Genomic DNA, 68,138 nt, shown 5'->3' on the forward strand with positions numbered 1-68,138 from the left:
CATGAGTGTCATAAATATGACGTGGTTTGAATGTATTGTAATTTCTTCCGGCAAAAAAAATATAATATATTATCTTTAAAAAAGTTTCATCCTTTTTTATTAAACCATATGGGTTATTGTTATATGGGACAATCTTATAATATTTTAAATATAAAAATGTTTTTGGTAGTTCATAAACGATCTCCCTTTTCTGATTTTGTTTTCGCGGAACCTGATGCTCGGGCGCTGCCGCGAAGCTGAGTCCACCAGAGTAAGGAATTGATACCCAAAAAAATCATAAGAGGTTCTTACAAATACCCAAGTCGCCTGGAAGCAAAGCGTTCCTCCATCTCTTCCTCCCACACTCGTAATTCTCTGTGTCTGAAAATGGGAAAGGGAAGTTCAAGGGCAAGCCCACTGGTCACCGCAACTTCTCTTCCCCGGCTGACATAGGTACTCTCTTTTTCTCCTCTCTCAGAATATCGCATTAACTCTCCAATTCTTACTATATCTCAAGGTTTGATTGCACTTCATAGACTTAGATCTATAAACTTCTTTATTGTAAGAATTGATCAGTTTGATATGACTTGTTTGTAAATTTGACGTGTTATGAATTTTCCACTTGTGGGGTGAAACGTGTCTAATAAAATATATGATGTGTAGTTGAGCTGGACGGTGGTATTTTCAGGTTCTGTGGGAGATTGGGGTGACCATACCAGTTTGTAGTGGTCGGTCAAAATTTGATATTTCTTATGAGTCAATCATAGGGACCCTCACCATTATTCAACGAAGTAGGAATTATCAATTATATGTTCCGATATCCATCTAAAAATTTATATTTCAAGGTGTAACTGAACAAGAAGAACAGAAAGTAACAGGGTGACGAGACGAAGTTTCCCTGAGCGAAGTTCTCAACTCTGTAACAAGTCTATGATTTTGGGTTTTTGCATGGCGACGAATTTAATCGAGCTTTTTGCACATGGCAATATTGTAGAAATCTCGCGATGCTTTTCTAAGAAGTTTCAGCTTATTCTCTTTGTTTCGAGGCTTTATTCTTATATCGCATGCTCATGTGCTCTGCCTTGTTAAATAGTGAACTATTGCTAAGATTTTTTTTAATTTTCCTTTTTATGATTCAAATGGATGAAGCTGCCGGCACCTCTAGACGGCCTCGTACTTCAAACGGGTATATTTCACATCTTAAGCTTCATTTTTGCTTGATTATTTTCCTTAATGCTCGTGCTCTTGTGCATTGCTGATTCCTAGCAATTTGACCATTTTTTGCATCAATATTTAAATATTGAATGATCAACTCTTGACCACTCTCGATGACATTGAACCCTGTTATTTAGTCTTTTTCCTTGCGTTTTTTTTTTTACCCTTCTGTATGTTTAATAATCAGTATATAAAGATTGCAGTGTGGAGAGTGCTTCACCTCGTAGCCATAATCTCCTGTGATCCTTGTTGTTGACGTGCCTCTGTTGGTCTATTTCTTTTTGTTTGTTTTGTGATCCCCCATCCTGTAAGGTCTATTCATGGATACTGTTAGCAGCAGCCTAGTGGAAGTTGAGGAATTTTGGACCTTCTGCTCGTTCACTGTGTGTGGTTTGTCTTTCTACTTGTATGAAATTGCAACTACGCTGTTTATGTTAGGAAGAGGCAGAAGAAGAAGTAGAAGTAGAAGAATTAGAGGGGGGGTGGAAGAAGAACCTGAGGTTGGTGTTCACTACTGCTTTATTATTCCTTCTGATTCAGTAACTTTAAGTTCACTTACATTTTCGTTAGGCTTGCGTCCTCCACCTATGGCAGAAGCGCAAAGGCACTGAGGGACTTATTGAGATTGAAAATCCTAATTTAGCAACAGTGAAGAATGTGAAGCCAAAGATGTTGATGTGATTTTCATTTTTAGTTTCTTCTTGACGATATCTTTTGGTGATCTAAAATTTTGCTGAGCTATTTATATCTTTTTACAGATTGAAAGGAAAACTGAACTCTCCAGCGGGAAAGGTAAGCTTTAAAAGTTTCTTTGGTGGATACAGAGTGACGACTTACTTATTTTGCTGACCATGCTTCTGTATGGCTACTGACTGACTGTCATTGTGAAGTTCAATTTCTATTTTCTGTCTTAAAAATGCTCACCTTTTAATGACCGGGTTATCAATGTTGGCACATTCTGTCAGTGGCAGTTTTTCTGTGTTTTTTTTTTTTTGAAGTCATAATTGCTTTCCGAAAGTACCCTGGGGAATTGTCTCATCATATGGAGTTTGCTTAATACATTTGCTGAAATAAATGAACAACGGCAACATATTATTTTCTGTAAACTGCGAAGAAATATTTCGACCTTTTTATTGGGTAATGAAATATTCTTAATGTTTTTACTTTTGTGTTTCTTCTTAAATAAATTCTTTTTAGACTATGATTAAAAGTGATAAATTCTCGTCAGCCAAAAAAATCTATTTGAAATGATTAGATCACATGAATCATGCCATCAAACAAATTATGATCAATTAAGATGATGTATACTTGCATGAGACTCCGGTGCTTGACTTTTGGCCACATAGACCTCTACATTTGGACTTGTTCTCACAGTTGTTTGCAGGGAGGAAATAGAGAACAAAGGCTCATGATGAGCGATATATGAGGCTACAGAACAAGGGAAAAAGAACAAGCAAGAAAGATTTAGGTAATTTTTTGGTTATTTGCAAAACTTACCCTCTGTAAAATATCATGTTCCTCTTTCATGAACCATGGAATGCAAAATTGGTGATATTGACTTGATAAACGAACACTTCATTACTGCCTTTTTTTTTTTTTTTGGTGCTTTACTGAAATAAGATTATTCATTTGTTGTTGTATTGTGAGATAGGAGTATCGTGAATGATTATTAAAGGTCATCGGTCAGGGATGTAAAATTTATATTTAGCACATCACGTGATATGATCAGAGAGAGGAGAGAGATAGGAGAGAGATTTTCCCAATGGCAATATTTCTGTCTTGCAATGTTTTGTTAAAATATGGATATCGATATTGTGGTTTGGTTTCCAGCGTCTCTATATTTCAAATGTCTGACGAATTCTAGTCCTCTTTAAGTTTGCAAATTGGTTGAGTGGCATTCTTCTAGAGCAATTTGGTGGGGCCATGGTGTATAGTTTCAACCTCAAGTCATGTTCTTTCATTGTTGAGCTTATCATCATCAATCATCTGTTTGTCTTACCTTTGCAAAACAGTCAGCTTGCAGCATTCCATTTTTTCACATTTTCTTTTTTTGCACAGAACGACTAGCCATTATACGGCAACAGAGGGCTGAGGCTGCAAAAAGCGTGAAGAGGAGAGGCTGGTAAATTTCTTTCCCCTCAATCTTCTTTCTCTCAACCAGAAAAAGAGCACAGAATCCACCAGAGTAACCGTTAATTCTAACAGCCCGAGAACACAAGAAGGCAGAGGCACGCAAATGAAGAGATCTGAAGGAGAACTCTAACGACATATTTCCCTTCTCACAAAGTCACAAACCACACCCCATAAACATCAAACTCTCTCTCAATCAGTATCTAAAACAGGGTTCTCATCTCTTTGCAAGTTGATCTTGCTTATGAAAATTTCACATTCATATCATGTAGAACATACTTTATCCTCGTGGACCAAGAACACCTCTAAGATGTTTCTGTATAAAGGGGTGAAAAACTGATCTGAGGATGTTATTTGTGCATGTAAACCATTATTATATTTCAATTGGGGTACAGTTTTGCAAATTGACGAGTTTATGCAAGGAATATACTTTATTGATGTTCTACGTCCCTGTTCTCTCTTAACTTTGCTTCATTCCATGTGCTTTTCTGTCGCTGTGATTTTTAATTAGTACATTTCAGCAGCCATGACCATAGACAAATGTGCATGTGCAATAGAATTCCTTGAACTTATCAAACCATCGTCGCATGGCATTTTTTTTTTTTGGGGCCAAAACATAGCGTAGTTTTGAGTCAAGTCGATATTATAAGGCTGGTAAAAGCGCCAAATTTTTTTTTTCCTTCTTTCTTTTCTTTTTCTTTTTTTTAAGTGTTAGCAGTATACTCCTCCGGTTCTTAATAGATGACTTAATTCTTGAGTTGGTTTTAATTCTAAATATAAGACCCATTTCTCATATTTATTAATTTTTCTTAAATTACCCCCATAGATACTTTCTCAACCATAATCAAATAGATGAGGTATTTAGAAAATTATAGTGTTTTAAAAAAATATACTACCTTTGATTCTTAATATAAGACCTTATTTGACTTTTATTTTGGTCCTAAATATAAGACCTAATCTACTTTGTCTCTCATATTTACTCAAATTTTTTTCAAGATAATCCTTCAAATAATTATAGTTTAGTTTAATACACTTGATTAGAAGGATATTTTAAGAAAGACAACACCTATTTAGGACAAATAACTAATTTAACTAACTTCCTTAATCTCCTCAAATTAGTTAACTGGTTCTTATAATTAGGACCGGAGATAGTATCACTTTTCTTATAATAACTAACTTATATAACTTCTTTGATCTAATCAAATTAGTTAAATATAGATTTTATATTAAGGACCGAAGAAGTATATATATAAAAAAAATAAAAAAATACTAAAATGATATAAATATTACAAATATTCAAACAAAAATTTAACACAATAAACGACAATAATATATGATGTCCAGTTTCTTAATATGATAATACACAAATTCACATTTTTTTTCTAATGAACCAACGAGTAACACTGAATAATCCTCTTTAGCTAATTATTTCTAATAGTAATGAAGTTTGAAGTAGAAGCCTTCCTTATTTTCTCTTTCATTTATTTATTTTTTTTAAAAAAGGTGGTTGACTGGCCGATTGGCCCACAGGTTGGCAGGCCAACTTAACCGTAAGTTCGGGTTATGACAGGTACAAGTTATATTTTTTGAGGTAGTGGTGGGTTGATTTTGGCTAATCTTAACCCACCTTTTTTTTGCAAGTTGGTAAGTTGAACCTACAGGTTCAATCATATTACCGGCTAGAAAATGCTGTTAAATGATTTTATAAAAAGTAATAATTTTTTTTGGAAAAAATAACAGTGTCCCGTGAAATGGAATTGTATAAGTAATTATGAGAAAATAATTATTCTTTATAAACAGTATTGGAATTTGTTTTTTCACATTGGATGAACAACTTGTTTTTCTTTAAATTTACTGTCATGTGCATATCTAAAAAACAATTACACAATCTATTAGCCCCACACGAATTATTTTAGAATATGTTATCTCGTGTGTATTAAGAACGAAACAGTTACTTGTTTAATTGTTATAGAAATTATTTTTTTAAAGTTTGGTATCTGATGCATATTTAAAATAAAGAAGAATACTTTATTACTTCAAGATGTGTGATCCGTTTGCAAATACTTATTACTTCAAGATGTGAGATCCGTTTGCAAATTAAGTTTTAAACGGTGTGTTCTACTTAAAATTTATTACCCGTGAATATAAATAACTGTGTTATTATTTTTAAACTAAAAATTCAATAACACAATTTTTTTCACTAGATTTGCGTCGTATAATTTACAATCTGTTGCAAATTAAATTTATAATTTCAGGACAAGTCTTATATCTATTTCTACTGTATGTCAATATTTACAACCTGAACATAACTTTCGAAGGAGCTTGGAAGTTGGAATAGATTCTGATCATAATAAAAACATAAAATCCACTGTAATTTTTTTTATTTGCTTATATTGAACATATTAATTAAATCGCTGAATATATATTTCATTATCTTTTTCTGGTGAATAAGAGCCAGTATTTCAATTATTTTTTATTCAGTGGTGTCGAGGACACAGATTAGATTAGGCAGATTCCCATGTGGACTGGCAAGAAAGAGATGAAGGCACATGGCTGTCGTCGAAATCAGAAAATTTTTTTCCCAACATCACATAAAAATTAAAATAGAGAATATTGAAATGATTTTTTTATTTATTAAAAACAATAATATTAAAATATATAAATAAATAATTTAATAAGATAAACACCCGTGTTGCACTATTTAATACTCCTCCGGTCCTTAATATAGACCCAATTCTTGAGTTGGTTTTGGTTCATAAATATAAAAACCTATTTATTATATTTATCAATTTTCTCTAAATTACCCCCTATGAGATTACTCCCTCAACTATAATCAAGTAGAAGAGGGAGAGGTGGTATTAAGAAAGATGATTATGGTTGTTTAGGAAAAATGTGTCACTTTTCTTATAATTAACTAATTTACCTAATTTCCTTAATCTAATCAAATTAGTAAATGGGTCTTATATAAGAACCGGAGGAGTATTAGTAATAAGATTTATCTTAGATTTTATATACTGACCACATTTAGTTATATGAAAATTTCTTATTCTTTCCTTATCAAATAATCATGAAATTGATTTTATAAGACATTAAAAGTTTAAAACAAAATGAAACTATTTTTTATAATTAGAGAGGTTAGCTCAGGCAAGAGCTGTAATGTGATCAGCAAATAACTTTCCATTTATAGATAACTTATTTCAAGGTTATTGGGTAATGAGGCTGAGATTCCCTAAAATGAACTCTAGTAATATATATAAATGAAATATGAGACAATAGTATAAGAATTATTATAAAAAATGAAAAAGGAAATAAGACCCTCTTTTCTTTTTTCTGTCTTTTTTTGGGCCAACTTTTTTTTATCGTTAATCGTCAGTTTGCTGCAATCCTAGAGGGACCCACTTGAAAATGTCATATCATCTTTGTATTTTTACGGGAAAAAAAGACAAAAGATTATACTTTGGCCCTTATGCCCTGGCCAGCTGGCCCTTCCCTTTTTCACTTTTTAAAAAAATTATGCGTTAATTTTTTTTTGGGTCGGAATTATGCAAATTGAGTAAACCGCTATTTATCGCCCCTTCTTCCATAAAAAGACAAAAAGTACTTTTTTTTTTTACTAAAATAAAAAGTTATCATATGAAAAATAGCAAATGCAAGACAAAAATGGAAATCCTGAACTTTCATACAAAGTGTCTAGACTCTAGACTCTTCTATTTCTTTCCTTTTTGGTGGTATACTAATAAATAAAAAAATCATAGAAAAGAGCAAGTTTCATGGGAAATCCCAAAAAAAAAATAACTGTAGAATTTTAAAATTTTAAATCACTACTAGTTACTATACTCCTAAAAAAATAATTACACTCAAAAGTAAATGACAATACATTTTTATAGTAATTCCTTATTTAAATTTTAAAATTCAATAATTATTTTTGGGGATTTTTTCAAGTTTCATTTGTAGGTATTGTTAACTTCATGTTTTTGGCTTAAAACTATATTAAGGGGAAAAAGGAAAAAGTTAAATGAAACTTATTTATTTAATTTAAAAAAAAACCCGAAAAGATAGAGTGGAAAGAGATTATTAGTTATTAAATAGGTTTTCTTTGTTGTCATTATTAGTTATTAAATAGGTCGAAGTGGGGTGTTAATCACCGCCAAGCGCCCAAAACGCATGATTGGATTGTCAACCTAAAATACCTAATCTCAACCTTTAGCTTCCATTAAATTATCAACAAGATAAGAAAACCACTCATATATATAAACTATTCTATTGCCTCTTGTTGTTAAATTAAATAAAATGATATTCTCACTTAATGTCTATTTTTCCTTTTAAAAAATCATCATTTCATGATACATTAGGCAGTTGTTTTTTTTCAAAAAAAAAATAAATAAATATTGCCCCTTCTTCGTGTTATCATAAACTTGCATCACTCACCTGCCATAATAGTAACTCCAGAGGGGTTTTGACTTGGTTATGTGTGCGTATTATACTTCATCTATTGAAATAATTAATTTAGGTAAGTTAATAAAATCGAATCAATTAATTAATCACAGTAGATGTGATATACTCATCCGCTCCTATATTTAGGACGGGAAAAGTAACTAGTTTATAAGTTTCATAAAATAATTGAAAAAAGAGGATAAATATGTGAAAGTGAAACAAAAAGAATTCAGATTATTATTTAAAATCAAATTCAACTCATACGTATTTAATGGGTATTCAATTCACGTAAATTATTATTATTCATAAGTTATGAATAATAAAATTTACCTGAAATTTTATACAAAGCACAAATCTAGTTCTATTATGCTATAAAGTAACCCGTTGAAATTAATTTGTGGTTTTTATGTTATGCCTTACTCAATTTTCTTATTTAAGATAAATTTATAAGTTTACTTCTATCTTATTAACTGGTTGGATTAACTTTACTGTTAGAAAATAAAAAGAAAAAGATGCAAGTAAAGTACTAAAGAATAAGGAAAAATGAAAAAAAAAAGGGAAAAAATAATTTCCATGAAAATGCTCATTCCTAATTACTGGCGGAAAGACCATCACTTGCCTTCTATGACAAGTAATTTCTATTTGCCGGGAATCTCCTTTTTCCCTCCCTAAAATATAGACATGAATAAATTTCTCACCCAATATTTTGAATTATTTTGTTTTAGCTGCAAATTAGAGATTTTGAATTGATGATTTTTGAAATGATCATAATTATCATAATTTATTTCTTAATTATGTTTTTTTTTTAACTTGGCTTCCACGGATGGTGGATTGGTGAAAAATTTAAGAAGGAATAAAAAGAAAATCCTGATCCTAAGATTAAAAAGAAAATCCCGATCCTAACTTAAGAGAAGGAAAAAGGAAACCACGAGATATATTTTAGATATTTAACAGACCAGAATTGCTCACGAAAGCACGATCCTCTCTCTTACCCGCGCTCTTTCTCCTGCTTTCTCTCTCTGGTAAATTTGTTTCCTTGGCTTCTTCGATCACAGATTGTGATCATCTCTAGCTTTTGGTTTCTTTCTACGGTAATTGGGTTTATCCCATTCGTTTTTCCTTCAAGTTTCGTTTCTTTGCCTGTAAATTTTTGTGTTTTATGGTTATTTAGGGCTATAAATTTGATGTCTTGATCATCGGGTGAAAGCAAGGAACTTGCATTCCTGGTTTATGAAGGCATTCACTGTAGCCGATTTTAATTTTGATATTCTCTTCGGACCCAGTGATAATATTTTCGTTTACTGTTCGCCAGAATCGGTTTCCTGGACGTTGTGAATTATATTGACCTTTGAAACTCGGAAGTTGCAAGCTTTGCATGTTTAGAAGGTGTGGTTATTGAACTTTGTTTTAGTATGTGGTGGGTGATCAATTGGGGATGAATGGATGATATAGTTGGATACTTTCTTCTTAAGGTCTGGTTATTTCTTGTTGGGTACTTTTTTTTTGGTGCAGAGCTTTAAATTTTTCGATGAAGCCATATGCTTTTCAGGAGATTTTTTTCCTTCACAGAATGATGTAATATTTTCCTTGTAGTCCGAATATAGGATTTTTTTGGGGGGCACTGTTGAATGAATTTTCGGTATTCACCTTTCATTTGGTCTTAAGGAAATCTGTTCTCAAAGTAAGTTACCCTTGGAGTATGCTGGAAATATACGAAGACAATTTAAGAATTCCTTTGTCATTTTAGGCTGAATGGTTTCTAATGAAATGGGACTTACCATTCTCGTTTGACTTGTTCTTAATTGTGATCTGTCGTTTTGTTTGATGAGAGTATGTCAAGAAGTTCCTAGCTTGCAACAAAATGTCATTATCATATGTGTTGTGTTCTCAGCTTCCCTTTACTTTGTTTCTGTTTTATAATAATTTTAGTCTGACCGAATGTCTTTGAGGCTTAGCTCAATATGGCTCTGAGGTTAACCTGAGTTTGAGACATTGGTGGCATGCGCTTTTTTTTTTTTTTTTCCGTTTTTTAATCAGCGTTTTTCTTTTGTTGTTATATCATCGGGTTGATAAATGGGGCACAATCTTGTCAATTATGCAAATTCAAAATTAAATATTTTACATAAAAATAATTGTGAATCGTGGATAATTGAAAGAGAAAGTGAAAACAAAAGGTAAGATTAATTCATTATTTTATCTATGTATTTAACAGACCCTTTACTAGATGAACATATTGTTGCAATCTCGGAACAAGTGAAAGTGGAAAAATGCTGAGAGCTCTTTTATTAGTCATTCATCTGGTTCAGATTGATTTATTCACCTAATATGATGAAATTTCAGTGTCAGATGACTGATTTGGAAATGGATCGACGAAGGCAAGACTATTATCATTCTGAACCCTGTATTATTCTGAGGGGGCCCAGCATCTCACAGCCAAATATCCGCTCAATGGTGGCAGCTTCAGGAAGCACTAGTAATATTGATTCCCACTATTCGGCAGATGCTTATGACAACGTTTGCTGTATGGATGACACAGTTTAATGGGGTTCATCATCTACCCAATCCTGATGTTGGTGCCGCTGCATGTTCTAGCTTGTTTTATTCTGCAATTAATCCCGCCTCTGGTGCTGGTGTAGTACCTCAGCCCATTAATTACCGAGCAACTGATCAATTGCCAGCTCCAGGCACATATGCTGTCTCTGGAATTTTTATGGATGATGCAAGATGCCCATACAAACTAAAAGTTATTGAGGGCATCAGAGGAAACTACCAACATTTTAATGCTGCAGCTAGTTCTTCAGTAGCTCCTCCAAATGCAAGGCACTCTGATGGGGTTCCTGTATCATTTTCTTTACCTCAATTTAGAGGAAATCACGTTCCATCACTTGTAGAAATTGGACCTCATGGTAGTGTGTGGAGTAGATCTGGTGACTCAGTTATGGTGCATGAACACAACCATTTAATTCAAGGAAACTACTTGGGCCAGCATTTTCAACCAGCTCCACCTCCCTGGTTGGACCAGCAGTTGAACGGTACTAACAGTGAAGGACATAATATGGCCTGGAATCAGTCCCATTCAATACCTCATATGCAAGGTGAAGATGATATTTTTTCCCTCTTTCCCTACTTCTCTTTGTCACTTGATGTTCTGTTAGTGAATAACTCATGACAAGCAAGAGGCCTTTTCTAGGTTTTCTGATGAAAAGTGAAAACTATAGTTTTTTTATTTTTTAAAATATCAACCACGTTACAAATATGAAGATCAATGTCTATTGCAAAACATAAACTGTTAGTTTGTTCCTGTAAGGCCATTGTTGAAAGTAATTGAATGGAGAGGGGGGATAGAATAAACTTTCCTTCCCCATGTCTTGAATTTGTATTATAAAATGGAAGAAATTCCTTCCCTTGTTTGGGAGCTTAAACAGAATTCATGGAATGGTAAGTGTTATAAAGCTACCAAACTATGCCAGAGCAGAAGACAACCTTCATGTATCTTTGGACTGACTGGCATAAAATTCAAACCTTACCCTCTCCCCTCTTTAGCTTGAAAAACAGAAGGAAATTTCTAACATCAAGTTACAGTGTTATAAATTATATGAATAAAATTTCCAAAAGTTTTTCTTTTCTGGCTCTCTGGACAGCGGACAGATTTTGTTCAGTCTTAATTTTGAGGCATAGGTATACGTCAGAAGATATTAGCTGAAGATAAAAGGGAGAGTTGCGTTCCTATTCCATACCCTGCTTCCTGCTTTATATTTTAAACTTGAAAGCTGGGGTATAAGTTTTCCCTTCCCTTTTCATTGATTCCCATCATTTAAAAGAATGAACGTGATGCCATGTCTGGATTTGGACTTGCTGACGCTTCCTCTTGTTCTGTTACTGGCCAGCAGCTGTTAATGGAAGTTCATTAGAAAATGCAAATACAGGTATGCAGAGATATCATGATGCAGCTAGCAACAGAAGCAGCCTCAGGTTTGCTCATCCTCCTCCTGTTAACCACCAGCACCATAATTATCAACTTCCAACTCTGCCTATGCAAGGAGTAAGGGGCCACAATATCAACTTTCACCCTCCAGTTACTGCAACTGCTTACAGAGGGGTTCCGTCAAATTCTCCGCACAGTACCATTATCCCAATGCAGAATGGTTTTGGGTTGGGTGCTAGGCACGTTGGCCCTGCAACATCAGCAAGCCAACGGGCACATCGTTCTCATAGAGGAGTCGTGCAGGATACATCTCTTAGACATCACAATTCCCGTCCAGTGAGTTTTCTCCATGTTGATGTGAGTACTCTAACTCTTATATTATTTTTATTCTGTAATTTGTTGTCTTTATGAAGACTCGACTTGGTGTCTTCACATTACTTGAGACGTTGGTTTCATCATAAAATGAATGTTAACGCATATAGGATGTTGCTTTGCTTGATGGCGTGGAAAATTTAGTTGACCATCATCATGGTGATATGCGTTTGGACATAGAGGATATGTCTTATGAGGCAAGTGGACTAAATCCTGATCATGCTTTATTATCGTAGTGCTGAAATTTGAATTTGTGGAAATTTCTTCTGTACTGATTGCACTTGGAACCGGACCATAGGAGCTTCTTGCTTTGGGCGAGAGGATTGGCAATGTGAGCACGGGTTTATCAGAGGAAACCATTACCACTCAATTGAAAACAAAAACTTTCGAGTCCTCTGCCGCTAATCCGGAGGAAGCAGCTTCTGAGGATGAAGAAACCGATTCTTGCATCATATGCCTGGTATTGAGCAATTTTGTAACCAAAAATCCAAACTTTATGGAATAATTGTGTTCACAATGCACTAAGTTAATCCCTGGAATATTTGCGTTTAATTTCAGGACGAATATAAGAACCAAGAGACAGTGGGAATTCTCGACTGTGGGCACGAGTATCATGCCGTTTGCTTGAAGAAATGGTTGCTGCTGAAGAATGTCTGCCCCATATGCAAATCAGAGGCATTGACTCCTAGAAGGAAGGACGTATAAAATTCAACGTCAAAAATTTCTCTCCCTCTTCCCTCCAATCCTTTTGGATGATACATTATTTTTGAACAAAATGCATATTTGTATATTTACATGCACATATATACACTATAGACGTTTACACCTCCCAAACTCATTTATTTATCGGCACCACAACATTGTATCTATCAAGTTGTACAGACTTTGTTCAGCGTGGCGAATTAACAATATTTGACATCGAGTAATTGTATAATTCTCGATTTTCTCATGCGGATGGTACATGGAAATCGCAAAGTTCATAATTAGGAGTCCTTGTGTTGCATGCACACTGTTGGTTGCTTAGTTAAGCGTTTGATTTGACTCACCTCTCACTTTATATAGCAGCTAATTACTACCTCCGGAAATACCAATTATATCTTTGCTGCTTTGGTTCTTAATATAAGAGTTAATTGACTAATTTAAGTAGATTAAGGATATTAATTAAGTTGATTGTTTGTAATAAATATATGTTATTTTTTTAAGGTATTTTTACTAATCAAATGTATTGATTAGAACTATTATTATTATAAGTATTATCTTGGAAAAAAATGAATAATATAAGAGACAAATTGAATTTTTACATTTAAGACCAAAATAGAAGTCAAACAAGCTCTTATATTAAAAATCTCTTATATTAAAAATTATATTAAAAACCAGAGGCAGTATTAAAGGCCAAAAGTGATATTGTTTTTCTCTCCTGAATACAAACGACCTAGGAATTCTAAGGGCCTGTTATTTCTAATGCTTTATCAAGTAGTATTGTGTCACGAAGGCTTGAATGAGGGAGATATCATTCATAATTCGTGTATGATAAGTGTAGTTTTTATATCCTATACAAATATATGTGTGCCTATTAGACTCTTGGTAATTGCCTTACTCTAGTTAGCGTTTCAGTGGAGGGACAGACGTAGCCTTGTCATGCAAGGCTAGATTGGTGTCTAAGAAATTTTCCACTAAGAGGAGTGTCGTTATATATCACCTTGAAACTAGTTAGTCTTCGTCATCAACCAATTAAACAGGAACGTTGGTCAACTAGAAATTTAAAATAGTTCATATATAATAGACTGTTCCTAAACTAGGGCAACAAAGTACAGCAATAAAGCCGAAGATCTGAAGTGTGAAAAAAAAAAAAAAGTGAACGAACATGAGACCGAAATATTGACCAATCAAAGCCACATAAATGTCATATTTCTACCACTCAAACCTCTAATCATCTTCCGACATGCCCAAGGTCTGGTAAAAAACACGATCATTATGCATCAAATTCAGCTATAATATATTTTTTTTGGGTGGAAAATAATGGCAATACAATCAGCAAGACTTCATTGATTATAGTCACTTATTTTAAGACGAGCAGCAGCCAGCTTTCTTAACATCTGAAACATCGTCCTTACCCCCAACATTTATGCTTTGTCCCTTGGGCAAATCTGCAGAACCATTCCCTGCTGCTTCAAGTGCTTTTCGACAAACCACGCCATATATTTGGGTTAGCACCTCGGTGAATGCATTCTCAACATTCATAGACTCGAGGGCAGATGTCTCCATAAAGAAAGTATTTTCCTTTTCCGCAAAGGATTTTGCATCTTCAGTGGACACCGCTCGTAAGTGCCGTAGGTCTGCTTTGTTACCAACAAGCATGACGACAACATTAGAATCTGTGTGATCTCTCAACTCCTTCAACCATCTCTCGACATTTTCGAATGTACTGTTCCGAGTGATATCGTAAACAAGTAAAGCACCAACAGCTCCTCTATAGTATGCACTCGTGATTGCCCGATATCTGTGGCGAAAAAAAAGAATCACGGTTTAGTTCAGCTGGGGGGCTCTCAAATTTAGACGAAGCTCAGACATTTTTATCATTCAGATTTCAGATTGCAGGGAAGGAATCGGTAAAAAATTCATAATGATTATAACATGTAGATTGATGAATAAATAACTGTCAACAATGTCTGGATACAGTTATGATCGACTAAATAATCATGACTAGAAGATTATGCATACATATCACTCTAGCTTATATCATATCAAGAACCATTTCACCCGGAAAGAACTATTTTATTCCAAAGTCTTGACCCAGAAAGTGGGGGCTCATGATTAATTTTCTTATACTATCCAAAAAATAACTCTCCAACCTTCTAGCGCACAACCATATTTATCTCAACCCATCAATATCGTAAGATAGATGGATAGTCAAGCCACAGCGACATCTATAAACCTGCTCTTTACCTTCTCTTGCAAATCAAATGATACTTCCAGCTTCTTTTTATATTTATTTTTGTTTTCTGCTTTAATTTTATCTTTTGCATATAAATTCACAGCGTAGGGCAGAAACATTGGATATACTGCCACTTTGTTTTGTAATCCTTTCATTTACGGATGAAAAAGATCAAAAAGAAAAATAACTCATACTTGCCTAACTTTAAAATAGATCTACAAACAACTGTCTTATCACCAGTTCCAACTTTTAACTCTACATTTAGAAGCAAATCTATAAGCTTCCATTTCACTTCAATCATAATTGAGAATAATTTGGATAATCAGTAACCGAGGCGAGAATAATTGAGAAGCAAAGACTAATCAAATTACCAATATCTAGAGTAAAGCAATCCAATTGGCCACCTTATCATGGTAACTAAAACAAAGAGATCCATGGCCTGAAATTCATTTCAGATTCATACATTCCGCTAAAAAAGAAGAAAAGCGAAAACTACTAACCTTTCTTGGCCAGCAGTGTCCCAAATCTGGGCCTTGACCATCTTGTCGTCGACACTAATGCTGCGCGTGGCGAATTCAACCCCAATCGTGGATTTAGACTCGAGGCTGAACTCATTTCGAGTGAATCGAGAGAGGAGGTTGGATTTGCCAACGCCAGAGTCTCCGATCAGAACCACTTTGAAGAGGTAGTCGTAGTCATCTTCGGTTCTGTAGGCGCCCATTGTTTGAAGCTGGATCGGGTCGGATCAAGATTGCGAGGTGTGAATGCGTCGGAAAAGAACATATACAACAAGCGACGCTTCCGAGAGGGAGAAGGAAACGGAGGTGAAATTGAAAGAGATAGGGAAGAAGGAGAAGGAGGAGGAGGAGGATCGAAGATGTCTTGCCTTCTTTTTTCAAAATGCGAGTGTTTTTGAATTATAGACTTCGATTAGACTTGTTCCAAAAGATCTTCTCTCCTCAATTGAAATTTTATTCTCTCTCTCTTTCTCTCCATTTTTTTCCAAAAGATTTTCATTCCTCTCATATTATGGGGTGCTTGGAAAAACTCTATAAACACTCAAAAAAAAATTTTCACACTAGCCGATACAAAAAATTTTCACATCCTTATTTTATATTTAAAGATTGTGTCAACAAAATAAGGATCTCAATGTAATACTCCATCTGGTTTTTATTATAAATTTCAAATAACTAATTTACAAATAACAAATAATTAGTTAAAATTAATTAAAAATAATAAATAGATTAGAAATACATTTTTTATTTTTAAATATGTCTTTATAATAAATGAGAAAAGAAAAAAAGAGAATGGGTAGAGAAACATGATAACAGATAAATAATTAAATGCAATATTAAAAAAGTACATTAAATGTTAAAACAAACCTGACACATCCTTTCCCAGATTTGAAATTTATAAATAAGATCTAAGGGAGTGGTTTAAATTTTTTGAATTAAAAATATAATAAAAATATTTTGAGTGTAAAATTGATTATAAATACATGCAATGCATGTTTTAGTTAGTTGTATAGCTTAGCTGCTGCTTTTTTAGGGTTAGGAAATATGTTCCTTAAGTTGGATAGAAGAAAATCCTAACTACTTACTTAAACTGTAAGAATATTTACTGTTTACAACAATTTGCCTTGAGTTGGTAAGCTGGATAGAATTTTTCGTTAGAAGTCATCACAATTGCGTGGTTAATCTTTTCAACCATATTTTCATATTCACTACAAAAGAAAGCAGAAACTAGAAATGTGCACTAGAATTTGTTATATACTAACACCAGTCATAAAGTGATTGAAGTTTTGTTGTGTTGTTTATTGTCTCCAGTAAGTTTTTTGTTCCAACGAAATAGAAATGAAGTTTGCAATCATTCTTATAGCTGATTCATTCAATTTGGATCCGTTTATTTCAAACAATTTTACGTTATATACAAAATAAATATATAAAAATGTTTTTACCTTGTAAATTATTTAAAAAAATTACTATTTCTAGTAAAATCAAACGGATAAAATGGCTAGGGGAAAAAGCATAGTTGTGAATAACTTAATTAACCTCTGGCGCAAAAAAAGCTCGTTCCGTGGATCTAGGCATGTGTACTGAAGGTTCATAAGTTCGTTGACCTTCTTTTCTGTGCCAACAAGAAGTTAACATTATTAAACACAAAAACTGAGTTAAAAACAACAAAGAAAACCTGCTTCAACGTAAAAAGCCAACCCCACACCTATCAGTATTACACAACAAAGAAACAACAGCAGTCATTGCAAAGCTTCTTCCTGCCTTAGGATCGTTCTCCAAAAGCCAAGCCAGAGTGTGTGCCAACGGTTTTGCCCACCTTACAAAATACATCTCTGTCATACTTCACAACAAATGAACTAGCAGCCTCAAAACTCCTCAGCTCAACTAAGACAGAAACAACATAACAAAAAGGAGCAATAATGCCAAATAAATAAGCAGACATCAAAATAACAAAAAAGCTCATGAGGACAGTTTTGCAGCTTAATATTATAATGGTTAAATCCTGATGCTTCACGAACCAAGAAAAAGGCCAGAGGGCGTGGTAATCCTAAGATTTGCTCCACAAAAGAGCCCAACCCCTTTATTGCCAGAGATGCTTCAACAATTGCAGCTTTCAAACTCTCCTCTAAAGCAAGAGAAGAGGAAAAATCTCTGAAAGACTATATAAACTTCCATGAGATCACATAACCATCTAGAACTAAGCCAAACAATGTTTAGCCACAGCACAATCCATCTTTTACCCTCCTGTTACAGCATAAACTCCTTAGTTATAAATCTTGCAATACTAAAACAAACATAAGTTCTGGTGGCATCTATCTCTTATCATCTTTTACCTTACTAACAATTATTTTGGTGTTCATAATCAAATTATCATTCCCATTCAAACACCAGCAGAATAATTCGGAGATAATGTCTATAGCATTTATCATTTTCAAGTTAATTTCATTGATTCTAATAATATAGGCAATGTCTTTTGACAAGATCACGTCAGCAACCAAAATCTCATGCAAAATCATGTCTGAGTCACCAGATTCATAAATTGTGACAATAATTTAAAAAAAAATATCCAAGAAATACTTTTAAAATTTTAAAATATCAAATAACGAATTACTAAAATAATTTATTGTCATTTTTTTTAAATACTGTCAATTGTTATTAAAATATGGTAAGTAATATTGATGTGAAAATTTTAAAATTCAAACGTATTAGATTCTCTCACGATTTCAATGCTTCTCACTTTTCAGTTAAACATGGTTGATTTTTGTGGGTCTGTGAGAACGTGGGGTTGAGATATTTTGAGGGTTTTAGTTATTCAGTTTTGCTTTCCATGTGAAAATTAATGGCCCAGCATGACAATGAATGATGTGATACTTTTGTTCCTAATATAAGAATTAATTTGATATTTAATTTAATCATAAATATAAAAATTTAATCAACATTATCTCTTATATTTATATATTTTTTAAGGTAATTTTATAGTAGTTGCACATGTTAAATTTCACCAAATGATAATTTTAGTTAATACACATGATTAGTAAGAGTATTTTAGGAGAGATAACACTTATTTATTACAAATAACCAAATTAACTAATTTTTTAATCTACTCAAATTAGTTAACATTTAAGATTTTAATCATTATTATTTTTTAACATCATTATTTTTTAACTGTTTTAAAATTAAAAAACTGAAAATATACTTTTTAAACGTAAGAGATCAAATTAAAATATTATATAAATTTATAGGACTAAAATTTAAACTAAGATTTTTTTTACTTATAAAACTCTAATTTACTTTGTATAGCAAATTTGTAATTTTTTTAAAAAATATTTATATTGATTGCATGCACTAAAAATTTTTTTATTAGGAGTGTGTTAAATAAAAACCATCATACATTTAGTGTAAATAATTAACTAAACTAATTTTTTAAAAATATATTTTTAATCGTTTAATTTTTAACTTAATTGCAACTCAGTTTTTTAACCATAACTTGCTATGAGTCTGTTTCTCCTGAACTTCTGAGTATAATTTAGGGAATATTTAGGTAAAAACTAAACTATAATTTTAAAAGTATTTTTATGATATATGAGGTAAATATGTAAAAAAAATTGTCTCGTTTTATGAAAAATACTTTTTAACAGTTTTTATTGGTGTTGCCAAACACTCTCTTAGTTATTTATATTTTCAATTTTTATATTACCGTCCCTTTCTTCCATATCTCAGTTCTCCGTGACAACATTTTCTTCCCACTCCGCTCCAATTGGGTTTTTTTTTATTATAAAATTTAAACAAAAAAATTAAAAGGCGGGCGAGGACCGACACTCTGACAGGGGAGGAAAGTTGCGGAGAGATTTTTAATTATACTGTAATTGTACCTTTTACCCAAGGGGCGGACACTGTAGAAGGGCAGTAAGCCCTTCTGTTTTATTCTATTGTTCTTTTGTCTTTCTAATGGTATCCAGTTTTCATTTAAAAAAAAAAAAATTATACTGCAATTGTTAGCAGGGTGAACAAAGGCAGCTGCGTTTTCGCTTGTCGCTTCCACGCTGGCTTCCAAACACGTGTAATGCGGAGGCATGGTGAGCCTCTAGAAGTGTGCCAGAATGGCACCTACGGGCAGATGGCAATGATTAGAGCTTTTTCTCCACATGGCATCCATATCTTGCTGCGACCGTAGATTGGAGCCCTTTCACCCCATCATACGCTTTTTCACTTAATTTTGTCCCTACCCTCATCTTTTTAACTGCTCCAACTCCGACTGACAGATTCAATAGAGATTTTTTTTTTCCCCAATGCAAATCACCTCATTGTATTTATTATATAAATAATTTTAGTTTATTTTTCATAGACTATTATTTTCTTGAAAGAACACACCCATATTCAACGAGGAGAAAATTAATTTTAAAATAAACTTAATGATTTAAGGTTTTTTTCCCACAAAAATGAGTTAAGGTTGGGAAAATGCCAAAAAAGGATCGCTGAAAAAAAAATTATATACAGGGACCGATTTACAAAAATTATTCACAAAACATATACTATTATTATGAAAACACATACTAATATTGTTATGGGTCTTTATTTATAATTTTTTTTATTTCGGTGGTTTTTTTTAACCATCTTTCCTTTAAAGTTTGTTTTATTTCCATGAAATATGGTGGGAATATCTTATAAATATGATTGGTGGAGTATCGGTCAATTGGTCCCACTTTTTTATAGTACATGTTTATGTTTTATCATTTTGAGAAAATCATTATAAAATATAATTATTAAAAAATTTTACCGGTAAGTAAACAACATAAATTTTACTATTATCCACTGAAACTTGCAGTCAACTTGTTACGAGAATTTTTAGAGAGCACTTTCTGCATAAAAATTGTCTGTGTTACTGGATAAATCTGCTTGTCAGTTACGTAACCTATTGATGATCTTTTATTTATTTATTTTTAAATGAAATCTTTCGATAATCCATCGATGACAATCGACAAATGCATCAATATCCAAGAAGTTCACGCATTTCGAAATTACCTTGTTGGCCATTTTGCGACTCTCATCCTCCGTCACCCCCCGTTGTGTCGTCGTCACCACCGCGTCCATCCTCTTTTGCACTGCACAAATGGCATCTTCCTATTAATCCAACATCGAAGCACGTACGATTGGGTCGTATCGGAATCACATGGGGCACCAGAGTAGTGATCCTGATGCCTCCCTCGCTGGCGATGACTTCCGCTTTGACTACCTCTCCGGCTTCGGCAATCACTTTTCCTCCGAGGCACTCGCCGGAGCTCTTCCTCCTGACCAGAACAGTCCTCTCATTTGCCCCTATGGCCTCTACGCCGAGCAAATCTCTGGTACCTCTTTCACCTCCCCTCGCAACCTCAATCTCCGCAGGTCAGTTTTACTTTATTTAAAAATGTTATGAACCTTGGGTGTGTTCTGCTTCTGTGATCTGTTGACTTCTCTGTATTCTGGTTTGGGCAGTTGGCTTTATCGGGTCAAGCCTTCGGTGACCCACGAACCGTTTAAGCCTCGGGTCCCATCGAATGGGAGACTCTTGAGTGAGTTCAATCAGTCGAACAGTTCTGCAAACCCGACTCAGCTCCGGTGGAAACCCGTGGATATACCCGATTCACCCGAGGATTTTGTGGATGGGCTGTTCACGATTTGTGGTGCTGGCAGCTCATTCCTACGTCATGGATATGCTATACACATGTAATTTATTCACATCTTACATTTATATGATGATTAATTTTGTTTCTGGTTTACTCTGATTTTCTGCTCTAATTGACAACATCTTTTGGAGCCAATTCTTCTTCTTCTTCTTCTTAGATAGAAACTTTTTGTGATTGTTGTCGGGATGTTGTCGAAATTCTATTTCCCAAGTAATGTTTCATGTAACACAATATTGGTTGCTCAGCTTGCGATTTGCACAATTCAGTTGCATAAAATGATTGCTTTCTATTAGAGATGGTAGCTGTTTGGATCAACATCTTTTTGTGATTGGCTTGGACTATTTATATTTTGTAGGTTCTGTCTTCCTAAGAATGTCGTTGGTGTGACACTTTGACTAGTTGATATTCTGATGGTAAAATTTGTCCTTTGATCATGTGGGTAACTGTTATATCACTCATAGGTACACTGCCAACAAGTCCATGGACAATTGTGCTTTTTGCAACGCTGATGGCGACTTCCTTGTAGTTCCTCAAAAAGGAAGTAAGTGATCATCATTAGCTTGTTGTTCACCATGGCTGAAAAATTGAATTCTATTCGCTCACTGAAGTTATAATTTGTTCTGAATTGGCATTATGTGATTGCGTTGCTGATCTATGCCTAATGAACTCCAGATCTTATCTTCTATTAGCCAAAAAAGAAAATGCCTATTAAATTTTTCCCTGAATGAAATTATGAAACAGAAAGCATCAAATTGAACAACAAACTTTAGTGACTACTGATTTTTTTTAGACTTGGTATAATTATTTTTCAATTGGAAGTTCATATTTTTTTCATGCTTTCTGCCCATTGGATCTTCCTCTGTTTGACAAAAGGTAGCACCACATATCTGACATGAGATAGTTGTTCTCGCATGAAATAGGATAGACATTGGCATGCAGTCATGGACTCTGAACATGGTTGTTCACTTGTTTGTGCTTCCTAGGTCATAACATATTATGTTTCTGGATAGATAGGATAACCATATGATCCTAACCCTTCCTGGGTCATTGCTATGGTAAAGTATTCGTTTTTCCTTTTTCCCTGCTCAACACGTTCTAATGTTTCTATAGGGCTCTTACTCATGACTGAATGTGGAAGATTAGAGGTTTCCCCTGGTGAAATAGCTGTATTACCTCAAGGGTTTCGTTTTGCTGTTTCTCTGCCTGATGGTCCATCCCGTGGATATGTTGCTGAGATTTTTGGTGCTCATTTTCAGCTTCCTGAGCTTGGACCCATAGGTATCTTATCTCTTTTGTAGTTGTGGACTTTGAGCTGACAAATTCTCCGTGGCATTTGCTTTTAAATTTGCATTACACATGATAATTTATACTTTATTGAATATTTTCTATAGCGCCTCTGAGTAAAGAATTGAGGTTCATTGCATTTTAGGTGCTAACGGCCTCGCTGCTCCAAGGGATTTCCTCGTTCCTACAGCATGGTTTGAAGACAATTCCTATCCTGGCTACGCTATTATACAAAAGTTTGGTGGTGAACTATTTGTTGCAGTACAAGATTTCTCTCCATTCAATGTTGTTGCTTGGCATGGTAACTATGTTCCATATAAGGTGTGCTTCTCTTCTCGTGTTGGTTAGACAGCCTGTGTCACATCAAGTATCTCTATATTAAAGCCATCATTTTCTTGCTGATTTGTTGGGTGTATCCTGATTTGGTTGCATGTCATTTGCAGTATGATCTAAGCAAATTTTGCCCATACAACACTGTTCTGTTCGATCATAGTGACCCTTCAATATTTACTGGTATGCATTGTTCGATTCCTTGCTTGCTTTTTCTCTTTTCTTTGCATTCTTTCCTTAGTTCCTTAATGCAGCGGAACGACTTTTTTTAACATCTCTAAGTCTTATATGCACAGTTTTGACTGCACCAACTGATAAGCCCGGAGTGGCACTGCTTGATTTTGTCATCTTCCCACCTAGGTGGCTGGTTGCTGAGCACACATTCCGGCCTCCATATTATCATCGCAATTGCATGAGTGAATTTATGGGCCTTATTTATGGTGGTTATGAGGTGCAATATTTAAAAATTTTTCTTTTTCTTTTTTTCTTTTAACAATGAATTGATGTTTCAACAAACCATTGTTTGTCTTGTAACTCAAGGAACACAGACATTGTTACATACACCAGAAAGAAACACTGCAACACAAAATCCGAAGCACCTGTTTTATTCTGAATGATACTTTGTGTCTTATACAACTGTTTGACTGGGTTGCTCTAAATTTTTTGATGTGAAGGATTATGGATAGTTGTAATCTAACTTTAGACATGGAGATGACTATAGTGTTCCTGTTTATAGATTGTTTCTCAACGAGTCAATTGTAGGCAATTCTTTTCTTTTAATGACAGTGCCTAAAACATCGCGTATCCTTTCAGGCAAAGGTTGATGGCTTTCTCCCTGGTGGTGCAAGTCTCCACAGCTGCATGACTCCTCATGGTCCTGATACTAAGTCATACGAGGTACGTAGGTCTTGTGCAAGGGGGGGGGAAAAAAAAAAAGAGAAGGTCATCCTTGCTTCTTCTCTCTGTGTTCTAGAGAAAAGGGGGGGAAAAAATTGCTGCCAAAATGCGTGAATATACTTTCTAACTCGGCACCATGTCACTGACTTGAAAAGGCTTTCTTATTGAGGAAATTGCTGCCAAAAGTTTTTCGTCATTCGGGGGCAGAATTAAGAAGCATTTCTTACTTACTATATAGGATTATAGCTTGCAATAACAAAATGGATTGGTTCACAGGCTACCATCGATCGTGGGAAGGATGTAGGACCTCAGAAAATCACGAACACAATGGCTTTTATGTTTGAATCGAGTTTAATACCTCGTATATGTAGATGGGCTCTGGAATCTCCATTCATAGATCATGATTACTACCAGTGTTGGATTGGCCTGAAATCTCATTTCACACTTCATCGCGCAACAGATCGTGAAGCAACCTCCTTGCAGAATGGACAAGATGAGAAGTAAGAAAAATGCTTGCAGGTGATTGTGATCTAAAATAGAGAAGAATAAAGAGGGGGCAGATTCAGTATTTGCCTTCGTTGTGTACATATTTTAATGTACAGGATGCCCAATATCCGTCTATCGTAATCTTTACCGGTGACATAAAGAATATGTGTGGCTTTGTCTGTGTAGAATATAAATAAATAAATAATATATTTTCTTAAGGTAAAATCCCAGAAAAAGCCCCTGGAATATACTAAATCCCAGATTGGGTCCTTAAATTTCGAAAATGACAGAATGGGTCATTGACCCAATCTGTCATTTGTGAAATTCAGGCGAATTGACATTTTTGCCCATGAGCAAAAGTGAGTAGTTATTCTCTAAACAAATCTAGGTAACGCTTACAATGTTCTAGTGATTACAAGATTCGTTGTAGTTAATAATAAGATACCTGACAATAATAAGATACCTGACTATGAAAAAATGAGTAGTTATTCTCTACACAAATCTGGATAATGCTTATATTGTTCTAGTGATTACAGAATTAGTTGTAGTTAATAATAAGACACCTGACTATGAAAAAGTGAGTAGTTATTCGCTACACGAATTTAGGTAACACCTAAACTCTTATAGTGATTTCTTGAATCATTGTAGTGAATGAATAAATGAGGACAAAATTATCAATTCGCCTGAATTTCACAAATGACAAATTGGGTCAATGACCCATTCTGTCATTTTCGAAATTTAAGGACCCAATCTGGCGTTTCCCATATTTCAATGACCTTTTTTGGGATTTTCCCTTTTCTTAATGTATATTTGTATATGTAAAGAATATAATTATAGCGATTACAATCTATCATCGTGTGTTTGGAAAAAAAAAAAATTGAATGTACTCTATTTATTTATTTATTTTGAATATAAGAGATCCAAGCAATAAGTAGATAGTTTTGCGTCTTTTAAAAATTACTATAACATATAATAATAAGATAAGCGTGTATTTTTCAAGATAAAATATACCATATCTTAATTAAAAAATTTAATAACAGAATATAACTTCTAGTTCTAACCCACTTTTTTTAATTATTGAATTGCAGGATCCAATTTCACCAAAAAACATTGAGGATCCAATTAAAATGAATTAATGAAATAATCTTTGGCAAAAAAAAAAGAGAAAGAATTACAATCAAATCCCACATAAAAAAAATAATTACCAAAAATTTCTAATAACAAACTCAACAGCATATAACGACAAGTCTTTTAATGAGAATGACAACTTCTGAGACTTGTTTTTCAGTTGTTTTTTTTATTTGGGACCTCATTATTATTATTCTTTTGAAAAAACGTATGGATATTCCCGACTCATCAGGGAAAGGAGACCTATGGAAATAAATTAATAGAAACACATATAAAGGCTCGTGTTGCCCGGTATAGGGTTGGGATTTTGGAGATTGATTTGGGAATTGGAATACTCGAAGAAGGTACAGTAGGAGAGGGGAGCCCTGCACAGCTGCAAACTGATAAGAGTAGAACGAAGGAAGTAGAATTCTGAATCAGATTATTGGTTCAGGAAGATGGCTCGTAATGAAGAGAAGGCTCAATCCATGCTCAATCGCTACATTACCCTCAAAGCTGAGGAGAAGAAGAAGCCGAAGGAGCGCCGTCCTTACCTCGCCTCCGAGTGCCGCGACCTCGCTGAGGCCGACAAATGGCGCCAGCAGATCATGCGAGAGATTGGACGCAAGGTCGCTGAGATTCAGAACGAGGGTCTCGGCGAGCACCGGCTCCGCGACCTCAACGATGAGATCAACAAGCTCATCCGAGAAAAGGGTCACTGGGAACGGCGAATCGTCGAGCTTGGTGGCCCTAATTATGCCAAACACTCTGCGAAGATGACGGATTTGGAGGGCAATATCGTAGATGTTCCTAATCCTGGTGGGCGTGGCCCTGGGTATAGGTATTTTGGTGCTGCAAAGAAATTGCCTGGGGTCAGGGAGTTGTTCGAGAAGCCGCCTGAGCTCAGGAAGAGGCGAACTCGGTATGATATTTACAAGAGGATTGACGCGAGCTATTATGGGTATAGGGACGATGAAGATGGAATTTTGGAGAGGCTTGAGGGCCCAGCAGAGGAGAAGATGAGGAGGGAAGCGGTGGAGGAATGGAATAGATTGGAAGAAATTAGAAGGGAGGCTAGGAAGAGTGTGAAGAGCGGGGAGGTGGTAACTTTGAGTGCTACTGCAGCTGCTAGGGAGCTCTTGCATGAAGAGGAAGAAGATGTGGTGGAGGAAGAGAGAAAGAAGGAAAGGGAGATGAGGGAGAAATTGGAGGAAAACGAGAGGCAGTTTGTGGTGCATGTGCCTTTGCCCGATGAAAAGGAGATTGAGAGGATGGTACTGGAGAAGAAAAAGATGGAGCTCTTGAATAAGTATGTTAGCGAAGGTCTCATAGAGGAGCAGAATGAGGTGAAGTCCATGCTTAACATTCAAAAGTAGATTGCCGTGTATCCATGGAATTAGAGCGGCATCAGTTTTTGATTGGTAATTTTTAGCTTCTCCCTTTACTTAAACATTAGAATTAGAACTGTATCAAGATCCTAAACACCGAAAAGAATATTTTGCCACTTGCCTCCTTGTAGTGGATGCTTTATTCATTCAGAATAGGGAGATAAACCATGTTGACAAGTTTCTTTTTTCTAGCTCTGAGCAGTGCGGTTTTATGGTGTAATTTTCATGTTCATTCCATTTTCTTGTGTAATTAATTGATATATACTGTTGTGGTTTACTTTATACTTTGCGTTGGTCATTTACTACCTTACTTAAAATTTAGGGACCTTGTGGCCATTTCGACTCTATTTGTAGAATGTCTGCTCTGGCTGATTGTTCAGTTCCCTTATAGTGAGTGAGTGCCTAGTCTTCTCGTTTTTCGAGCCCAATGCAACAAGATCTTATGACTCAATAAAAGTTCAGTGAGTTTTGTTTTCCCTTAAACATCAACTTCTTCCAATTACAAGGCGCTGTTGATCTATTCTATTTTTAAATTCAACTTCTATAAACTTATAATTGAAATTTTCAATTCTGTTCATTGCATTGACGTTCGTATAGCTCTCACTTACATAGAAAGAGGCAAAAAATAAAAGAGAATCAGATGACTCTTGGGAGGATTTCAGTATAATCTACCTCTATGATGCCACTATATGTAAACCGTAGCTGGGCAATGTTTTGATTCTTGCCATATGAAGATGGGAATTTTTCTGACAAGGTTATTTGCTACGCAGAACATTGCATCAGCTTAAGTAGACATGAAAATATTTGTTCTCTCATTCAGGTTAGATCATTGTGATATCTCCTGAAGAAAAATCAGCTTAAGAGTTTGCGTTGTTCTGGAAGATTTTGGAGAATTGTGGTTTCATTTCCTTGTTAGACCACATTTAGAAGCTGTGATTGTTGATCATCTTAAGATTTGCTCCTGCTCTCCTGGATGTAAGAGCTTATAGTGTGGATTCCTTCTGGAATTTTTGAATTTTGTCCTTGATTCTTCCTCTTATTCTAAACTTCAAGTGCCTGGGTCTGGGCAGGATAGAAGGAAATTAGTTGTAAAGTCAGGACGTGAAAACTATCATGTGATTGTTTAGTTGTTTCTTTTCCAAAATGTTGAAAAGAATTGAGTTCAAGTAGCGGTGCTGTAGATGGTTTTGTTACATAACAGAAAAGTAGGGGTTCAATTTACCAATTTAAATGTTCTCTTTGGGTAGAAGGGGAGAAAGAAGAAGTTTTGGTGGATTGAGTTCTAGGTCTTATCAAGGTCAAAGAAGGTCTCACGACTCTTAGTGCTTATAGACGCATCAATAATTACTCGCCAACAACTTCCTCCATCCTCCCATTGGAAACGGGATCTGGACCTATGTTTTTGTAGGGATGAGCTGTATCCTTATTGACTAGATTAATCCTTATTGGGTAATTAAATGTTTTTTATTCTTGTGTTTTTGGGAACATTGAATTCTTTTGATTAACTTACCGAGTGAAACATCAACTTACAATGTAGCGTCTGATATGAAAGTAGAGCAGAATAGAGTTGCCATTGATCACTCCTTGATAGGTCGTCTCATTGATCAGCAAAACTTGATTGAGGATATTCTGTCTACTAAGATTTGGGTATTCTGGCTGCTGAAAGGAGAGGCTGTTTTACTATGATGTGGAAACATGTTTGTTTTCAGTTGTTGTGGACAAATGATATTCTTGAAACTGGTGCCATTCGTCCTTTACGAAGGTGGCTACTGAATGTAAACCACTCCGATGTCTTCTTTCAACAGAGTAGGTGCCTCGATTCAACTAGGAGCAATGTGAGTTTGAAGAATGCACAGCGACTAGCTTAGTTTGGGATCTGACCATGTAAACTGAGGTGATGATGTAGGCTTATGCATGGTGGTGGTTGTCAGAGCTAGGATGGTCATATGGGACCTGACTTGTATGATGTGTGATAATGGAACCTGGGATTCTGTTTGTCAACTTGGGAAGATCAAACTTGATTATCTTCTGGTCTCAAATTCTATATCGAACTATTGGAGCAAGTCCCAAAGAGCAATCAATGACATGCTCCACGTCAACAGTGGGACTGGATTTTGATAAGGAAGCCAGCTTTGTCAACTAATGGTGGGTTATCTATGATCGAACCTACGATTTTCCCTTCTTAGGTGAACTGGACATGCAGCTAGGTTGCCTTCTTCCTGAACCTTGAGCTCTGCTGCAGATTCATGATGAAGTTCGGAGCTTGTTTTCCCGATTCTATATGAGAAAAGCTACCTTAAGAAGAGCAGCTAGCCCCTTTGAAATATTATTGCGGGAAGCCTGTAAGACCAAATCCCCCAAGAATGAGGAATGGCCTGGCAGACCCAGAACGCCAGTTCGTTGTTAGGGAACCTGCGATGTCAAATCTCAGCTAATAAGTAATATCGATTTGCTTGTTGCTACCTGTTAAGGCTGGTATTGTGAATAGAGATATCTTGAATGCCCATTGGAAATAAATCTGTCCCTTGTTCTATTATCACATCGCACCCTGCTTATGTCACGCCCATCCCTAAATACTAGACCCGGGAAAGCGGGCTGGCGGTGCAGATACGGGCCAGCCCGCCGCGATGCGGGCCAAATGCGGTGCGGGCTGCTTTAGCCCGCACCTAAATGCCAGCCCGCCAACCCGTCTAAATTTTTTTTTTTTAGTTTATTATATTAGTATGATTTAAGCCTAGTTTGAAATGTTGAAATTAGACTCCGAGTTTTAAACTTGAGTAATGGGTTTTAATAAAAAGAATAGAATTAATTTATAATATTAGAAGAAATTTAAGAAAAACTAACATATATTTTTTATAAATAATTAATTTAACTAGTTTTCTTATCCAAATTAATTAAGTAAATCTTTTATATGTGTGTATGTATGACTATATGAGAATCACATGTTCATCTAATCCTATGAAGCCGTGTATAGTAACGACAAATAGATATAAAAATAAAAGATGGACAGTGCTCTTCATATAACCATACATATATATGAAGTGCTTAATTAATTATATATATAATGATATGAATGAGGTAATGTCTATATGAAATTTGAGGGTCAAAATCATTTAACTATATTATATAATGTATTAAAAAAAAAGTAAAAAAAAAAAAAGCGGGCTGGCGGGTTGGCGTTGGCGGGTTAGCCCGCGGCGGAGTGGGCCAAAAGCGGTGCGGGCTAGAGTAGCCCGCACCATGGCGGGCTGGCAAAACACCAACCCAAGCCCGCCTTTTTTGGCGGGGTGGCGGGCCCAGCCCGTATTACCGGCTCTACTAAATGCAATCAATACTTGCCATTTTTGTCCAGCCTGATCAATATTCAATACACACCGTTCACATCATGGGAAGAAGAATGCATCAAGCACAAGAACAAGGTCAATAACTCACAAGGGAATTATTTCTACAAAAAAAGAAGGAAAACTTCCAAGGGAATTTTAAGTCATACATAATTCTGTCATTTTAGACTTTCTGAATGAGATAAAGGATTAATTATTAAAAAATAAGTTTTACGGATGAAAAAATTTAAAACATTTATTATTAGTTTTTAAATTAAAAATAATTCTTATAATTCGAAATAAAAAAAATTACACATCATTATTCATACATATTCATACTTTGGTTTTTGGGGTTCCGTAACATTATCGTGATTAACCCGGGGGGGCCGGGGGGGAAGGAGAAGCGCAACAGAATTTTACTATAAAAAGAAAAAAAAGAAAAAAAAGCTTTTGCCATAAAAGAATTAAATGATTAAATCAGTTTATAAATTTGTATGAATCGAGCTCTGTTGTGCAGTGAAGGGGAAAGTTCACGCGTTGAAAATTTGAAATTAGGGAATGTTTTTATAATTTTAAAAGTGATTTTACGTTAAATCTATGAGAAGGGTTTTGTCTTAATTTATATAAAAATATTTTTAAATTGCAAAACAGTACGCTACTAAACTTTACTGTTCAAAATGGATTTGGAGAATTTTTAGCCCATGGCTTGTATTCTAAATATCATATGGTGTCATACAGGCCGCTTAGGAGATTGTATGTTCGATTTCATTTTGTAATCCTGGGCAATTAGGAAGTAACCTTTTAATTTTTTTTTAAAGAATATTTTTTTAAATACATATTTAAGAATTTTTATTTTGGTCTTAAAAAATGTTATACAAAATAAAAATTATATACACACATAGACATATTAAAAAAATCGCAAAGGTTGTCGGTGGCGGAGCCTTAGAAGTATTTTCTTTTTTAATTTTTGACAGTAATATTTTGATAAATTGATAACCTCTAATTCCATTTCCACTTTTAATTCTACCCCACTTTCTATTTTCAGTTTCTTCGAAAATACTTCTCAAATGGGGCATAAATTCAAAATCTTGCCATCTTTTGGGGTACCCACCGTCAAAATTTTGCTTTTTGATCAGTGGGCTTCCCTTATGTTCTTCACCTAAGCCCTATAGACGTTGACATTAAACAATACTCCTCCTCTGGTTCTATTTATCAGAGAGAGAGAGGGAGGGTTTTTTTTTTAAATTTTATTTATAAGTTATTTCATTAAATTTTTAACGTCAATGTACTATTTCATTTTTTTATTTATTATAGTACAGACAGTTATTTTTTTTGAAATATATATATTAAATGTGAGTAAAGTTGAAAAGCTATTATATTTTAATGAAGAGTTAATACATTTTAAGATTTTTTTTTTGTCCATGTAAAATATGTTAGAAGTACCCTATAAATAAGATCAAAGTAGTAAGTATTAAGCATGTTGATAAAAATTCTCAGTGCTTCACATGAAACCCAAAAACTTTTGTCCTTTCCCTTAATTCCCACCCCACGCTCCTTAATTTCTGCCGAGAGATTGGCACCGATGGGAAAAACTCTCTCCCGTTGCCCTCCTTTCTGTCTCTGGGGTATCCACTTGCTTCCAAATAATAAAATGATTCCTGCAAATCAAAATTTGTACCTCTCCTGATTTATTTAATATTAAAAAAAATCATAGATTGAGTTCAATTTTAATTAAAAAAATACTCTGCGTGAAAAATGTGATTCTGGATTTGACTTCAGAAAATACTTCGTCTGTGTTCATGTGCAGAGCAAAAGCTCATCTGCTATGGTTCTTCCCTTCTGCTCTTATAATTTCCTTTTTTCAAAAGTAATCTGAATTCCATTAACTCAGAGTGAGTACATAATGAACCAAGAGATTTAGTTTTCTTCATCAAAATTGGCCCGCCTCTTGTACAAAAAAGAGGAGGGTGATCAACAGTACCAAAATTACCATCTGACTTGTGTGAAAATTTAACTAACTAATGAGCAAGTGTTAATAGTTTAAGATTATAAGCAGAATCAAATCTACAGCTTATTATATAAGAGAGCTTTTATGTTATTATATAAAAGAGCTTTCATGCTATCAGGATACAAACTTATTGACACTAAAGTTACATATTTTGATAAGAATTACTTAAATGTGAATAAAATCAACAATACACACAATTAAATTCAGTAAACAAGAACTTGTGAGGATAAGAGAAAATGTTCTTATAATATTAATAAGAATGATTTAGTTTAGTAAGTAAAGTATATATGTAAACACGCCAAAATCAATTAATTAATAGGTAATCAAATCAAAACCACAACATTTTTTAACAATTTAGGCAGACTCCCTCTAAAGAATAACTTGCAGTATTAACAACATAAAAAAAAAAGGGTTACTTATAATACAAAAAATGTGTTAAATTAATGGTATTGATCGATGGAAATTAATATTAAGAAATGTACATGAAATGATGGTCATCTAACTTCCTTCTTTAATTAATGTCTCTACGCGTCAACTTTCTGTGCCTTCAATAATATCTCATCATATTATTGAAAATGAAGACTATGATGTAGAGAGGAAGAGGAAGACAGGTGGGGACTGACTTGCTATTCCCACGTGCAATTATGCTTCATCCTTTTCGCTTCCCATATGCCACTTTCCCCCGCCATTTTATCGTACGGTACCACACAAACACAATTCTTGGGATCACAAAAGAAAAGGCAAAATTCCAACATAATGTTATAACAGTTCATCTCTATCCATTCTCTTGGTTGTGAGCTCGTCTCATGGAGTGCACATGCACGCCCCTTTCAATATCATCCATTTACCAGAAGTCCATGATGTGTGTGCGTGTCTTAGCATTTCCCTTTCTCCATAAATATGAAAAGAAGAATTCATACCTATATGCAGACCGTCGATATGAAAAATCTGATTAATGCTTTCTTGAGTCTTCGAGCTTGCTTTAACTTTGATGAGCTACTGAAATTCAATTCAATTCACCAAAAACTTAGGGGAAAAAAAAATTAAAACATGCTTTATTTGCATGCTTAGTTACTTACCGAACAGGCAGTTCATGCCGACAGAAAACTAAGAAGCAGATAGGTTTATATGTAGTTTTCAAATAAGAGAGGCCTATGAACAAAGAATTATCAATACATATTGACCCATAAATCTTTAGTTCGCAAAACCCCATCCATCAACCGAGCCACCATTCCTGGCTCGACTATGTTCAATTAAACAATAAATTAAGCTCTGTAATTATTACAATACTTATGCATGCAGAACATGGAACAGAATTATGAGAATTTGACCATTAGCTAGGAACGCTAGCTGAGTAACTTAAATGGAGTTTAATTAAGTCAGATTACGACTCTAATTACTTTGAGGGAATATGTCTACGATTCTCTTGATAGCTGTTAGGTTCCTGAAAGAATTCATCTTGAAGTCTCGTGAGGAATCTTACTCTTCAAATATTCCTCCATTTCATTGTTAATTAAGTTTTCCTTATTCATCAAGAAATGAAGTTATAAATATACTCCGTGTCTTAAGATAACATACCAAAAGTGGGTGGTGTCTCTTAACTTTTTATACGGCCAACTATTAAACAATAGATAGTTTAACATGCATTCCAACTTTTCCCCTAATCATTATTAGCGTCTTTTAAGTACTTTTCTTAAAACAAAGAACATAGAAGCCAGCAAGAAATGATGGAAGTTAATAAAAAATCAAAGCCAGAGAGGGGAGGAAAACAGGGACACAAATATCCCCATGTGACTCTGATTTGGGGACAAAGCAAAGAAAGCTGGGGGCTCCTAGAAACAGTCTCACATGGGGGGAGGAAGGACATGATTCTCACAAGCTCCTTGCTTTTCACAGCTCATCCTTAGCCAAAGTCCTCCATTTTCCCACCACACCCACTATCCCCGCATAAATTAAATTGCCCAAGAGATGTCCACTTATTTAATCTTATCAGTTTTAGTTATGTATGATTAATTAAGAACGTTTTATTGCATTAAAATATAATTTATCATAATTGATTCTCACTCGTTTTAAAATAATACCTGGATGACGTATCAAGTTGAGAGTACGAAAGAACTAATCCGTTAAATTATTTCAGTCTGTCCAGCTGCATAATATATATGCTTGTTGATTCCTAATTTGCCAAACACCCACAGAATGATGAAAACCCCATTCACTCAATTATAAACAACAGGCAGTCTGATCCAAACATGAGAACATATAGTGATCAGTGCCATTCTCTTCCAAACACTTGTCATCAAGGGAAAAAATCCAATAAAATAAGCCTGCCAAAATGGTACAGTAAAAGCAAGATGATTAGAGATGAGCAACTGAACGGTTCTGATGCTGTGACCAAGGGGAAACAAATGGGCCATGCACTGAAGCGACACACGAGTTGATATGCAGTATGCACTAAACATTTTTTATCAAACATGTAAGCTGCATAATAATAAGCTTAGGAATGAATTTAATATGGTAATGTAAGAGAGAATGGATGCCAAAGAGCTGGGTCACATCGGCACGTGGTTGCTGATTCCTCTAGTTATTAAATTACACTGCCAAATTTCCACTAAAACCGTTGAGTCTTTCACCACCTAGCTGTTGCTAGCTGTCTCTAATCCCCCTCCCATGTGACTTACCCCTCTCTCTTATCTCTATTCTATTCCCTTCCTTCCTAGTTCCCACCTCCCTCCAAAACCTCTGGACCTTAAAAAAACCAATCATAACGAACACGCATACACTAAAATCTAAAAAAAAAAAGAGCAGCCAATAAAGAACCTTCATGTGATAGAGATTTTATGACTCATACTTGGTTCTATAACTCCCATTCCTTTAATATCTCTATCTTCGCAAAGGTTTTAGAAGCCCAAGAAGCAGATTGTTGTAACAGCAGTTGAGGTTGTTTTTGTTAGTTGTAGGTTATTGCGATTTCTCCCCCGTCTCATTCGTTTTCTCAAACACATCCTCTGCACTGTATTTTCGCCCTATCTCTATATTTCGGGTCACATCCCATATATTGGAAATGGCACAGTTACCACCCAAAATACCGAGCATCCCACAAAATTGGCCTTCTTTTGCTCATCACAAGATGTCAGCCATGGCTAATTTCGATCCTACTAACACTACTCAACAACAACAATATCATCATCAGCAACAGCAGCAGCAGCAAAATTCTTCACCACCATTATCACAACAGTTACCTTCCTGGGTCGACGAGTTCCTCGACTTTTCGTCAGCGCGGCGTGGTGCTCATCGGCGGTCGGCGAGCGACTCCATCGCGTTCCTCGAGGAATGCCGGAGCTCCGGCACTGTCGCGGGAGCCCATGGGTTCGACAGGTTGGACGAGGAGCAGCTTATGTCGCTGTTCTCCGACGACATTGCCTCCAGTGGCTTCCCTCCGGCGCTGTCTAATCCTTCCACGCCGTCCGATCAAAATAGCAACAATGATGAGAAGCCAATGGTATTAGACGAATTGGTCCCAGTTAAAGAGAACCAGAAGCAGCCGCCGCCAAAGAACAGCGAGCAAGGGGAAGTGGAGAGCTCATGCAAAAACGAAACAGCATCGCCACCGTCGTCTGTTGCCCCCAGCAGCGTCGAAACTACCGCCGATCCCAAAAGGGTCAAAAGGTAATGTTGACCTCAAAATTATCGCGTTGGTTACATGAAAAAAGAAACAAAATTGATTGCACACCAAAACCAAGAATGAGTTATGGATCAATTTAATTACTTATTGTTCCTAAGGCATAAGTTGGTCAAAATTGAATGAATCGGGAGATTAAGAAAGATGATGATGATGACAATATAGAAGTTATTTAATGAGTGATTTGTGTGGCGGGAATTCAGAATATTGGCGAACAGACAATCAGCTCAGAGGTCAAGGGTGAGGAAGCTGCAATACATTTCTGATCTGGAGAAGAGCGTGACGACGTTGCAGGTGAATTACAAAAGCTTGTACTACAAGTTTACTACTAATTTAACGATTCTTAATTAAAGCTAAAAGTAATTAAATTGTGATGAAGACGGAGGTATCAGCGTTGTCGCCACGTGTAGCGTTCTTGGACCACCAGCGTTTGGTTCTCAACGTGAATAACAGTGCCTTGAAGCAACGCATTGCTGCCTTGGCCCAAGACAAGATTTTCAAAGATGGTAACTCTCATCCTCTCTTGTTTTGTCTCATAAGCATTGATTTTCCCTTAAAAAAAAAAGCCTATCAGTCCTCTTTTCTTTTCCTTTTTTATATAAAATATTCTCCCTATTTCAGAATACTAGTTAATCTAAAATTATGTATGTTTCAAGAATATTTTGTTTACTACTCCTCCGGTCCTTAATATAAGACCCATTTAACTAATTTGATTAGATTAAGGAAGTTAGATAAGTTAGTTAATTATAAGAAAAACGACATATTTTTCCTAAAACACCATAATAATCTTTTTTAATACCCCATCTCCCTCTTCTATTTGATTATGGTTGAGGGAGTATCAATAGGGGTAATTTAGAGAAAATTGATAAATATGAGAAATGGGTCTTATATTTAGGACCAAAACCAACTCAAGAATTGAGTCCTATATTAAGGACCGGAGGAGTATCATGTTAAAAGATGTCACCAAACCTTTGCATTAGTCTTTTGTTGGCATTCTACCTATTCCGACTCACAACTTATGGAATAGTGCAAAGCCCGTTAACCAAAAAGTTGTGAGTCTTTAAGGTTACTAAATTTGTCTTCATATAATTAGAATAGATTACTGTCTAATCCTTTTTATAATAATCCCCAACATGTTTCACGATATAACATGTTTTGTTTAAAATAATAATTTTTACCTGATATTTCTAGCTAATTATAAAAGTTACTAACTAGTTAACTAAACTCTTGCTAATTGATGATTGGTATTGAGGGTAATTTTGATATTTTATAAGAAATAAATAATTTTAACTAATTTCATTAAGTTATGCATAGTTATTATTAAATGCTTGTGATAAAGATGGGAGGGAGTACTTTGAATGTGGTTGGTAATTTTGATTGATTGGGACTGATATAAAGCACCAGGATTACTGAGAATTTATCTCTAATGTGGTTGTTTCAAATGAAAAAACACAGCACATCAAGAAGCATTGAAGAAGGAAATAGAGAGACTGAGGCAAGTTTATGAGCAACAGAAGCTGCTGAAGAGAGGCAACTCAGTGAACAACAACAACAATATGAATGGCAATTCATTGCCTTTTGCTTCTGTTGAGAAGGAACAGCTTCTCAGTTGACACCGCATTTGCCTAATTTCTCCTAATTAACTCCAACTTACATGCTGCCATTTTTATTGCAACTTTCATTCTGTGTGTTCATTCATGTTACCCCCTTTATTTTTTTCCCTCTGGGTGGGACAGGGAGACCAAAAATTATGGATTTATGTTTGGATGCATGAAAGATGTCAGAGAGAATTCATGTTCTCTTCTCTTGTTATTTGCCTTTTCTTTTATTTTTGTTATTCTGCTCTGCTAATTCAGTCTTTTTTGTCTTGATGTAAGCAAAAAAAGAAGAGTAAATTATAAGGGTAATTTTTGTTACTGCTAGATGAAACTTGAGAGTTTGTATGCATGTAAAGATTTTTGTGGCTGAAGTTCATGTTCATGTTTAATTAAGAGCTCAGTCATGTTGAGCCGAAGATCTTTTGAGCAAGCTCGCCAGTCAACTTTATTTGGCAAATCCTTGTGATTGCTTAGAAAAAACTGTTTTATGTCTCATATATTTACTCGTATAATTCAAAATCACTTAATTTAACCAACCTATTCCATATAACGTGGAAAAAGATGAAGGTATTACTGCAAAAGAGATGGTCGCAATTATTGGTGCCGCTAATGTGATGTAAAACAATCATTTTAAAATGTAAAAGCATCCTCCAATATTGAAAAGGTGAAATTGGTCTTGTACTGGTTTTACATAAAGTGAGCAATAAGCTTCACACAGATAATCTGACCGGGAAAAAAAAGAACAACTTTACACAGCTAAACTTGGGCCTACTAGTGTCTTCATCTCTCGTCACAAATGGGCACTGGATGGCTCCAAAAGTAATGAAATGATGAGAAATGAGCCCTGAGAGCTCGGCCAAGTCAAAAAAAATGAAAAGGCCTTATTCTTAAATTGATATGAGGAAGCAATTTTTTTTCTAGTTAGGCAGAGGATCTTCTTGTTATTAGAAGTCATGTTGTTTTACCCATCGTCCGTGGGTTCAGTGGTGAGGGGGTTGGACTTAGTGCCTGGTTGTCCACTTTGGCACGGGTTCGATTTCTGGGAGTGGCACTTTGTTGTGCCTCCATCGCGACGCTTGGGGAGGCATATTCGCAGCCTTGTGAAGCGGGGTTCCTCTGGGGCTAATTCCCATGAGGTTAATGCTCTATAGCCAGGGGGAGGTGGAGGCATGTGTACTCTCCTACTTGGTCCGTGGGCCCGTGGAGCGGGGTTAGTTTCCCTGCCCTTGGATTGGGTTGAGCCCAAACCCCTTCCTAAAATTCTGTCACCAAAAAAAAAAAAGAAGTCATGTTGTTTAAGGTACTATTTGACACTATAAGTACCTTTTCTAATAAGAATTTAAACCTTAATTCATTATGTTATGAGAGACTAGTACTACTTCCGGTCCTAATTATAAGAGTCAGTTGATTAATTTGAGGAGACCAAGGAGAGTTGAATTAGTTATTTGTCCTAAATAGGTGTTGTCTTTTCTAAAATATTCTTACTAATCAAGTGTATTGACTAGAACTATTATTGTTAAAAGAGCTAATTTGAAAAAAAAAAGTATAAATATGAGAGACAAAGTGGATTAAAATCTTATATTTAGGATCAAAGTAAAAGTTAAATAAAGTCTATATTAAAAACCGGAGGTAATATATTGGACCTAGCCAGCATAGGCTATTACAAGGAAGCAAACTTGTTAGAGATGCTTGGTGCCATGAGGTTGTTTTTGGATAACTGTGTCATAGAATCCTTTCCAAAAAAAAAGCAAATACTATTATTGAGGGAGAATCTTGGCAAGCAAGGAGATCACGGCGGACAAAAAAGAATATTTGATGGTGTAAATTCGATTGAAAGCAGAGCCACGGCCCTGGCACAGATTCTCAACTTTGGGTTCTCTCTATTATCCATACAAATACAGCAATATCATGCCATTTAGGATCCGATCCTGCACCTTGTACACTCTTTTGACTGAATTTTATAAATTGTTAAAAAAACTGAATTTTATAATTAAAAAAAAAAGAGGAAAAAAATCTCCTATTAATCGAAAGTTTAATTGCTCCCTCCTAATAAGTTGAGTGATCATTTTTTTTTCCTTTAACAATCTAACGGTCAATTGCATGACGGGCATTCTTTTTAAAAATACGTAATATCTGTTTCTTTAATAAAAAAGGAAAGATTTTAAAATGGTACGGTAAGGGAAAAGGTATGATATAGGGAGAATTACAATCAGATCCTAATAATGAGATTTAATTATCTAAGTGAAGGGTAAATAATACTCCTCTGATCCTTAATATAAGACTCATTTAACTAATTTGATTAGATTAAGGAAGTTAGGTAAATTAGTTAATTATAAGAAAAGTGACACATTTTTCCTAAAACACCATAATCATCTTTCTTAATACCCCTCTTCCTCTTCTACTTGATTATAGTTAGGGGAGTATCCATAGGGGTAATTTAGAGAAAATTAAAAAATACAAGAAATGGGTCTTATATTTAGGACCAAAACCAACTCAAAAATTGGGTCTTATATTAAGGACCGGAGGAGTAATAAATTTTGGAGTATAAAATAACAACAGGTTCAAACTAGTCATTTATTATTGGGACTTTTTAATAATTAATTTTTTTTAAGGATTTCTGTAATTCTCTCCATAATTTACGAGGGGAGATAGATTTTACGGGGTGGGTACAAACAAAAAGGTTATAGTTAGGGAAATGTGTAGGAAAAGGACAAGACTGTCACTGGCTAGATCTCAAGGCGGTGACTGGTCGTAATCCATCAGGACGGGTGTAAGGCCCATGAGAACTGAGAAGACCATCCATGTGGACACCACATTTTGCGATGCCTAAGCTTGTGCAGGATATGCCATGTGTGGTGTGCCCGCATCTCTCCGGTTCTTTTCACCACCAAAACGACATTTATTAATTAACATCTTAATTATAAATAAGTCTTGTGAATTTACAATATATCCTCTCTAGTGTGGGGTTACAGTTATTTCTCATAAAATATTAAAATAATCCTAAATAAAAATCGTTTGTTATTGGAGAGGTCTACTTAATTAGTTCAAAAGTTTTGCAATTAGCCGTGAAAGAGTCTGGTAAAAAGGGATTTTACTTTTCTGATTTTATTTATTAAGCAAAGAGATAAGGTGATTTTATTATACTTATAAGTTATTTTATTAATTTTTGTAACATGAATATATCATTTTAATTTTTACTTCTTTGGTCTTAAAAATAAAACCCACTTTATAGTATGATTTACAATATAAAACGAGTCTTTTATTTATGATCAGAATATTTATTATTGTATGGATTATTACTTTCTTGGAATGCATATATATTAAGTATTGTTGAAATTGAAAAATTATTAAATTTTAAGATAGAGTTAATGATATTTAAGATTTTTTTTATTTTAATGGAAAATGTTGAAAATGATTTATAAATAACATGAGATGATTATAATAAATTGATATCACTTCCAATCGTTAATGTAAGATCTAGCTTGATATTTAATTTGGTTCTAAATATAAAACTTTAATTTATTTTGTTTTCAGTATTTATCTATTTTGTCATCCAGTAATTTTAATGGTAATTACACATGTTAAGAAGTTACTATCAATTTGTAATTCAAACAAGTATAATTAATAAGTGTATTTTAGAAAATACAACATGTATTTATTACAAATAACTAATTTACTAATTTTTTTAATCTTTTTAAATTAATTAATTGGGTTTTATGTTAAGCATAGTAGGTAGCAATGATTTTAAAACCGGACCGGACGGTTAGACCGGTTCGACCGGTGACCAGAGAACTTTTCGGTTCGTCTTGCAGGGTTTAGCCGTTCATCTAGTTCAACCGTCCTGGGCTGCTTCAAGTCGGCCCTTAGGCCGGTAGCCAGAGTTCACCCGGAAGCCGGAGCGGTTTTTCAAAAACCGAACGGCCGACTTGTGTCGCCTAGAATGTTGAAGAAAAATCGAAGTCCATCTCCAAAAAGCCCCCTTAATCCCCAATCTGTGTCACTGTCTCTTGTTCATTGTTTAGTCTATCCTCCCTTCCTCTCGACATTCAACAGAAAGTGAGAAACTAAGAATTCAGACGCTCCATTCCCTGGATTTTGACAGTCGCTCTCTCGCTCGACTATGAATGTGAAGACGCAATACAGTATGCTGCCACTGAAATTCTGACCTTCCATTGCTTACCCATTCAGATAGAGTACGCCGTCAAAATTACTACCTCAAACTTCAAGCCTTGTCGTGCAACTCTTCCACTGTTCTCTGCTTTTAAGTTACCGAGTCATGAGTTGCAGGCTTGGAAATAAGGTGAATAGTGAAATCAATGTGAAGGATCAGTTATTGGCGGAGAAAGAGAAAGTGATATTTTATATTTACTTTTTTGTTTGTCTTTTGTGGGATGTACGAGTCGAGAGGGACCGCCCATTACCCTCTCTAGTATTAATTTAAAAAGAAGATCAACGGTGGTTTGAGGGTGAGGTGCCACTATAGTTTTTCTTTAGTTCTATATTTATTGTTAATATTTATATAATTATATAAGTATATAATATTATTTTTTATTTAATTATTACGTCACCGGTCCGATCATCGGTCTAACCGATCTGACCGTATGAACCATGACCCGCTGATCTTTCTGGTTCTATATCCGGTCTGACTTTTAAAACATTGGTAGGTAGTATAAAAATACTCCCTAAATCCATTCTTATTGGCTGGGACAATGACGAGCTAACGATGACCGTTGACTGCTGACCCAGTCATAAAATGAAAGCAAGATGAAAATGTCATTACGAACGCAAAACAATGTGAACTTGTTTTATAAATGTGAAAGTGTGTTCCCCCCCCCCCCCCCCCCTATAAATACTCATTAATTTTTTTAACGCTTTCGGCTTCAGGGGTTCAGATCCCTGTTTCGAGGAAGAAGGTGATGGGCCACCCTCCACAATCCACATGCGCGACGTGCGTTGCTGGGATTGGATTCGGAAAGAAGTCGAAGATGATGATGACCGCCGAAGATATTTCTCTCTTCCCAGAAAAGAGTTCTGAACGTACAGAGAAGATGATCTTTTTGTGTTTTCTCCTTTTTGTGCGAGAGAAGAGGGAAAGTGCTGTACTATAAGGGGGCATTAGTGATTTTTAACAGTTTAAGTATGATCATCTCTACCGACGACATCTTTAAATATAAAAATTAGTTAAAATTTAATTTGTTTTTAATATTTATTCATTTTGACTCAAGTATTGATGAGTTTTCATTTAATGGTAGTTTCAATTCACGTTATTAATATAAGTATTTTTGAAAAAAATAAGATTAATTTATTACATATAACTAACTTAATAATTTTGAATACAACAGATTAATTATTTAGTAGGAGGCTGATGAGGTTAATCCATGAAAAATGGTGTGTAAGGACTGAAGAATGTATATACACACACATTTATATAATCAGCAATAGTCTATGATGATATATTTTTTATGTAAAAATGTGCAAATCGTGAAAATAAAGAAAGCGAGTTGCGTTTTTTTTTTGGGGTGGAAAATTGAACTCACTGTTGGCATGTTCTTAGATTCTGACAAGGAAGAAGATAAGATATATATATTCCACGCAACTTACTGATTCTCCATTGTCATTCTTGATAAGTTGTCATTGACTTGATGTTTTTGGGATGAAATTTGTTTAATTTGATAAATAATGCCATTGACGAACCTGCTTAAGCGAATCAAGACCCAGCAGGGGTTGGCTGGCTTTGAAGACAAATAAATCATATGAGAAAATAAAATTCCAGATCAATAAATCGGATTTATTTATAATTATGATTGGTTATCACTTATTTGACTTGAATCCCACGAGTATCATGTGTCGCTCCAAATATCTTGGTGTCGCCGAGCACCAAGCGAACAATAAAATAAATCAAAGCGTGCCATCTCAGGTAGCTTTCAAGTGCGTAGTTGAGTGGGAGAGTGGACCTGTACGCCGGCGTGCCTCTGTCAGAACTCAGACTAGCTATGCCCTATAGATTCTGATTTACCAAAGGATTTTGATTTCATTTTGCTCAAAGCGTGTAGGATTGTTTAGGTATAAATCTTTTCTTTGTAGCATAAGAGTTTTCTCATACAAGAAAACTTTAATTTTTAATGAGATGTTTGAATTATTCTTCCAGAAACAATTTTATAAAGTGTGAGATGTGTGGTGAATATATAAGAAAAATTTTATCTTGATATAAATTTTTTTCAAGTGTTCTTATTCGCAAGTACTCGTAGAGGTAGTATGAGTACTCGCAAATTTGAAAACTATGATAACGTTTGAACCAGCAAAAACATAAATAATTTGGATTTATGTCCGCACCAACACAACTTTCACCCTGGAATAAGGTCAACATGTTCGAGCAGAGCAGCAATAACTGAAAAATTAAAATGCAGAAATAGAAACAAAATCATCTGTAACTTTGAGCATCATTTTTACAGGTTCTCACTATTAAATACATATATTTTTTTGGTTATATATTGAAAGAACAGAAGATATTATTTAGTATTCGAATTAAATTTTCTCATTAATTTTTGGCCACACCTAAAAATATTGTTAAATTAATTAATACGTCTATGCGCCACCGGGTAAGATCACCTCATAACCAATCAAATTTTTGTAGTACATCTGAGTCACTATAAGGATTTCTTTTGTTTTCTTCCGCTACTGTCCACACATATCAATTTTTTCCTCTTTTTGTTTTTGTGTTTTTCTTTTCTCTGAGCAACCCCGGTTGTTAAGAGTTTTTTTAAAAACTTTTTTGCTAAGACCCTGACCTGGTTGTTAAAGTTTACTTCATGATATATAATAATTATATATACACACACAACACAACAAGAATCTGTTCTTCACCTCAGACTACGGATGCCCTGAGGCGTTTTCTGCAACTCCGTCAAAATTTGTCAGCAACTATATCAAATGAGAAACGTTTCAAAACCAGCATGCTTCATCTTCATTCTTCTTCTATCAGTAGTTCTTGAGGTTGAAGGGCGTTATCTTCAACACAGTGCTTCTTCTGCATTGTTCACTTCAGATGGAGTTGACGAGGATGGTGTTCAACCCCAGAAGAATTCTCACTTGTTTCTCAGGGGGAATACCGGAAAAACCGAACCCTTTGAAGAACAGTGTGAGCAAATGTACGGCTTCTTGCCATGTTCAACCAGCATGCTTGGTCATCTCTTTCTGATTCTGGTTTATGAGTTCTTGTTGTTCCATGGGGAATCATACTTGGCTTCTGGGGGTGAGCAGATCTTCAAGATTCTTGGCCCTGGGCTTTTCGGTGCAAGTGCCTTCGATCTTCTTGGTGCCCTTCCTGAGTCTTTGATTCTTCTTGGTATGCTAATTTTCTTTTTCCTGTTTCTTAGATTTTTCTTAACTTGTGGCTCTAATCTATGAACATGAAGATTGAACTTGAAATTTGAACAACTTTTGGATCTTAAAAATCTGCATTTTTAGCAAGTTTTATGTCTCTCATATTTCCACTGGCTATAATATTATTATATTAGTTTCCTGGAAGACTACATCAAGTCTTGCTAATCTCTACCAAAAGACAAAGTCTTGGTCATCTTTTAAAATCCAAAGAAATCCCAAATGCCAGTGCATCTGAGATTATGAAATAAATTGCCTGAACCTATCTTCAGCTTGGAACTATCTGAATCACATGGCACTTAAAGCATGCCAGTGGACAGTCTCTGAAGAACCTGCTTCATCTGGTTCTGCTGTACATTTCTATCCTAGTATCCGTAACAAATTGAAATAATCTGTGCGGACCACTTTACCATTTTTCTTAGAGATTTTGTGATATCATTTATGAGATTCTGTTTTGTTTTTGTTATTAGTTACTGGGCTTTCCAGAGAGACCAAGGAGAGTGCTCAAGAGTATGCTTCCACTGGAGTTGGCATGTTGGCTGGATCATCCATCTTGCTTCTCACAATAGTTTGGGGAACCTGTGTCATCACTGGCAGGCAAAACTTGAAAACTGACTCAAGGAATAGATCCTCTCATTATTCAAATTCATCAAGGGCAACTCCTAAAGAATTATTAGCTGGTTTTTCCTCCATCTTTCTCTTTAGTTTCTATGCTTATTAATTATTTTCCAATTGTTAAGTGGTATCTGAACTACCCAGACCAAAAGAAGTAAAGAACTATGCAGTTGATATATGGAAAATATTATACCTCCCGAAACCACACATTAAGAACTGAAGAGAAAGTGGTATTAAACTACACGTGATTGAGATAACAGACGCATGAGGATCACATGGCATCTTTTAGCTGGGTTTGACGTTGTCATTTTAGTCTCAAGTTTGTAAAAATGTTTTTGATGCATTAATATAGGTTCCCTTTGATATTTGTAAGCAACGTATGAAACCATTTTGTTAATATTTATTTATTTTTATTTGTTTCAGATTCTTCATTAGTGATTACTTCCTAGCATTGCCTCTCACATGCATCTGATTTTTTCTTTTTCTTGGTCTACTAGGTTTTGGGATTACTATTGATAAAGAGACAAAGGAAATGGCAAGAATCATGATTCTCTCAGTTATACCGTTCATAATTATGCAGATCCCCAGTGTGTTTCGATTCTCTGCAGTGCTTCGCTCTGTGACCCTGATGGGTGCTCTTACCGTTACTGTCATTTTTGTCTTGTTGTACTTCATTTATCAGGTAATTCAATCCAACAATTTCTAACTCTATTAACATTAAACCTTAACAAAGGGAAAAAACTTAACAGACTTATGACGTGTGGAGAGAAGGAATCAGCATTCGTGATGCTAAGTCATAAAATTCGATGGAGGAATCAGATAGCAAAGAGAGACTTAAAAAATTTATCCAATGCTTTTGTCCATATGATTCTCAATGCAGTTAATGTCAGTCCATGAGAAAATTTACAGGAGAATGACTTCTTGTTTGCTCGTAATCTGCAGATATTTAAACCTCATATAGAGAAAACAAGGCTGGAATACATAAAACATCATGACTTAATATTGAGAATTTTCGAGCATGTTGAAAAGCAAACCCTTCAAAAGATCCTCACTGAGGATGGATCTCCCAATGTGGCAGCCATTAATGGGTGAGTAAGAAGATTTAATGGGGAACTTGTCACAGACTGTTAAATACATGACTAATCACAAATACTTGATAATGCAGGCTATATAACGAAATTAGTCAACACGGTGGAGAGAGGGATTTATTAGCTTCTGAAGTGAAAGAACTGCTGCTCAAGAACAAATTAACCGGGACAGACATCTCAGAGGGACAAGTTGAAGACATGTTAAGAGTGTTTGATCGAAATGGTGACCAAATTATAACCAAGGAAGAGTTTGTCACTGGATTAACACAATGGATTGAGCAAACGAAGCATGCTTTGGATAAACAATACATGCCAAGAAAATCACTCCAGAACATTTATCAGGTAGATATAACATAATATACACCATGCATACATTTTACTTCTGCTAAGTTAAGCACGTCCTCATTACTGCATTAGTTGGTGAATGTGAAGAAAAAATATGGTTTTGGAAAACTTGAAGGAAATATGAGATAGATGTAAAGCAGAATGCTAACTGATCTCGCATTACTAGGGTTTCCTCAAGCCATGGATGGAACACATGAGAAAAGAGCGTGAGATTAAGGGACATCTTGTATCTGAAATCTTAAGGCATGCTCAGAGCGATATGGTTGTGCAGCTTCTCAATGATGATGGAACTGCGGATGAGTCTGCTATAAGAAGGTATCAACTATAACCCTAAACCAAAAACTCACAGTTACTTACTTTGAAGATTCCGAAAACACAAAATTAACTGTCATCTGAACATAAGGTTGTGTTCGTTGTCCCAGAAACAAGGACTTGATAAGATTTTTGTTGTGTGTCATATATGTTGGTGAGCATTATTAACACAGATATGATGTAACAGGTTGTTTGAGGAAGTTGATAGCAACAGAGATAACAGTGTTTCTCAATCCGAGATACGGAAACTAGTGACCAACCTCCACTTTGGCAAGGCAGTGGATGAGGAGGAAGCAGTCAAGAAAATAATTCAAGATTTTGATATAAACAGTGACAATGTAATTACTGAGGAAGAATTTGTGGATGGATTCACAAAATGGGTGCTTTCATCTTCCAAACAAGCTCCACACTCAAAACCTCAGCCTCACCAAGAAGAAACTCATCAGGTATTTGCACTATTCGTTTCTCTTCTGCAGTTTTTTTCCCGAGAAAATGAATTAATTAGTCTGCCCCATTAAACTTAGTCCCTTACGGTTGGTCTCTACACTCTATTACTTAGTTTTGACTCAGTCCTTGAGTAGCTAGATGATTTTTTCAAAGTGTAGAGACCAAGATATTAAATGGACTAAACCTTAGGAATTGAGTCGGACAAATTAAACTATAGTACTGAGCTGTAATCGAATCAAAACCACATAGACTAAATGATTCATTGTTTATAATGTTTTGAACACTTGATGATTCAATTTTCCTTTTTCTTCCTTCTTCTTTCTTGTTTTTTTTTTTTTTTGTATTAGACCTGGGAATATGTAGAGAAGGTTGTGGAAGAGAAGCATCAGCACAAAGGAATATATGGATGGATCATGGCTATAATAAATGTGGTGGTAGGAATCACTATATTATCTATTCTTGCGGAGCCATTAATAGCAAGTGTCCAGAAATTTTCTGCGGCAGCAGGAATCCCATCTTTCTTTGCCTCTTTCATTTTAGTCCCTCTGGCCACAAATTTTAGAGAAGCGACCTCAGCCATCAAAGAAGCTAGCCACAAGAAGAGAAGTAACACTTCTCAGACAATGTATGAGGTCAGTCATGAGCAAATCACACTAATCTACTCTCTAGTTAATTAAATTATAGTTGACACCCCTCTTTGTTTTAAAAATATCCCTTGATTGATTCTCTTAATATTTGACTAAATTTTATCTAAAAACTTACATTTATAAACAAAATTAACTTTCTAGATTTCCCTTCTAGAAAGAAAATTACATAGCTGGATGGTGACTAAGAGATTTAGGAAAATTTCAGTAAAAAGTTGATATATTCTAATCATTAATTTTGAAATGCAGATTTATGGAGCAGTATTTATGAACAACATTCTTGGATTTTCGGCAATTGCAACTCTGATATATGTGAGAGAAATAACGTGGGAATTCTCAGCTGAAGTGCTGGTTGTGGCAATCGTCTGTTCTGTAATGGGCCTGTCTGCAAGTTTTCGGCCCAATTTTCCTCTGTGGACATCCTTCGGCGCATATCTTTTGTATTGGCTGTCTTTAGTTCTGGTTTATGTTCTCAATGATGTTCTTCATTATGAGTGAGCCACTCTTTGAAGATCTTGACCAACTCAAAATGATATTATCAGGATAGTGACCAAACTTTATAATTTATCATGCTTCAATGACTAACGATAATGTGTAACTAAATGTATTGTTATAGGTTTAGATTTTAGTTACGTCTAATTTTCAATATCTTGATCTTGCTTGTGATCTGATTACACCTTTATATTTATAATAAATGAACATTGTATGATCTGTTGATCCGAAAAAAGAAAAATTATCAAATTGCGTGCTTTCCCACGTCCCATGAAGTTTGACTTTTTTAAGGTTCCGTTTGGTTCTCAACTTTGATAAATTCCTGGGATGGACATCGCGATTTCTGTGCTTGAAGCTAGTTTTTTTCGTTGAGAAATACTACCTCCGGTTTTTAATATAAGATCTAATTTGATATTCAATTTGATTTTAAATATAAGATCCCAATTTATTTTATTTATCATATTTATTTATTTTTTCTAAAATAATCTTTTTAATAGTTGTACATGTTAAATGTTTTATTAAATGATAGCTTTAGTTATAACATATGATTAACAAAGATATTCTAAGAGAGATAATACTTATTTATTATAAATAACTAACTTAACAAATCTTTTTAATCTTCTCAAATTAGTCAATTAGTTTTTATATTAATAACCGGAGGGAGTAATTAAACTCTTTAATTTGAAGATTGTTGACGGGGCCTAAAATGCTTTATCTCAAACCTTAAACAGACTTCAAAAGACAAATCTTAAACAGCCTGTGTGTTGATGTGTTTTGCCAAATAAAGAATTGGACCACGTCAATTTTTTTTCCAGAAGTTTGAAAGTATGAAACTGTATGACATTCAATGACTTTACTTGTGCGTCTTGATTTTCTTATTTCCACTATTTCTTCATGTACTTCTTAACAACTACTTCATAATAAGGAGACGAAGTCTTTCTGTCCTTCACTTGGGCAACAACCAAGCAAATCATGAGAACCATTTTGAGAAAATTATGCTTTGTTTTATTCATTATTTTTGCAGTAACGATTGTGGTTGAAGGGCGTCATCTGAACCCCGGAACTTTTCATAACGAATTGGTTTCAGATGGAGTTCATGATGATGAAAATGAACTTCAACAAGACAAAACAAACTTACTTTTTAAAGGCATTGAATTTGAACCAAATTCTCAAGAAGAGTGCAAGCAAATGTATGGCTTCTTGCCATGTTCAAACAGTATTTTTGGCCATCTGTTTCTGATTTTGGTTTATGAGTACTTGTTGTTCCATGGAGAATCGTATTTGGCTGACGGAGGTGAGCGGATCTTCAAGATTCTTGGTCCTGGGATTTTCGGTGCAAGTGCTTTTCACATCCTTAGTGCCCTTCCAGAGTCCTTAATTCTTCTTGGTATGCAACTTCTCTTGGAAGTAAAACCGCATTTTAATTTGATCCTCAGATTATTTCGAACTCTGTTATACTCAAACAGTTATTTTGATCTAATTCTTGTCTTTATAGAGATAGCGTTTCTACTCATGGTGATTTTCTTTCATCTCGGCTCTAGACTCGCCAAGTGTCTTTAGTTAACTGTTTGATTTTGTAGCACGTGTTTTAATTCTTCAGGTTGTGTTTAATCAGAAAATCTAGGGAATGAGTTTAAACGTGAGTGAAGTTTTAAATATGACCACAAAGATGCAGCATTGCTTATGATTATGAAATTCACAAGAAGCAAACATATCATAATTCAGCTTCATTGACTCTTGAGTTGTTTTGCATAATTCTTAAATGGAAGTTAGAACTGGCTTGGATCAGAGAAGTCTATACTTGTGAAGCACTTTAATTCTTAATTGCGTGCAATATTTAAATTTGATGAATTCCAAACGTATGATTCCACCTCTATCTGATGTTGATAAAATTAAATACATCAATCTAAGAAACCTTTCTCATGTCTTACATCCCAATTACAAATATGTCATATTTGCTTTATCAGCTATGTGATTAGTGTTTATTATCAGTCTCTGGACTTCTCAGCAGTAAGGAGATTGCACAAGAGTATGCTTTTACTGGAGTTGGCTTATTGGCTGGATCATCCATCTTGCTCTTGACAGTGGTATGGGGAACCTGTGTTATAACTGGGGCCCAACAAGTTAACAATGATTCGAGTCTTAGAATCTGTGATGATTCTAATTCAATACCAACAAGACTAAAATCATATTTGACTGGTCTGTTCCATCTCAATTCTCTAATTATGTTCTAACGTCAACTGCATTCACATCATTGGTCAACATAGAATACTGTTTCAAATTCTCAGAACTACCTGCTTGACACGTCTGACAATTTGTGAGATTTTAGGTTATGGCATTACTACAGATTTGGAGACCAGCCACACTGCAAGAATCATGCTCGCCTCTGTCATACCACTCATAATAATGCAATTCCCTAACTTGTTTCAACTCTCTTCTGGGCCAAGAACGGCGACTTTGATAACTGCTCTCATCATTACTGCCATTTTTCTGCTCTTGTACTTCACTTACCAGGTTTCCAACCATCACATTTCTCCTAGTATAAAAGTTAACCTATGCATGGCCTTATAAGAAAAGTATTATGATGATTTACTTTATAAAGGAGAAGAGAATGCATGCGGGGAGTAGTGGACAAGAAGAAAATGTTTCTGCCAATTGACTTCCATTTTGCTCTTAAATCTGCAGATTTTTGAACCTTGGATACAGAAAAGAAGATTGGAATATGTGAAGCGAAATCATTTAATAGTAAGAATATTACGACATGTTGAGAAGAGTACCCTGGAGAGGATCCTCACCAGGAATGGATCTCCAAATATAAGTGCCATAAGAAGGTGAGATTTCATCAAAAAGCTCTTCCGGTAGATGAGAATTCTGCTTTCTTGTCTACAAGGGTTCTATTTAGTTCACCACAATGGCTATCTATATATTGCAGGCTATTTAGAGAAGTGGATCAAAATGGAGACACTGTTGTATCAGCTTCTGAAGTAAAACAGATCCTGCTTAAGACTAAATCAAGTGAAAGAAGTATCAGTGAAGAGGAAATAGAGGACATGTTAAGAATTTTTAACTTGGATGATGATGAAAATAGAATAACTAAGGATGAATTTGTGTCTGGCTTTATAAAATGGCTTGAACAAACCAAATTTGCTTTGAATAAACAATATATGTCAAGGAAATCACTCAAGGAGTTATATCAGGTACTAAATGCACCTCGTGACTTAGAATTCCACACATTCATGTTATAGTTACATGAATTTTGAAATTGGAAGAGCACTTGAGAAGCCGCTGACTCATTTTGTGTTTCTGACAAACTTGAAAAAAATCTGACAGGTTTTTGAGCCATGGATTGAGAATAAAAGAAGAGAACAAGAAAGGAAGAAACATATCATATCTGAAATCTTCAGGCATATTCAGAGCGATTTGGTTGTCAGCCTCCTTACTGATGATGGCAAACCTGACGAAATTGCTATTAGAAGGTTAACATCTTGAATTCTTCTTCTCACCTATCTAGGCGCAAGTATAATAACAATGAGAATGATAATACGCCTTGACTAGATTAAAATCATGTAATGCTAGTTAATAATACTGGAATTATGAGTTGAACAAGTGAGTTCATATCCACTAATTTCACAGGTTATTCGACAAGATGGATGCCAATGAAGATAACTTCATTTCCCGGCCTGAATTAAGAAAACTACTCAAGGAGATCAATATTGCTAAAGCATCAATAGATGTGGAGGAAGCAGCTAATAAATTCATTGAAGAGCTTGACGTTAACAGGGACCATGTGATTAGTGAGGAGGAATTTATTTCTGGGCTCAAAAAATGGCTCAGCTCATCATCTCCCAGTCGTGTTCATCCCTCAGAGTCAGAGTCAGAAGAAGATATACTTCAGGTAAGTGAAGCACAATAAAGCTTCCAATCTTACTCTTCTCTGTGTGGGCCAAAGACCCAGAAGTTAAAACTGATACCATATTGCTGTGATTAAGATGTGGGAAGAGACAGATATGGTGGTGGAAGAAAATCAAAGCGAAGCAGTGATTGATAAATCGGTATGGGCATGGCTGAAGGCAATAATAAATGTAGTGGTGGGGATTGCCATGTTATCTGTCCTTGCAGAGCCCTTGATAGAAAGTGTACGCAGGTTTTCAAGCGGTGCAGGAATTAATGCATTCTTCATCTCATTTATATTGGTCCCATTGGCCACTAATGCTAAAAAAGCAATTTCTGCAGTCAAAGAAGCAAGCCATAAGAAGTCCAGAACTACTTCTCTTTCCATTTCTGAGGTTAGCCATCATCTCATCATCATCCTTCATTTCTCCAATAATAACTTAATCTATGAAGGAATTTTTTAAGGATTTGGAAGAAATGATTTTGCAGATATATGGAGGGGTGTTCATGAACAATGTGCTGGGATTCTTTGCGATCTCAGTTCTGATATATGCTAGAGGAATCACATGGGAATTCTCAGCAGAAGCACTGGTTGTGGCTCTGGTTTGTATTGTGGTGGGGCTTGCTGCCAGTTTTAACTCCACTTTTCCTATATGGTCTTCCTTCTCTGCGTATCTCTTGTACCCATTCTCTCTTGTCCTTGTTTTTCTCCTCAAACATGTTCTTTCCTACACTTGAGCACAATTTGGAGTGCACCTTTCTTTTATCACACATGTTGACTCTGACCATACCATTGAATTTCATAATTTATAAATAAATGTTCACATAAATAGCATCCATCATGACTTATCAATTCTTGACATGAAGAACTCAGAAAATAACAAGCCAAACCATGTCTACTCCAGTAGTTCTTTTTATCGGGATCAAACGAAACACATGCAACACACAGGCACAGATTTAAACTTGTGGTTTCCCTATCAACAAGGAGCATCGTATTATTAGACTCAGAAAGAATACAATAGCTATTTGTAAGATTTCGTTCATGCAAATTTGTTTGGAAAGTTTTTACTCATGATGATAGATATTCAGAAATTTTTTTAGCTAAAAATTTATTCTGAAAATTTAAAATCATAATAATATTAAACTATACCGTTAAAAAACTAATATTAACCATTAAAATAGTGATGATATTTTTAACTGCAAGAAGTGACGTTACTATGATTGTAAACTTTCGGAATAAATTTGCATAAAAAAAAAATTTCAGGTATTGAAAGTTTCCGAGGACAAAACTACAGCTTAACGATCTGATGTGATTGAGATACAAAATTTCAAACCAGGAAAAATAGAGGCATAAAAATGCTGAAGTCAGGGCGATTAATCTAATAGAAATTCATGATCCAGGAAGTAGCCATGTGGAGGATGGAGATTTGGCAAGAGCGGTATGCCGCATTTATTGTCATATTTTTTTTTCCCTATTGTCATTTGTAAATTATTTTATACCCAAATCATGTGAAATTGAGCCACATCACCCAATCAATTCATTTAATTAAAATCCCCAAGTCCTTGTGTTTCCCATCCATCTCACGCCATCTCACCTGGACCCACTCATTAAGATTAGATCTACCCCGTGACTGGTGGATCTGAATATTCATAAAACTATTTTTTTAATTTTTCTTCAAAGCTTTTCAGGGCTTACAATATTATTAAAATGTCAAAGGTTGCGGATCTTTTAGAGTCACAGTTGAAGCAGTTCATTCGGGTCGGGGCAATTGGGGTTCATTCTTTTTTCTTTTGGGGGGGGGGGGGGGAGAATGAAATGGGGTAACGTAAAATCACGGATGTTATCGGTGATTTAAAACTAAACTAACAACAAGTGTTGGTTCAAGTAAAAAAATTTAAACATCATGTTGTGAGTTTGATCATTAGGACAGTGTGTAAAAAAATACTGTTGAGAGGGGTTTCTGTTACGATACCTGATAGTACCTTGAGATATTAGTCTGTTACCGTTCAGATAGGAGGATATTCTGGACAAAAAAAAAAAACTAAACTCTAAACTTTATTAATATGAATTTGACTTTGATATCAATAAAGAACATCATATTTCGTAAAATTAATATTAATAATAATTTACTATTTCCCTAAAATGTCTTTAAGTCTTATTTCAAAAATATTCTTATTAATTTTTACAGATATTATTGAATAGAAAAAATTCAAAAAAAACCTCTTGAAATTTAAAATTCTAAATCAATTTTGTTTACTATATTTAGAAAACAAATAACAATATATTTTTGTAGTAATTTTTTATTTGAGATTTTGAAATTTAAGAGGTATTTTTTTGGAGATTTTCTCTATTCAATGACATCATACTATTTTGAAAAACTAATCTATTGCTTCTTTAAAATTTCCTTAGCCTTTTTAAAATAAATACTACTCTTAATATAATGCATTTTTGGAATCTAAGATTAACAAAGGACAAAAAATAAAATAAATGATTTAATACATTCTTGAAATCTAAAATTGACAAGTTCCATAAAATATGGAAAATAATAATTTTATGACAGGTAATATGAAATTACCACTGTGTATTTTTGAGGCTAAACATGTAAAACATGGAATTATATCACCATATATTTAATCTTGCAAAGCATGCCGACCTATAATATATTTATTTGTTTATAACAACGTGCACCACACGACTTAAATTCTCGTTGTCTTGATACGTGTACGGTGATTAAAAATCACTCATAATCTTGCATAAAAAGGGAAAAAATTGACAATTGGAAAGAAAATTTCCTCATTAAAAATGTTATTAATAAGAATGATCCCATAAATTTTCCTACGTATGTGGTGATACACTACCTATTTTATAGATGCCGCATACATATACTCTATAATTAGGCCCTTTCAAAACTTTTCATTAATTAAATTTTGAATTAATATATTTTTAGTTTTTAAAATTTAACCTCGTTTTTATTTTGCCTCTTAAAATTTGAAGTTAATATTTTTGTTTTCTGAATTTTAACTCCATCTTGATCCTTCTAAAATTTTTGGTCATTGAAACAATATTTTTAAAAGAAAATTGGGATAAATCCCTTATTAAAAATTTAATTGGCAAATAAGACATAGGATGATTAATTATATAAAGAAAGATTAGTGGCATACAAAGGAAGGTAAATTGCATAAACAGAAGATGATTTGCACAGAACATTATTTGGATATAAAAAATTAGTTTGTACATAGTGAAAATGACTTATATATAAGAAAATTTTATTTGCACAAAGAAAAATTGTGCTGTATATCTCACAAAGGAAGATTATTGTACAAATTACACACAAGGGAAGATAAATTACATATAATAGAAGTTAAGTTGTACAAAATTCTTAAGTCACATTTGCTAATTAAATTTTTAATGAGGGATTTATTCCCAATTTTCTCTATTTTTAATCTAAAAATAAGGTGAAATTTTTAATTGATGAATTTTCAAAAAAAAAAAAAGGGAGGGGGGAATAAGTGCTTAGGAGTCGGCCACCTCACTGGTAAAATTGATAAATAATTAACCAGCAGACAAAAAAATTTACTCTCTTCTCTCTCCTCCTCTCTCTTCGAGCGCTTTCTGCCCAGGACCCGCTTCACATTCGCGGCATGCTGGATTGATTTGCTAGCTGCCTAGCTCCCACCTGCCGCCCCCACAGAAAGTTCTGATGAAAACGCCGTAAAAACCCGTCAAATATTCCCCTGTCGTTGTTTTCTTTTCTGTTGAATATCTCTCTGACTTCCTTCCTAGCCATACCTCACTTGGTATATGTCTTGTACATATTCCCTTACCTTCGGCTTCTGAATTTCTGATACTGATTCTCTTTATCCATGCCTCTTCCCACCCGTTTTACCCTCTTCTTTGTAATCCTACTCATCTGCGGTCACGCTCATGGCCGCCACGTTATCCGCCTTCCATCATCGTCTTCCTCCTCTGATCCGATCTCAGATGGAGTCTCTCGTGATCCTGTGCAGAGCAAGCACATACTGCTACCCCGGACGTTTCAGTTTCTGACGGAGTCCACCTGTGAACAGACGTATGGGTTCTTACCCTGCACCACTACTGTGCTTGGAAACTTGTTCCTCATCATCATCTATGGATTTCTTATGTACAAGGCAGCTACTTACTTGTCCAGTGGGAGTGAGCTCTTGCTTGAGATCTTGGGCCCTGGTATAGTTGGTGGCTTGTTCCTTCCCATCCTTGGTGCTCTTCCAGATGCCATGCTTATACTCGGTAAGGATTTGGTTCTTGGTATCTGTTTGGTGAACTGCGAAGTTTGATAGGAGCTCTTCTTTTCTCTCTGTGGGCGCTGTTTGTTTTGCTTGAGGGGGGGGGGTTTCTTCTTTTTTGATGGCTGAAATGACGGGATAAAACATAGGACGTCTGGTATAGTTGGTGGCTTGTTCCTTCCCATCCTTGGTGCTCTTCCAGATGCCATGCTTATACTCGGTAAGGATTTGGTTCTTGGTATCTGTTTGGTGAACTGCGAAGTTTGATAGGAGCTCTTCTTTTCTCTCTGTGGGCGCTGTTTGTTTTGCTTGAGGGGGGGGGGGGGTTTCTTCTTTTTTGATGGCTGAAATGACGGGATAAAACATAGGACGTCAAAAGATCTATCCGATATGTCTCGAGGGCAGGACTATGGAGGAAACTCGAGAGCCCGGTTTTTTTTTTTTTCTTTGCTCCTCCTGATTGGTTCCCGTGAGGACCGAGCTCTCAAAGGAAAGAAAGGTTCATGTTTTCAAACACCCCCAACGCCCCCCCCCCCCCCCCCCAAACAAAAAAAAAAAAGGTCAAAAAAGACCTCACCGGTTTGTCCAAGGCAGGAATAAGGAGGAAAATTGGGATAAATTTTCTGATTGGTTCCCTCAAGTACTGATTTTACTTGAACCGGAAACTTTGAACTTTTGATCTTATAGTCGGGATAAATTTTGATTGCATTAGTAGACCTTGGTGACTGAATTCAAGATCATGTAACTTTTCTATAATTTCTAAAATTATTTCGGCAAGTGTTTGCTGAACCATCAGCTATTCAGTTCCGTAAGTAAATCAAGGGTCCAGTATGTTCCTTGTTGTCCTTATTCTTTACTATCAAGCCAAGAGGCTTTTGTGTGAGGAGACATACCGGATTACTATAATAAAGCTATTTGTGCGCCATTAAGTGAAATGACCTTTGATACTGTGAACTTCGTTTCCACATGTGATATTGTATTTATGTTCAAATTTCTCTTGAGCGAAATCTTCTGATTATTGTTAACTTCCTTTTTGTGTTCATCTCACTATTAAAACTAATATCCACCAAGTTCTGTAATTTGCCTTTTATTGTTTCTAATCTGTTTCTCTCGTTTATTATAGTATCCGGGCTTTCTGGTAGCAAAGAAACCGCTCAAAGTCAGGTCTTTGTTGGAATGGGCTTGCTAGCTGGGTCAACAGTTCTGCTTCTGACTATTATTTGGGGAACCTGCGTAATTGTTGGGAAGTGCGACCTTGTGGATTCAAAAGCAATAGATTCACAAGACACGAGGGGGTTTAGCTTAACCGGTATGTATTTTTATGCTGCTCTACGTCACATATTTCATAATAGAGAGTCAGGTTAGCATTCTTTTCCTTTCCCAAGGTGAGGAAAAAGTCTTTATTTCTCTCAGTGGTCATCCAAGCAATATGCTCATTTAGTCAGCGTGTGCCTGGGTTTTAGGAAGTAAGTGCAGATGTTCTCAGACTGCTTTATGGTTACTCTTATAACGTGATATCGAGGCATAATCATTCTGATCAAAGCGGAAGAATGGAGCATAACTGGGAGTTTGACCAATTTTCTCTGAAACTTGGCCAACTGAGAATGAAACCTTGGTTAATTAAATGCAACATCTTCATGGCACATGTTCATTTGTAAATACTCTTCAATATTTTTTTAATGTTAAATGGGTGTCTTTAAGAGAAGTGGGAAATTGGAAATTAGAAGGAGGTGGTCAATATATACTGAATTGATGCTTCTTGTTGTGTCTCAGTTCTTAGTTGTATTGGTTTGTAACCTTGAGAAGGGTGCTAGGCAGAGTTATATATGACCTGCTATTTTCTTTTTCTTTTCTTTTCTTTTCCCCCTTTTGTGAGACCATTATTTCGGCATTTGTGCCATACTGTCCAAGTGTAGGAATTATCATTCATAAGGATCCTTTATTTAATATAACCTCCGATTGCAGGCTCCGGTGTTAGTACAGATATTTGGACAAGTTATGCAGCAATGATTATGGCCGCATCCGTCCTTCCATTTCTGATTGTTCAGTTACCACAAATTCTTAAGTCAACTTCAGGAAGGCACCTGGCTGTTTTGATTGCACTCATTGTCTCCTTGTCTCTGTTGGTTGCTTATTGCCTTTACCAGGTAAACTGTACTGTTACTTTATTGGCGATAGGTATCTATTTTGTTTTCTGAGCACTTCCATTATTGGGTTGACCGTATTTAGTATCTTTAGATATGCAATTGACCAATTTAGAGATAATTACCATACTTCTGATTATCTAGGTTTCCGTACATTTTATTTTATGACTCAGTGCGATTAGCAAGTATTTTACTTTTAAGCAGCTGCATTGCATCCAGCCTTAAATATATATATTTTATTTTTTGTAAGTAGCTGTGACTGGCACTTAGTGATCACTGCATATTGGAACTAAAATTTATGACCTCATTATTGTAAATAGTAACTTCTGAGAATTGTTTCCGTATCCTGATGAAATTGTGGGGTGGAAAATGCAGATTTTCCAGCCTTGGATACAAAAGAGAAAACTTGATTATGTGAAACACAAGCACGCTATTTTAGGCCTTTTGAGACACTTAAAGCAGCACGCATTGGGAAGGTTACTAAGAGATGATGGTGAACCTGATGAAGATATTATTAGAAAGTCAGCTGCTCTTCCTGATTGGACTTAACACATTTTTTTCCTATAGCATAAGTATTCTTCTCATATTTTCATCTTTTTTTGTTTTGGTAGTTACTAACTTCTCAATGGATATTAGTACAGGTTGTTCAAGAGAATTGATGAGAACAAGGATGAATACCTTTCTTACGGTGAACTAAGAGCACTAATTATTGGAATTGAATTTGAGGGGATTGACCTGGATCATGATGATGCTGTAAAAAGAATAATGGAAGATTTTGATACTTCTCGGGATTCACGTCTTGATGTAAATGAATTTTTAAATGCTATACGTAGATGGCTTCGAAGGGCTATGCGTTCTAAGGCTGCTTCTGGGGATGCTGGTCCGCAGACAATAAAGTTCTTAAACGATTTTCACCAAGTAAGTGGTGCTCTGCTGAACTACTTGTAGGAAGTCTGTCTTTATGGAGCTTCTGAATGGCTGACATTTTCTGTGCAGGAAACTGAAAGGGAACGTGATCTATTGCATGTGGGAAATCATAGCGATACAGTTGAGGAGGGTGTAGCTGATACTAAATGGAATGTTATCAAAGCAGTGCTGCTGCTGCTTCTTGGGGCTATCGTAGCAGCTGTATTTGCTGATCCTTTGGTTGATGCAGTTGATAACTTTTCTGATGCCACAAGCATTCCTGCTTTCTTCATCTCCTTCATCGCGCTGCCTTTTGCTACAAATTCCAGTGAAGCAGTGTCAGCAATCATTTTTGCCAGTCGTGATAAAAGGGAAACAGCCTCATTAACCTTTTCTGAGGTTTGCATTCTATTCTGCACTCTTCATTTCTGATAAGAGGGAAAATGCCTCACTAACCAAAACATAAAATTAAATGAAATTCTGAGGATCAATGGAGTGATTGAGCAAAAAGTTTTTATTCTGCTTGTAAAATAAGTAAGGAACTTGTATTTGAATTATGTTTGGATTCTGATTGCGATGTCTTTGCAGCTATATGGGGCAGTGACAATGAACAATGTGCTGTGCCTATCGGTGTTCTTGGCCCTTGTCTATGCAAGGGGATTGACATGGGACTTCTCTTCAGAAGTGCTGGTTATTGTCATAGTTTGCGTTGTCATGGGTCTCTTTGCCAGCTTCCGCACCAGCTTCCCTCTCTGGACGGCTATAATGGCTATCCTACTGTACCCATTTTCCCTGGTCTTGGTGTATGTTCTTGATTATGTGTTTGGCTGGTCATAGGCCTTGAAATGTTTTCAAATGTCATTACTTTGTTTGGTTTTTAATAAATTCAGTTGTCGGGATGTTTTGTTATTATAGTGTTCCTTGAGAGTGCTCTATGGTTGCCAGCCTCCTTTAGGTGTGAGACTTACATAATAATGATGAGATTGTCTTCAATTGATGTCATCTTTTTGCCCAGCGTCCTCATTTCTCCCTCTTGATGGCGAAAGAATGAAGATTACTCTGCTTGGACGATGAAGTTTATGGCTTAGTGATCAAATCAATCACTAATATTACGTATGTGACTTAGTAACACCGATACTAGCCTACTCATTAGATTTTGCGTTGATACCGTTGAACTAATTTTGGATATTTTAATGATCAGCGGGTATATGTGAGTGAAAGGAGTAGGTGAAGAGCCTCCTACTGAATGTTAAATATCCTTTATTGGGCGGTGCCTTATGCATGGGCATATGCTTTGTCCTTTGTTTTTTTTTTTTCAAAAAAAAATCTGTGTGGGCATTTGTGTCGGAGATAACCAAGTTCATATTTCGAAGAGCCCTGATGCTCACTTGAATTATTTTTCATAAAAATAAAAAACTAAAAGACTGGCCAAATGCCTCCCCAATTCACGTGCAGAATTTTGTCATTATATTACCACCAGTTAAACAAATACAATGACAAAAAATGGATACAGAAAAAATAAAAAAAATTCTAAAAGACACATCACCAGCAGAAATTCAGAGGCATTAGTTCCTCGCGTGAAAAGCAATAAGGTGTCTTTTCTGAAAGAGTCCGTTAGCGAGGAGCAGCCGGTGCGTAGAAGTAATAAAGAAAAGTATGTTCATAGCTTCAAATTCAAATCAACACTTTCTCGCACTCCATTACCATTCTGAGTTCTGGCAGCCGTTTGGCCTACTTGTGCTGCTTTTGCTACTGGCGGGATGAAGATATAGAATGGTTGCTGCAGTTGATTGAATCTACTGAATACTGGCGCTTGAGTAATTTGACCTTCTACAATCCCCTTTAGCATGCAAAATGAAAGCTAAGCATAGTCAATGAACGGGAAAATCTGCAAGTCAAGTGCAGTTAAATCCTATTAAAGTGTAGGAAACAATTATGATTTAAAATTTAGTAATTTTCAGGTTTTTTTTGTGTGGGATTTTCCCTCAATAAAATCAGCCAAACAGGAGAACAAAAATTAGTATAACTGATAGATCAGGATCACATGATAGGGAGAGGGGAGGGGAATCTCATACTAAGTTTTTATTGAAGTAGATAGTAAATACTTAAAAGAACTTCTGTAATAAAGGAAAAGGGTAAAATGAGTTTGCCAAAACCTGACAAGAATGGGAGTCTTGTTGAGGATATTCCTGATTGTGAAATGCTAGCACTGTTGGAGGAGACTTAGATTTTGAAGGCGGAGATGATGAAGTGGGTGTTGGAGTTGACACTGCGAGAATGCCTCCATTGAAATTCTCATTTACTGTGTTGAGTCTCTTTGAGTTTGCCTCTAAGTTGGATGTTGAAGAGGAAGGGACTTCTCTGTAAGATTTGATGAATAAGTAAACAATGGTATGAGGAAACTAAATCTGCAATTACAATGTAATCACCAAAAGATCAAACTGAAACAACCTGAAAGTTGCATTGGCAGCATAGTAAAATCCACTCCCGCTCCCACAACAAGTTTCGTTCATTTTCATAGGAGCAGCAATGGTAGGCAACCTAAAGTTAAAAGGGGCAGGTGGGACATCCTGAGAGAAGGGGTATGACCTTTTCATGCCAATCATCTGCACTTGAGTATAAAATATTAAAGTTTTATATAGAGATTTATATACTAGTAGTATATATGCAAACTCATCGCAAATTGAAAGGGAAAAAAACATCTCTTATCTAAATCCCTTAGTTCAAAATCTCATTGAATTAAGCAAGATATGTTAGTTACCCTTTGATTATTGAAAGAAAACAAGAGATTTTTTTTTTTGGGTCATAAAGGTAGAAGGAAAGTTGTCATTTTTATTCATTCATCAATTTGAGTTTTTTATGTTTTGGCATTAATATCAAAGATGTCATCGGATTTTCTCTGACCTAATTAAAATCGATCCACTATGTGATTTCAAACAACCTCTTTTGGTGAAATATTGTGCTTTTAGGAGAACCGAGACGACAAAAAGGAGCCATCTCTTCCTACCATGGAGATTAAAGGGTGAGGATTCAGACGGGGAGAGAAAACAAGAGAGAAATTTTGGTAGGCCCTACACGATAGATGGAACTCGCAAACGTCTCTCTTATTCAGGTAGAGAGAGAGAGAGAGAGAGAGAGAGAGAGGAAAAAAAATGGAGAAATTACGCTAAGGTGTCATCAAGTAAGAGAATTTATCATTATACTAATAACTTGTAAGGCCCGAGTGTAATTTTTTTAGAAAAAGATTTTGGTAGATCCAACGTGTGAGGTGAGACGAACATCTCTCTCTCTTCACCTATTCACCTGACCTCAGATTCATGCCTCATTTCGGCTAAATACCCACCACCAAAATTGTTACTTGTATTGTAATTATTCCTCAATTTCACATGAAAATAATCAAACGCCACATTCAAACAACTAAGATCAATCAAAATAGAGTAAACTATGAATAAAAGCACAGCTTGCAAGTACTTACCTTCTCAGGCTGCATCTGCAAAGGCATCCAGTGACCACTCTGGTTTTGGTTTGAAGGGGGCTCCATTATTGAGTAACGAAGTGAAGGTGTTGATGAAGTCCCTGACGAGCCATTCACCTACAGGGTCCACAAACCATCCTTTCTTATATACACCAAAGTAGAAATTTGAGCTAATAAAGGATGCCAATTGAGAAGTATCTTACCATTGAAGATGGAGGCTGTTGACGTGGTTGTGTTGTTCGAACCCATTTTGGGAGAGGCCTAATGGAATTGGAATTGGATTCATGAGGCAAGCTAGATAGAAAAACCAACCCGTGTTCAACAACAAAGCTCTTCTCAAAATCATTATTCTCATGGGAGCCCCTAAACTCAGAGACAATCCCATGGCCTGGAACTATAACAGTGTTTGACACTTTATTATCATCCGCGTTTCGCAGTGGCAGAGAAGGAAATGAGATTGGAGAAGAAGAAGGTTGATCGTAGTGCTCAAACTTTGGAATTGATCGAACCAGATAGGAAGATTTGCTTGAAGATACAGAAAATAACGGTGGTAAAATTGCCGAAGATGCTATAACTTCATCTTTCTTTTGCTGTTCTTCAACTCTCATTTTCTCAAGCTGAGCTACCCCAGGTCCTCTCTTTGGGATCTTCTTCAACTTTGGCTTTTTGCATGGTCTACCAGAATTGCTTCCAAAGTTGTCACCACCAGAACTATTGCCACAGTTTTGGATTTGATCTTCTCGAGTCATTATTGTTATCTTCTGGTTCCTTACGCTATGCGTAGTTTTGATCACTTTCATGGTCAGCTCTTTTAAGCAAAAACAGATACGCAGATTTGTAGGTATAGAGATCTCGTGTTTGATATCAGACCCAACACTCGGATTAAATATATCCAGGAGGAAAATCTAAGAAGGTGAAGATTACACTAAATCATTGGCTGGGGGAATCTGAGGAACAAATCAAAAGGCCTAGCCAATTATTGAGCAGAGATTAGAGAGAGTGAAAAGAAGTATCTGAAAGGTTTCGGATTTTTCTCAAATCCAGTTGTGCTTGTCTTGTCTGAGAGACGGATCAGACAGAGTGGATTAAATTAACAAAAAGGAAAAACTAGGCTAAAAATGAATGTTTAAACTGAAAAAATGGTTTAATTTTAATTTTGATTTCGGAATTTTAATTTTTGACCCTATCAAATGAAAAAATATAAATAAAGGATTACGAAATTGCATTCTTAACTGCCTCAAATGAAAAAATATCTATACGTGGAAAAAAAAAATAATGAAATGTCATTCTTAACTGTAAGCACTGTGTAGACTGACTGCTGCTTTTTGATAGATTAATATTGTTTTAATAAAAGATATCTAATACCCATATAACCAAAAAAAAAGAAGATATCTAGTACCCTTATTTTGACAATATAAACCAAGTTTTGAATTCAAATTGAGTGGTCGGTTAGAGAGATTTTTTGTAAAAAGAAAAAGAAAAAAATCTTTATTGATTCTATAATGCAATATTAATGATATTTTGAGAAATAACTGGATCACGGTTCGCCTAAAATCTAAGTTCAATTACACTTAGCTAGTTTATAATTATCCATGAATTATAAACAATGGAGATTGTAGAGTGTAAAGACTATCAACGACTATTTCATAAAATGATTTTTCAATCATTTTACACATATTAATAAAACGTAATTATTTATTAGAAAATTAGGATAAAAACTCTGATTGAAAAACTAATTAGGGAATAATCCTTGAAATGATACTTTTGATATTTTTTATATATAAAAAATATTGGTATTCTGAATTATAGGTGTCGTTTAACAATTAATTTTTTAATTATAGGAACTATTTCCTAATTTTTCGTTATTCATTTATTATGGTGTAATTGGAGACCAAACTTTTCATCTTTGCCCTTGGTCAATAAATAAAGAAAGCGTATGTAATTAATACTCATTTAGTCCTAAATATAACATCTATTTTATAATATAAATTATACTATAAAGTAGATCTTAAATTTAAAAATGGACGAGTACTTTGTATAACCTTCAAGGGATTAGAGATAAAAGAGTCTTATTAATCACATTAATGCCAGTTATACATGAATGCATGTCAATATGTCATACAGCTAATTAATACTTTCAAGCTAATTAATACTTTCTCCGGTCCTTAATATATAGTATATATGAAGTAGATAGATAACAAATTAACAAATTTGTAGAGAATAAAAAAATTAATTAAGTTAATTATTTAAAAAAATATATTAAATTTTCTAATATATCCTCTATTATTATTATTTGGATTGAAATTATTTCCTGATGAAAGCATCCTTACTACATGTACTTAATAGGAAATGTTCGTGAAAAAAAGTTATAAGTTTAGAAAATAAATTAAATTGAAATATTTTTTTTAGTGAAAAGAGATATAATTGGTCGCAAATAATTACAAGCAAAGAAAAACAGAACGAGAGTTGGAAAGAAAAGAACAAATCTTCAAATCAGGCTAGATGCATTTGTTTGTGATAATCCTGAGCCTGGACTCCACTAGCTGCTCGCTCAAAGGCAGAATCCCATTGATCAAACGATGGGGATTAGTAGTTTCGTGGGAGAAAACATCAAGATTCCAGGCGTCCCATAGTTTCCAGGATAAAAGTCCAAAGACAATACACCAGGATCGGTTATGCTGTTTTAGTCTAAGACTCTCCCTAAGCCATTCATGTGCGTGATTTATAATATAAGAGACAAATATATGACAAGAATTTTGTCTCAACTCATTTTTTTCGAGAAAGTTATTATAGTTCATCAGTTGTCATATATGTTTCTGCTCACCTGGCTGATGGGAAAAATTGAAATTTTATATTTAGAATCAAAATAAACCCTTTAATTAATACTTATATTCAGAATAGATAGCAGTAATATATTGAGATTGGGGAATGTCTATAATGGATAGTTTGATTTGATTTATCTCAAACTAAGAACCTAAGTTTTTATGTAATATAAAATTTATTAAAAAAAATTATTTATAAATCATGAATGATGTGATTTATCCCATGTAGCATAATGCTCACATTCTAGTTGTCCTAAATCTTAACATATGATCTATTACTCCATTAATACACCGCACAATATGAAATATGCCTTTGGATTCCTTTAAAGAAAGAAATTGTACGTGTTAATTAAGATTCCTCTTCTCTTTCATTTACACAATGAAATAATATTACATATATTTTCCGTCTGGAAGTTAAAAGGCCACAGATAGCTTTTTTATATATACATGACTTGACTCTTAGGCTGTATTAGGAACAATGCGTTACATAAGACATCATTATTAAGTTAGGGAACTGTCGAGTTAAAATAGGTGTTGGTTCACTTTTATATTAATTACGTACATGAACTGGAGTTTCAATATGTCTTGTCTCTTTTATGCGATGCCAACGAGGAAAAGATATAACAACCTTTTCAACTTCAGGCCCAACAAACAAACTGGCATATGTATCAATTTTAATACACAAATAGGCAAATAGTTAAACAGAAAATCAGTATCTATCCATTTCATAAATTACAGGTTACAAATCCAGGTAGGAGTTTTATTATCAACAAAAGACACTCCCATCACCATCATTGAACCAATCTTAGAGCCTCCATGGCCCCATCTTTTCAATCAATCGCAGACTTGAAGATAATATATATATTGGTGATATTTCATTTTCATTTGGCCTTAGTTGGATGAGTCATGGCATCTAACATCGAACATTTGTGGAAATTGGATTTATTTGTGGGATATGTGCCAACTATTTAGGCTGTGATATTGAAGCAAAAAGCCAATGATCATGAAAGTTACTAACTTGAGTCACCCCTGATTCCTCATCAAGCTTTTCAACAAGCGAAATGGCTATTTACTTTAATATAGAATTTATCAAATTTAAAACTTTAAACAATTTTTCTTAAATTTACAACTAATTGTCTCACGCACTTGTGAGGGGATAGGTATGGCGATTTTTGACTATTTTGGAAACACACCTGGAAATGGAGATCCCTACCTTTCCTCACCTTCATTCATATGGACTACTCATCTTTCAAGAGATAAACCATCCGCTTCAGTGTAGTTGGCTAGTCGCTCCACCATTTTCAGTATTCAAAACAATCAATCACCATGCAAGCTATTGGCTGTCTTCCATTTCATCTAATCTTATATCACCACCCTCACACCATCCCATCGTCGGCAGCCAATCTTCAGGTCCCTGCTTTTTCTTCTCCGGTACGTGTCCCTTCTTCTTCGCCATTGTTTTTCATCGGTCTTTCTGCTTCTGGGTATCTCAGATTTTAATGTTTTAATGATGTTTCAATTTGAAAGATGAAGCCTTGTTGCTCTTGTTAATAAGGAAGCGGCTCTATTGAACTCCGGTGCTCTGATGTAGTGGCATTAATAATTATGTATAAAGGCTTGGGTAATTAAATTGTAGAAGAGTATGGGATTCATGTTTCAGTGCTTTAAATGCCTCAATTCTCAAGCTTCAAAGAATGTGAATACTTAATCTGGGGTGATGCTGTCTGCACCATAGTGTAACACATTACGTTCGGGATATTCAGAGCTGATTCCAGGAATTTATTGCTTCTGAAAGAATTAAAACCCTTTTAAGATATGTGATTTGAAATATTCATGCAGGCTCTATCATGTATATGCGTGCTCTTGGTTTATATAATGAAAGATCCTATCCTCTAGGCTTTGTGGAGTCTGAACTGTTATTTACATATAATGGAAGCTTACTTTTATTGAATTTGCAAGGACCTTGGCCTTTAAGTGACTTTAGAATAAGTTTCCAACGTTTGGGAAATTAAATTTTCTCTGTATAAATCGGCACCTGAGGGAAAT

General features: G+C 35.1%; 11 protein-coding genes and 1 long non-coding RNA gene across 13 annotated transcripts in view; 9 read left to right on the plus strand and 3 right to left on the minus strand.

Annotated features, from left to right (window-relative positions):
• The first annotated feature begins 10,285 nt into the window (after positions 1–10,285).
• Positions 10,286–12,904, plus strand: LOC114721943 (probable E3 ubiquitin-protein ligase ZFP1). The gene is made up of 5 exons (XM_028907837.1): positions 10,286–10,853; positions 11,646–12,040; positions 12,166–12,252; positions 12,354–12,515; positions 12,614–12,904. Exons 1-5 carry the CDS (start codon positions 10,286–10,288, stop codon positions 12,758–12,760), a joined length of 1,359 nt encoding a protein of 452 aa, XP_028763670.1. The 3' UTR covers positions 12,761–12,904.
• Positions 12,905–13,803: 899 nt separating this feature from the next.
• LOC114721951 (ras-related protein RABA1f-like) lies at positions 13,804–15,900 on the minus strand. The gene is made up of 2 exons (XM_028907845.1): positions 15,491–15,900; positions 13,804–14,555 (listed from the first exon to the last, which is right to left on the minus strand). The coding sequence occupies exons 1-2, from the start codon at positions 15,709–15,711 to the stop codon at positions 14,120–14,122; spliced, it is 657 nt and encodes a 218-aa protein (XP_028763678.1). The 5' UTR covers positions 15,712–15,900; the 3' UTR covers positions 13,804–14,119.
• A 4,629-nt stretch (positions 15,901–20,529) lies between these two features.
• LOC114721950 (homogentisate 1,2-dioxygenase) lies at positions 20,530–24,393 on the plus strand. The gene is made up of 9 exons (XM_028907843.1): positions 20,530–20,890; positions 20,981–21,211; positions 21,633–21,712; positions 22,282–22,449; positions 22,601–22,776; positions 22,899–22,968; positions 23,082–23,236; positions 23,599–23,682; positions 23,959–24,393. Exons 1-9 carry the CDS (start codon positions 20,676–20,678, stop codon positions 24,184–24,186), a joined length of 1,407 nt encoding a protein of 468 aa, XP_028763676.1. The 5' UTR covers positions 20,530–20,675; the 3' UTR covers positions 24,187–24,393.
• A 1,246-nt stretch (positions 24,394–25,639) lies between these two features.
• LOC114721952 (pre-mRNA-splicing factor ISY1 homolog) lies at positions 25,640–26,984 on the plus strand. The gene has a single exon (XM_028907846.1). It carries the CDS (start codon positions 25,734–25,736, stop codon positions 26,649–26,651), a length of 918 nt encoding a protein of 305 aa, XP_028763679.1. The 5' UTR covers positions 25,640–25,733; the 3' UTR covers positions 26,652–26,984.
• A 7,844-nt stretch (positions 26,985–34,828) lies between these two features.
• LOC114721953 (basic leucine zipper 61) lies at positions 34,829–37,468 on the plus strand. The gene is made up of 4 exons (XM_028907847.1): positions 34,829–35,657; positions 35,874–35,964; positions 36,050–36,176; positions 37,126–37,468. Exons 1-4 carry the CDS (start codon positions 35,053–35,055, stop codon positions 37,281–37,283), a joined length of 981 nt encoding a protein of 326 aa, XP_028763680.1. The 5' UTR covers positions 34,829–35,052; the 3' UTR covers positions 37,284–37,468.
• A 6,662-nt stretch (positions 37,469–44,130) lies between these two features.
• Positions 44,131–48,840, plus strand: LOC114721942 (sodium/calcium exchanger NCL). The gene is made up of 9 exons (XM_028907836.1): positions 44,131–44,613; positions 45,119–45,328; positions 45,761–45,945; positions 46,206–46,351; positions 46,429–46,693; positions 46,863–47,011; positions 47,196–47,454; positions 47,803–48,087; positions 48,349–48,840. The coding sequence occupies exons 1-9, from the start codon at positions 44,199–44,201 to the stop codon at positions 48,595–48,597; spliced, it is 2,163 nt and encodes a 720-aa protein (XP_028763669.1). The 5' UTR covers positions 44,131–44,198; the 3' UTR covers positions 48,598–48,840.
• Positions 48,841–48,918: 78 nt separating this feature from the next.
• LOC114721949 (sodium/calcium exchanger NCL2-like) lies at positions 48,919–51,688 on the plus strand. The gene is made up of 7 exons (XM_028907842.1): positions 48,919–48,949; positions 49,616–49,978; positions 50,584–50,790; positions 50,921–51,105; positions 51,277–51,422; positions 51,524–51,575; positions 51,680–51,688. The coding sequence occupies exons 1-7, from the start codon at positions 48,919–48,921 to the stop codon at positions 51,686–51,688; spliced, it is 993 nt and encodes a 330-aa protein (XP_028763675.1).
• LOC114721941 (sodium/calcium exchanger NCL1-like) lies at positions 51,652–52,839 on the plus strand. The gene is made up of 4 exons (XM_028907835.1): positions 51,652–51,788; positions 51,922–52,067; positions 52,225–52,486; positions 52,711–52,839. The coding sequence occupies exons 1-4, from the start codon at positions 51,756–51,758 to the stop codon at positions 52,717–52,719; spliced, it is 450 nt and encodes a 149-aa protein (XP_028763668.1). The 5' UTR covers positions 51,652–51,755; the 3' UTR covers positions 52,720–52,839.
• A 3,251-nt stretch (positions 52,840–56,090) lies between these two features.
• On the plus strand, positions 56,091–60,797 carry LOC114721944 (sodium/calcium exchanger NCL). 2 transcript variants are annotated; one of them, XM_028907838.1, is made up of 8 exons: positions 56,091–56,686; positions 56,903–56,965; positions 57,869–58,054; positions 58,711–58,892; positions 59,265–59,410; positions 59,531–59,807; positions 59,886–60,194; positions 60,384–60,797. In XM_028907838.1, exons 1-8 carry the CDS (start codon positions 56,347–56,349, stop codon positions 60,630–60,632), a joined length of 1,752 nt encoding a protein of 583 aa, XP_028763671.1. In that variant the 5' UTR covers positions 56,091–56,346; the 3' UTR covers positions 60,633–60,797. The 2 variants fall into 2 exon arrangements, with proteins under 2 accessions (XP_028763671.1, XP_028763672.1); XM_028907839.1 differs by lacking the exon at positions 56,903–56,965 and having other exon boundaries at positions 56,091–56,749.
• The window catches only part of LOC114721948 (uncharacterized), a 20,224-nt gene continuing 11,424 nt past the window's right edge, over positions 59,339–68,138 (minus strand). Inside the window, exon 3 of the long non-coding RNA XR_003738127.1 lies at positions 59,339–59,420. This is a non-coding gene — a long non-coding RNA (uncharacterized LOC114721948). The remainder of the gene's footprint in view (positions 59,421–68,138) is intronic.
• On the minus strand, positions 61,245–64,347 carry LOC114721945 (uncharacterized). Its single transcript, XM_028907840.1, has 5 exons — positions 63,474–64,347; positions 63,271–63,387; positions 62,247–62,401; positions 61,952–62,156; positions 61,245–61,635 (listed from the first exon to the last, which is right to left on the minus strand). The coding sequence occupies exons 1-5, from the start codon at positions 64,068–64,070 to the stop codon at positions 61,456–61,458; spliced, it is 1,254 nt and encodes a 417-aa protein (XP_028763673.1). The 5' UTR covers positions 64,071–64,347; the 3' UTR covers positions 61,245–61,455.
• Positions 67,297–68,138, plus strand: part of LOC114721947 (protein IQ-DOMAIN 1) — a 3,554-nt gene continuing 2,712 nt past the window's right edge. Inside the window, exon 1 of the mRNA XM_028907841.1 lies at positions 67,297–67,523. The gene's annotated coding sequence lies outside the window, so the exon portion shown is untranslated. The remainder of the gene's footprint in view (positions 67,524–68,138) is intronic.

The sequence above is a fragment of the Neltuma alba genome, unplaced genomic scaffold (assembly GCF_004799145.2).
Source record: "Neltuma alba isolate B1F8T4 unplaced genomic scaffold, ASM479914v2 tig00012079_pilon, whole genome shotgun sequence".
In the NCBI taxonomy this organism is placed as follows: domain Eukaryota; kingdom Viridiplantae; phylum Streptophyta; class Magnoliopsida; order Fabales; family Fabaceae; genus Neltuma; species Neltuma alba.

What these genes read in the sequence shown, in the direction of transcription:
- LOC114721942 (XM_028907836.1), top strand. Translation starts at nt 44,199, where the DNA reads ATGAGAAACGTTTCAAAACCAGCATGCTTCATCTTCATTCTTCTTCTA. An exon ending in TGTTGTACTTCATTTATCAG is followed by an intron (nt 45,946 to 46,205) that starts GTAATTCAATCC and finishes CGTAATCTGCAG; the next exon opens with ATATTTAAACCTCATATAGA. An exon ending in CTTCTCAGACAATGTATGAG is followed by an intron (nt 48,088 to 48,348) that starts GTCAGTCATGAG and finishes TTTGAAATGCAG; the next exon opens with ATTTATGGAGCAGTATTTAT.
- LOC114721941 (XM_028907835.1), top strand. Translation starts at nt 51,756, where the DNA reads ATGTCAAGGAAATCACTCAAGGAGTTATATCAG. An exon ending in CACTCAAGGAGTTATATCAG is followed by an intron (nt 51,789 to 51,921) that starts GTACTAAATGCA and finishes AAAATCTGACAG; the next exon opens with GTTTTTGAGCCATGGATTGA. An exon ending in GACGAAATTGCTATTAGAAG is followed by an intron (nt 52,068 to 52,224) that starts GTTAACATCTTG and finishes CTAATTTCACAG; the next exon opens with GTTATTCGACAAGATGGATG.
- LOC114721944 (XM_028907839.1), top strand. Translation starts at nt 56,347, where the DNA reads ATGCCTCTTCCCACCCGTTTTACCCTCTTCTTTGTAATCCTACTCATC. An exon ending in TTGCTTATTGCCTTTACCAG is followed by an intron (nt 58,893 to 59,264) that starts GTAAACTGTACT and finishes TGGAAAATGCAG; the next exon opens with ATTTTCCAGCCTTGGATACA. An exon ending in TCTTAAACGATTTTCACCAA is followed by an intron (nt 59,808 to 59,885) that starts GTAAGTGGTGCT and finishes TTTTCTGTGCAG; the next exon opens with GAAACTGAAAGGGAACGTGA.
- LOC114721951 (XM_028907845.1), bottom strand. Translation starts at nt 15,711, where the DNA reads ATGGGCGCCTACAGAACCGAAGATGACTACGACTACCTCTTCAAAGTG. An exon ending in GACACTGCTGGCCAAGAAAG is followed by an intron (nt 14,556 to 15,490) that starts GTTAGTAGTTTT and finishes TTTTCGCCACAG; the next exon opens with ATATCGGGCAATCACGAGTG.
- LOC114721943 (XM_028907837.1), top strand. Translation starts at nt 10,286, where the DNA reads ATGACACAGTTTAATGGGGTTCATCATCTACCCAATCCTGATGTTGGT. An exon ending in TTCAATACCTCATATGCAAG is followed by an intron (nt 10,854 to 11,645) that starts GTGAAGATGATA and finishes GTTACTGGCCAG; the next exon opens with CAGCTGTTAATGGAAGTTCA. An exon ending in TAGAGGATATGTCTTATGAG is followed by an intron (nt 12,253 to 12,353) that starts GCAAGTGGACTA and finishes ACCGGACCATAG; the next exon opens with GAGCTTCTTGCTTTGGGCGA.
- LOC114721953 (XM_028907847.1), top strand. Translation starts at nt 35,053, where the DNA reads ATGGCACAGTTACCACCCAAAATACCGAGCATCCCACAAAATTGGCCT. An exon ending in AGAGCGTGACGACGTTGCAG is followed by an intron (nt 35,965 to 36,049) that starts GTGAATTACAAA and finishes ATTGTGATGAAG; the next exon opens with ACGGAGGTATCAGCGTTGTC. An exon ending in AGACAAGATTTTCAAAGATG is followed by an intron (nt 36,177 to 37,125) that starts GTAACTCTCATC and finishes GAAAAAACACAG; the next exon opens with CACATCAAGAAGCATTGAAG.
- LOC114721949 (XM_028907842.1), top strand. Translation starts at nt 48,919, where the DNA reads ATGGACATCGCGATTTCTGTGCTTGAAGCTA. An exon ending in GATTTCTGTGCTTGAAGCTA is followed by an intron (nt 48,950 to 49,615) that starts GTTTTTTTCGTT and finishes TTATTTTTGCAG; the next exon opens with TAACGATTGTGGTTGAAGGG. An exon ending in AATATAAGTGCCATAAGAAG is followed by an intron (nt 51,423 to 51,523) that starts GTGAGATTTCAT and finishes TATATATTGCAG; the next exon opens with GCTATTTAGAGAAGTGGATC.
- LOC114721945 (XM_028907840.1), bottom strand. Translation starts at nt 64,070, where the DNA reads ATGAAAGTGATCAAAACTACGCATAGCGTAAGGAACCAGAAGATAACA. An exon ending in AACAGCCTCCATCTTCAATG is followed by an intron (nt 63,388 to 63,473) that starts GTAAGATACTTC and finishes TGGACCCTGTAG; the next exon opens with GTGAATGGCTCGTCAGGGAC. An exon ending in AAGACTCCCATTCTTGTCAG is followed by an intron (nt 61,636 to 61,951) that starts GTTTTGGCAAAC and finishes TGCATGCTAAAG; the next exon opens with GGGATTGTAGAAGGTCAAAT.
- LOC114721950 (XM_028907843.1), top strand. Translation starts at nt 20,676, where the DNA reads ATGGGGCACCAGAGTAGTGATCCTGATGCCTCCCTCGCTGGCGATGAC. An exon ending in CGCAACCTCAATCTCCGCAG is followed by an intron (nt 20,891 to 20,980) that starts GTCAGTTTTACT and finishes TGGTTTGGGCAG; the next exon opens with TTGGCTTTATCGGGTCAAGC. An exon ending in CTGATACTAAGTCATACGAG is followed by an intron (nt 23,683 to 23,958) that starts GTACGTAGGTCT and finishes ATTGGTTCACAG; the next exon opens with GCTACCATCGATCGTGGGAA.
- LOC114721952 (XM_028907846.1), top strand. Translation starts at nt 25,734, where the DNA reads ATGGCTCGTAATGAAGAGAAGGCTCAATCCATGCTCAATCGCTACATT.